General features: G+C 30.1%; 3 protein-coding genes and 1 long non-coding RNA gene across 32 annotated transcripts in view; all 4 read right to left on the bottom strand.

Moving 5' to 3' along the window:
- LOC147801033 (uncharacterized) overlaps positions 1-13,078 on the bottom strand; it is a 14,958-nt gene extending 1,880 nt beyond the window's left edge. Inside the window, exons 1-12 of one of the 22 annotated variants that reach the window (XM_087155642.1) lie at positions 12,786-13,010; positions 9,854-9,871; positions 8,571-8,600; positions 8,270-8,284; positions 7,885-7,913; positions 6,579-6,609; positions 5,882-5,911; positions 5,221-5,250; positions 4,901-4,930; positions 4,594-4,623; positions 3,911-3,940; positions 2,946-2,975 (exon numbers count right to left, since the gene is read on the bottom strand). In XM_087155642.1, coding sequence (XP_087011768.1) covers positions 2,946-2,975; positions 3,911-3,940; positions 4,594-4,623; positions 4,901-4,930; positions 5,221-5,250; positions 5,882-5,911; positions 6,579-6,609; positions 7,885-7,913; positions 8,270-8,284; positions 8,571-8,600; positions 9,854-9,871; positions 12,786-12,852 — 370 coding nt within the window. In that variant the 5' untranslated portion in view covers positions 12,853-13,010. Of the gene's footprint in view, positions 1-2,945; positions 2,976-3,910; positions 3,941-4,593; positions 4,624-4,900; positions 4,931-5,220; positions 5,251-5,881; positions 5,912-6,578; positions 6,610-7,883; positions 7,914-8,269; positions 8,285-8,570; positions 8,601-9,853; positions 9,872-12,785 lie in introns of all 22 variants that reach the window. The other 21 variants (XM_087155644.1, XM_087155648.1, XM_087155655.1 and 18 more) reach the window with 21 other exon arrangements.
- Positions 13,079-32,404: 19,326 nt separating this feature from the next.
- LOC139427240 (uncharacterized) lies at positions 32,405-49,913 on the bottom strand. Of its 5 annotated transcripts, none has more exons than XM_087156203.1 (9): positions 49,722-49,913; positions 43,418-43,444; positions 40,114-40,131; positions 37,635-37,652; positions 37,463-37,486; positions 37,344-37,361; positions 35,748-35,777; positions 34,110-34,142; positions 32,405-32,632 (listed from the first exon to the last, which is right to left on the bottom strand). In XM_087156203.1, exons 1-9 carry the CDS (start codon positions 49,786-49,788, stop codon positions 32,496-32,498), a joined length of 372 nt encoding a protein of 123 aa, XP_087012329.1. In that variant the 5' UTR covers positions 49,789-49,913; the 3' UTR covers positions 32,405-32,495. The 5 variants fall into 5 exon arrangements, with proteins under 5 accessions (XP_087012329.1, XP_087012330.1, XP_087012331.1 ...); XM_087156204.1 differs by having other exon boundaries at positions 37,463-37,471; positions 49,722-49,912; XM_087156205.1 differs by lacking the exon at positions 37,463-37,486 and having other exon boundaries at positions 49,722-49,911.
- A 2,226-nt stretch (positions 49,914-52,139) lies between these two features.
- Positions 52,140-58,995, bottom strand: LOC147801032 (uncharacterized). The gene is made up of 5 exons (XR_015430763.1): positions 58,897-58,995; positions 56,936-56,962; positions 53,637-53,654; positions 53,513-53,551; positions 52,140-52,386 (listed from the first exon to the last, which is right to left on the bottom strand). It is a non-coding gene; the product is annotated as an uncharacterized LOC147801032 (long non-coding RNA).
- Positions 58,996-66,073: 7,078 nt separating this feature from the next.
- LOC107437162 (uncharacterized) overlaps positions 66,074-72,089 on the bottom strand; it is an 8,743-nt gene continuing 2,727 nt past the window's right edge. Inside the window, exons 2-9 of one of the 4 annotated variants that reach the window (XM_016049074.4) lie at positions 70,386-70,412; positions 69,818-69,835; positions 69,469-69,486; positions 69,333-69,350; positions 69,203-69,220; positions 67,869-67,886; positions 67,041-67,079; positions 66,074-66,301 (exon numbers count right to left, since the gene is read on the bottom strand). In XM_016049074.4, the coding sequence (XP_015904560.1) occupies positions 66,162-66,301; positions 67,041-67,079; positions 67,869-67,886; positions 69,203-69,220; positions 69,333-69,350; positions 69,469-69,486; positions 69,818-69,835; positions 70,386-70,412 (296 nt within the window). In that variant the 3' untranslated portion in view covers positions 66,074-66,161. The remainder of the gene's footprint in view (positions 66,302-67,040; positions 67,080-67,868; positions 67,887-69,202; positions 69,221-69,332; positions 69,351-69,468; positions 69,487-69,817; positions 69,836-70,385; positions 70,413-72,089) is intronic. The other 3 variants (XM_016049082.4, XM_021146665.4, XM_021146666.4) reach the window with 3 other exon arrangements.

The following is a 72,089-nucleotide window of genomic DNA, read 5'->3' as shown; positions in this document are numbered from 1 at the left end:
ATCTACCGATTCAGAAAACTCAAAGAAAAACTTCAGGACCGGCACTTCGTGGACGACCTGGTTATGCACGAAAATGACCTGGTTATGCTGTTAGTACGAAATCGGACATGATTTTTGGAACATGGAATGTTAGAATATTATACAAAGGAGGTGCAGTGAAAAAACTAACTGATGTTTTCTTGGAGTACAAATTAGATGTACTGGCTGTTCAGGAAATGAGGTGGACGGGAAGTGGAGTAATGGACAAGCGAAATTACAGTATCTACTATAGCTGCCACGACAGATTACACCAATTTGGAACTGGTTTCACCGTCAACAAAACAATCACAGACAAGGTGATTGAATTTAAGCCAGTGAATGAAAGAATTTGCAGAATACGAATCAAAAGAAGAACGCATAATATCTCAATTATTTGTGCCCATGCCCCCACGGAGGACAAGGCGGATGAAGTTAAGGATGGATTTTATGACCTTCTTGAAAAGACACAAAGTGAATGCTGTTCAAATGATGTGAAACTGCTCATGGCGACTTCAACGCGAAGATTGGCCACGATACAAACATGAACAGATTTGCTGGAAATGAAAGCCTACATGAAGAGACAAGCAAAAATGGCATCCGACTTATTAACTTTGCCATTTCTACAAACATGGTAATAGGGAGTACAACTTTTAAACACAAAAACATACATAAAGCCACTTGGAAATCCCCAGATGGATTAACCCAAAATCAAATAGATCACATGCTTATTGATTTAAGACATAGAAGCAGTCTTCAAGATGTTCGGACATACCGCGGTGCAAATGTGGACTCCGATCACTTTTTGGTAGCCTCAAAAATACGTCACAAGGTAAATAGATATTATCATAAAAGGAGAGATAATAACGACAAAAAGATTGACATTGAGCAGCTAAGGAAGACAGAGGTAATAAAAGAGTACCGAAAAGAACTAAAAAGCAAGATTGAATCGAGTGTCGAAACTGAGACTGTGGAGACTGTGTGGCAGTCTCTTAAACAAACCATAATTAATGCGTCTGAAAAAACAATACCAGAAATGCAAGGAAGGAAAACCACCTCTTTGTTTGATGAAGAATGCCATTACGAAAAAGAAGAATGAAGCGTATAAATCCATGATCCAGAAACGCTACACTAGGAGCGCAGAAGAAACATATAAAGAACTGCGAAGAGAAGAAAAAAGAATACATAAGATGAAGAAACGAGAATATATGGAAGAGGTATATAAAGACATTGAAAACTTAAAAACTCAAAAGGAAGCAAGAAAATTTTACCAACTGATAAACAATGTCAGAGCAGACTTCAACCCCAGAACAATAACCTGTAAGATGAAAAACGGAGAACTTACTCGAGACCCGGATGAAGTTCTAGCCCGTTGGCGTGAGCACTTCGTAGATTTACTAATGGGGAGAGATAGAGAAGAAGATCTAAACACTTGTAACATGCTGCCAACCATGAGTACTGAAGGTGAAGCCGTAGAACATAATACACCTACTCCTTACGACGTGGAAATAGTGTTGAGGAGGCTAAACAATAATAAATCCGCTGGACCTGATGGCTTAAAAGCCGAACTTTTTAAAATTTACAAAACGAAGCTAAACAAAGCTATATATAGCTTAATTTGTTGTATATGGACAAAGGAACAAATGCCAACTGAGTGGGATGAAGTATCTATTTGCTCTATATACAAGAAAAGTAATAAACTCGAATGTGGAAACTACAGGGGAATTACCCTTCTAAATATTGCGTACAAGATCTTCTCCATTATTTTATGCAAGCGATTGGAGACCTACACTTCAGGAATCATTGGAAATTACCAGTGCGGATTCCAGAAAGGAAAAACAACGACTGACCAATTGCACACTATCAGGCAGATCTTGGAGAAAACCAAAGAGTATAACATTGAAACATACCACTTATTTATTGACTTTAAAGCTGCCTACGACAGTATCAACCGAGGAAAACTGCTTGAGGCTATATTGGAGTTTAACATCCCAAAGAAGTTAATCAGCCTCATAAGAATGACACTCAAAAGAGTATTGTGCAGAATAAAAATCTCGTCAAGTCTCTCTGAACCTTTCTTCACCGAAAAAGGCCTGAGATAAGGTGATTCCCTTTCTTGCCTGCTATTTAACATAGCTTTGGAAAAGGCCATTGGAGAAGTTTCTACGGCCTCAGAAACCAACTCAAATCCAAGCTCATCAGTGTGAAGACAAAGTTAAACATCTACAAAACTTTAATCAGGCCTATAGTTACGTATGGAAGTGAGTGCTGGACCCTAAAAAAAACAGAGGAGGAAAAACTGCTAATTTTTGAAAGAAACATTTTGAGGAAAATCTTTGGATCTCTTCAAGAGAATAACGTAAGGAGAATTCTTTACAACCACGAAATTTACAAAAAATTTGACAAATTCGGTGGGACCGACATTGTGTGAACTATTAAAGCATCACGCATTTGTTGGCTGGGCCACCTCTTCAGAAATTCTGATGCCGTTCCTGCCAAAGAAGTGACTTTTTCCACAATTGAAGGGACGAGACGTAGTGGACGACCACCTACAAGATGGATAGACGACGTTGAAAAGGACCTCAAGCTATTGGGAGTCAACAGATGGCGGGCCGTCGCACCGGACAGGGCCAGATGGAGGAAAATCTGCGAGTCAGCCTTGGCCTGTGAAAGGCTGTTGCGCTTATGAAGAAGAAGAAGAAGTTTATTAAAAATGGATGTATAGGATATTTATATTGGGAGATTCAATTTATCTAATATTAACTCCTAAAGTACTATAAAGATAATAAAATTTGTACGTTTTATTTTTTATTAAATATGTGAAATGTCATTACTCAAAAAATATTGAATAAAACTTTTAGGAGTTGATACACAATAAACATATTTTCTGTCAATCAATAAAATGCAATAAAAGAAACTGAGTTGTCTACCTTGATTCCTGCTGCCTTGATTAGCCCCGACTGAAAATAAACGAGGACGATAATGAAAATAATACACATTTCTTGTCAATAGTTTATTAAAAATTGAAGTATATGACATTTATCTTAAGAGATTCTATTTATATTATTTTAACACATCTAATATTATAAAGAAAATTAATTCGTTTTAATCTTTATTAAATATATATAATGTCATTGCTCAAAAGACAATAAATAAAAGTTTAGGAGTTTATGCATAATAAAGATATTTTCTGCCGATCAAAAACATGTGTTAAAAGAAATTCAGTTGTCTACCTTGATTCCTGTAACAATGATTACGTCCGTCAAAAAAGGAAGAATAACGGTAGTGAAAAAATGATAAATAATTTTAGGAATAAATTGATATAACGATGATTTCATCACAATAGTTTACTATGAAAAGAACGAAGGTTTTTTACACAGAGGGATTCAAAATATCAAGTATTAATACGAGTAATGTTAGTAGATAATAAAACTTGTATGTTTTAATCCTTATTAATCATATAATATAATTAATTATTCATAAGGCCTTTGCTGAAGAGATAATAATTAAACTTTTAAGGATTGAGGAGTTTATACTCTGCAAAAGTATTTTCCGTAATACAATAAATTGTAATTAAAGAAACTCGGCTGTCTTCTTTGATTTCTGTACCCCTGTTTCCCTCCGTCTGAAAATAAAGAGCAACAATAATGGGAAAAAAACTGCATATTTTTTTATTCCAGTTCATCAGAAATGGAGGAAAGAGATATTTATTGATATCTTGAGAGATTCACTGTATAAAATTTTACTACGTCTAATATTAATCGATAATGTATGTTCTTATCCTTATTAATTATATAAAATCCCATTGCTTAATAAATAAACCTTTTGGAATGCAAGATTTTTATACACTGTAAAAATATTATCTGTTAACCGAAAAAGAAACTCAGCGGACTACCTTGATTTCTGTAACCTTGATTACGCCCTCCTGAAAAAAAAAAGGAATTATCGTAATGTAAAAAATGATGCTTTATAAATAAAATGATAAATAATTTCAGGAATAAAATAATATAATCATGATTTCATGACAAAAGTTTATTAAAAATAGATGTAAGGGAACCTTTTTTATTGAGAGATTCAATATTTCAGGTATTAACACGCCTAATATATTAGTAAATAATAATTGTTTAATCCTTTTTTTAAATATATCATGGCTCATAAGATAATAAATAAACTTTTAGGAATGTAGGAGAGCACAGGAAAAATATTTTCTGTAAACCCTATGAATTGTATTAAATATATTGCATTTGTAAAAAAAACCTATTATCAGCTATTCACCTTGATTACTGTACTCTTGATTACTATACTCTTTATTGTCTTCGTCTGAATATAAAAAATAATGATAATGAAAAAGGTACACATTTTATATCAAAGTTTATCAAAAATAAAGCTAAAAAAATATTTATTGATTTTGAGAGATTCAATATATCAAATTTTAGCATGTCGAATCTTAATAGATTATGTATTAATTTTATTGCTAAATAGAAAATAAATGAACATTTGGAATCGAGGAGTTTATATACAATAAACATATTTTCTGTCAATCAGTAAGATGCATTAAAAGAAACTCAGTAGTCTTACCTTGATTCATGCGGCTTTGATTATCTCCGTCTGAAAATAAAGGTTAAGGATAAGATGATAATATATTATTTCTTATTGATAGTTTATTAGATAAAGAATTATATGACATCGATAGAAAGAGATTCAATTTATACTAAATCTTTCAATACTATAAAGATAATTAAATTTGAAGGCTTTAATCCTTATCAATTATATATAATGTCATTGATCAAAGGACAATAAACATTTAGGAAGGTAGGGGTTAATACACAATAAGCATAATTTCTGTTAATCAATAAAATGTATTTAAAGAAACTGAGTGGTCTACCTTGATTCCTGTAGCCTTTATTACCTCCGTCTGAAAATAAAGAACGACGATAATGTATCAATAGTCATATCATTTCGTATCAATAGTTTATTACAAATGGAAATACACCACATTTATATTAAGAGATTCTACTTATCTCATTTTAATACGTCAAATGCTATAAAGTTAATTAAATTTGTATGTTTTAATTTTTATTAATTATATATAATGTCATTGCTCAAAAGACAATAAATAAACCTTTCGGAATGTAGGATTTTATGCACATTAAACATATTTTCTACCAATCAATAAAATACATTGAAAAAAACTTAATTGTCTACCTCGATATCTGGGGCCTTGATTATATCCGTCTGAAAGTAAAAGACAACAATAATGAAAATAATGGATATTTTTAATTTATACTTTATTAAAAATAGAAAAAGGGATATTAATAATGAGATATTCAATTTAACACGTTTAATAATGTAATATATAATTAAAATTTTTGTGATCTAATCCTTGTGAATTATGTGTAATTTCATTGCTTAACCCCTTGGGGACGGGTGATTCAGAAAAGCATTCGTACAAAATCAGAATGAAGTTGCAATTAAATAAAAAACGGTAACTTAAATGTAGTCGTTACTAATTTGACAGACGTACTTTGCTTTTATTTTAATTATTGTTAGTTTAAGCATATATATAATCAATATTAATTCAAAGTATAACTAAATAGTTTTATTTTGAACAAAGTAATGGTGAATTAAATAAATCAAAAATTTATAACTCCGCCTACAAATAAACTGCTAAAGAAATACTTTGATTACCAGTTTTATCTTCTTACCCTGATTGATACGGTTTTTTGCTGTCACGTATTTGTGACAGTCGGCGCGAAAGGGTTAAAGAGCGATAAATAAATCTTTAGGAAGTTAGAAGTTTATACATAGTAAAATCTTCTTTCCTGTTAATCCAATAATGTTTATAGCAAGAGCCTCAGTTATCTACCTTGATCCCTGTAACCTTGATTTCGTCTGTCTGGAAAAAAAAGAAAAAAGGTAATACAAAAAAGTGTATTTTATAACAAAAAGTATAAATAATTTCTGGAATAATGATTTCATAGCATTAATTAATCAAAAAAAAAGAAAGAAGGGATTTTTATATAGAGGGATTCAAAATATCAGGTATTTATGTGTATAATATATTTGTAAATATAGTAGATAATAAAACTTGAATATTTTTATCCCTGATATTTATATACCATAATTAATTGTCCAAAACACCTTTCCTTAAAATATAATAACTATTCCTTAGGATGTAGGAGTTTATACACTGTAAAATATTTTCTACCAACCCAATAAATTGTATGAAACAGAACTATAACTGTCTACCTTGATTCCTGTACCCCTGATACCCACCGTCAAAAAATAAAGAGCAATTATAACGAAAAAACAGAATTTTTTTTATCAAAGTTTATCAAAAATATAAGAAACGGATATTTATTCACATATTGAAAGATTCAATATATCACATTTTGCAAGTCTATTATTATTAGATCCTGTACGTTTTTATCCTTATTAATTATAAAAAGTCCCTTTGCTCAAAGGTCCATAAATAAACCTCTAGAAATGCAGAATTTTTATACACTGTAAAAATATTATCTGTTAACCCAAGGAGTTGTATTGAAAGAAACTTAGCTAATTACCTTGATTTCGGTAACCTTGATTACTTCCGTCAGAAAAAAAAGAATAACGGGAATGTAAAAAATGATATTTAATAACAAAACTGATAAATAATTTCAGGAATAAAAAAATATAATGATGATTTCATATCAAATTTATAAGAAAATAGAAGTAAGGTATATTTTTTAGATTCAATATTTCAAGCATTAGCGCGTTTAATATTAATAGATAATAATTGTTTAATCCTTATTTTTTATACCATTGCTCAGACGATAACAAATAAACTTTCAAGAATGTGGAAGTTTATACGCAGTTAAAATTAATTCTGTCAACCCAATAAATTGCATCAATGTATTGTATTTGTAAAAATTGTATTATCAGCTACCCAAATTGATTACTGTACTCTTGATTACTTTTGCCTGAAAATAAGGAATAATAATAATGAAAAAGGTACTCATTTTATATCAAAGTTTATCAAAAATAAAGGTAAGGAACATTTGCTGATATTGAGAGATTCAATACATCAAACTTTTACACGACTAATGTTAATAGATTATGTATTTTTTTTATCCTTATAATTTAATTTAATATCATTACCCAAAAGATAATAAACAAAACCTTTACGAATGTAGGTGTTAATATTCAATCAACATAATATTTTAAATCATTAAGATGTATTAAAAGAAACTCAGTTGACTACCTTTATTCCTGTGGCCCAGATTATCTCCGTTTGAAATTAAAGGACAACGATAAAGAAAATAATACATATTGTTTATCAATAGTTTATTAAAAATAGAAGTACATGACATTCATTGTAAAGGATTCCATTTATCTAATTTTAACTCGTCTACTTATAATAAAAAGATAATTAAATTTCTACTTTTTAATCTTTATTAATTATATATAATGCCATAGCTCTAAAGACAATAAGTAAACCTTTAGGAATGGGTAAGAGTTTATACACAAAAAACATATTTTCCGTTAATCAATAAAATGTATCAAAAGAAACTTAGTTATCCACCTTGATTCCTATGGCCCTGATTATTTCCGTCTGAAGGTAAAGGACAATGATAATGAAGATAATATATATTTTTAATCAATTGCTTACTAAATGGAAGTAAGGGATATTTATATTGAGAGATTCGATTTAACATGTCTAATACTGTAATAGATAATTAAAGTTTTTGTGATTTCATCCTTGTTAGTTATATATAATTATATTCATCAACGAGCGATAAATAAATATTTAGAAACGTAGGAGTTTTTACGCAATAAAAATCATTTTTGCTAGCCCACTAAGTTGTATTACAAGAAACTTAGTTGTCTACCTTGATTCCTGTAACCTTGATTACGTCCGTCTGAAAAAAAAAAGAATAATGTCAATGTAAACAATTATATTTTGTAACAAGAGTCATTAATAATTTCATGAATAAAATGATATATTGAAGAATTCATAACAATAGTTTATTAAAAGGAGAAAGAAGGGAAATTTACATTGAGGGAATCAAAATGTTAGGTATTACTGCGTGTAATATTAGTAGAAAATAAAACTTGTATGTTTTAAACGGTATTGATTATGTAATTTAAATAATTATCCATAATGTCATTACTTAATATATATAAATTAATAATTTAGGGATGCAAGAGTTTATACAATGTAAAAATATTTTCTGCCAATCCAATAAATTGTATTAAAAGAAACTCAGCTGTTTACCTTGATTCCCTCCGTCTGAAAATGAAGAAAGATATTGAAAACAATGCATGTATTTTATCAAAGTCTATCTAAAGTAGAGGAAAGGGATATTTATTGACATATTGAGAGGTTCAATTTATCAGATTTCAAAGCGTCTAATATTATTATATAATGTATGTTTTTATCCTTATTATATAATTATATAAAGTCCCATTTGCTCAAAAGTAAATAAATAACTCCCTAGGAATGTAGAAATTTCACACACTGTAAAACATTTTCTATTAATGCAAAGAGTTGTATTGAAAGAAACTCAGCGGACTACCTTGATTCCTGTATCCTTGATTACCCCCGTCTAAAAATAAGAAAAAATGAAAATGAAAAAAATTATAAGAGTATATTTCGTTTAAATAGTTTCCTAAAAATAGAAGTAAGAGTTAAGGGATTCTATATTTAATGTATCAACACGTTTAATATTAATATATAATACTTGTTTAATTTTTATTTTTTATATATGTCATTGGTCAAAAGACTATCTGTAAGCCTTTAGGAGTGTAGGAATTTATACACCGTAAAAATATTTTCTGTCAACCAAATAAATTGTATTAAATGTATTTTATTTGTAAAAATTGTATCTTCAGCTATCTATTTTGATTACCGTACCCTTGATTACCTTCGTCTAAAAATGAAGAATGATGATACAAAAGGTATACATTTTCTATCGAAAGTTTATCAGAAATAAAAGTAAGGCCGTAAAAAATATTCACATCTGCAAAAATATTTAAGCTAGATTAACGAAATTTTATGCAGTTATTTCAAATAACAGCAAAAGTAATCGATAAAAGTCACAAGCTTATTACTTGATGTTCTAGGATAGGGTGTTCAAAAATACTTGTTCTTTTTCGTAATTTATTCTCGGTCTCTCAAACTTCAGAAAGCTTTAAGTTAGCAAAGTATGAAAAATAGCATTTAACTAAATAAATACTTCTAAATTTACAAAATATTCCTCTAAGTATTTCTTGAGTTTTTCTCAATTTGAACATTTTCTTCAATTCAAAAAAATAGCAAAAACTAAAAGCGCCTCCTCCATTTTGTAGGGTATTGTATTGTATAAGATAATGTGTATATATATTTTAATAACTTTTTTTAAGTTGTTTTTCTCCACTCTAGCCCCATAAGTCAAGGGACGACCCGCATCATGAGATTTTACGCCGATTGAATTTCTCTAAAGGTTTTTATTTAAAGTATACTGTTTATACCAATATGTTCGCAAACATTTAAACTTTTCAAAATCGATATCTGAAATGAGCACGGTATCTATATGATTCAGTTGCATTTATGCAAAAAGATTTTTAAAAATATCAACAATGCGTATGTTCTAACAATGCTGTGGAGTTTTTGTACCCAAATGTCTTTTCCTTATTCATATCCCTATACTAAGCACTTAATGAAATAATAAAAATTTAGAATTTTCAGAATGTGCTTTATTAGAATTACTTTTTGTGCAAATTTTTAGGCACCATGTGCAAAAATCCGATTTTTTTTACTCATAAAATAAATAACGATATTTTGGAGAAAAATATTAAGATTTTTAAAATCAAAACTTACCATTATATCTTCCATCACCTGAAAAACAAGTTTATGTATATGACACTTTTCTGTTTTGAAGATATTCTATATTTACAGTAGATGTATTAATAACCATCAATTATATAATGCAAAAAATTTAAAATTCTTAGCATTATTCACTCATTATTATTTCTGTAATTTAAAATTATGACCGAAGTCAGCCAGTGGACTTAGTTTAAAATATATTTCTTTTTTTCTTCAGTTTAACCATTTACCGCCAGTGTTCTTTCCTGCTTACCCTCCAACTACTCCTTAATTTCAGAAAATATTTGTCAAAGTGGAAACAAACGAATTAATACCATATTAACCCCTTGCACTATGATGTCACCTTTTGAGGCACCCTCTACAGCCAATTTTCTAAAATTAAGAATTTTTATGCCTTAATAAATAGCCAAACTATTTTACGAAATTTAAAAATTATATAAAAATACTGTATTATGCATTTTAAATTTTATCATGGAAGCTGTATTTTTGTTCAAGTTGAACTATATGATCAAGTAGAACTTTAATTTAATTTTATTTATTACTCTATGGTTTTATCAAAACATTGTATATAACTACTTAGTCATAATTTAGCAGTCCCCTCCCTATCATCATGAATGCTCCTTTTACTCCTTAAAAAAAAATATATAAAACTTTTAAAAAAATAAAAGCTGCTTTTTTTTAAAAAAAAAAAAACTCTTTATGGCTTCTCTAATAAGAAATTGTGTTTCAACATCTAACTACTGAGTACAAAAAAGAAAAAAAAGAAAAAAAGAAAAGAAAAAAAACAGCAGGCGTTTTTTCTTAAAATGTTGCCTTTTTCACGTATTAAAATTTTGCCCTAACAGGGTAGTGAGTATCTGCTCAGAAAAAAAGAGGTGATGACTGTGATGTTCTTCATCACGCATTCTCTATGCACACGTATAGCATCCATTAGTTACTTAAGCATTTTTACTTTGTTAACTTTCATTTTAATCTCTCTATGTAAGCTATAAGCTAATTCTTTCATCTTGATATCTTCCGATTTAATGCATTGAATGCTTCCAGAAGTTTCAAGTTGTCAACAAACGAAAATTACCATTTGAAAAAATTATTAAATATCTTCTTTCTTGAATCGTCTGAATTATGTCCTTATATAAAAGAGTGATTGTTGATATAATGTGATAGGCATGAAAATAGTTGACCACTTGGATGCACCCATTATTTTCGAAGGAAGCTATAACAGATATATTTATATATGTATATAAAGCTGTTTGATGATTATTTTTTTAAAAGATTACTTGTGAAATATTAAGGTTACAGTTGCCAGACAATATGATTCTAGTGTTTATATGATAGAAAAGTAAAGACGATCGAAATGGAAAGTATCAATGTCATTTTGAGGTTACTTTTCTACAATCTGTGATTCCAGATTTTCTACAAATTCTAAACTGATTCGTTTGTAGTTTATTTTTGGAAAATATAACAATTTATTAGACTCATTTTATTCATCACCCCTTATTAAAATATACACTAGTCCAGTGTACTAAAAATTTATGCAAATTAAATGTTTTAGAATTCAAGTGAAAGTAACAGACAATCATGTTCACTAGTTTTGCTACACTAGATTAGTTTTAAGCTTGCATGTTTGTTGAGATAAAAAAAATAGTAACATCTTTTGTGTTTTACTGTTAACTTTGATATTTAATGTTTAAAAAATATTTCCAGAAAACAATAATTGGATATGAAATAATTAGAAGACGGATAAGTTTGATAATTGCTCTTTAAATTGGTAGTGATGTAGATTTATTTTAAGAAAGTTCTTCTCATTATAATTATTACTTTATTTTTACTAAAATATTTCCCTTTGACCTGACAAAGCGGCAGTTACAAATATAACTCACACTCATGGCTGCCAATTTCTCACACTTTTGGCTGGAAATTATTCTAAAATTTATGCTTTGAAGCTTAATATTTGAATTAACAATACTTTATTTCATTTAATTAGGTGATAGTAAAATTATATTCGAAAAGTAAAAACAATTTTCCAACACTTAAAATCATGACTGCCTATCTAATAGATATTATTTAAGCATCATTGGTGATTTTTTTAAACTAGACACACCTCGAAATAATTGTTTATGAAGATGATCTCAGCTCAAAATGAGCATTCACGAAAATTAACATGGATATTTCAGAGCATGGGCATTGCCTTATTCCTTTTTCAAAATTCTTGAAGTATTTTTTTCTCCTTTTTATGAAAAAAAAAATCAACAAATTAATTCAAATAATTTGAATGAATTCTATTTGTATAAATCACTTGGAACATTTAATTAAATGATTATTTTATTAAAATGCTTCCGAAAGTCAACAGTTGCTTTTACAAAGGTGCCACCAGAGCTACGAATTTATAATAGTGGTAGCAAATATCGTCGAATATTAAATATTTGACTTCTTTAAAATTCGTTTTTTCCTGAAGTATTTGGCGGATTTCTCTTAAATTTTGTATTTTGCTATAAAATTACAATCTTTAAAATGAAGTAAAAATCTGTATACCTTACTGTTAAATTTTTTTTTACTATTAGTAGATAGAATAATAAAAAATAATAAATAAATATTGAAATTTTTGTTTTGCTAGGAATCATCTTCGAATAATAAATATTTCGTAAAAGTTATTTTTTGTATGAAGGTATATTTGGAAAAACGAATTTCATAATTGTGTGTGAATATTTTTCTTTTCTCTTAAAAAAATCTAGAGCTATGGTGAGATACACAAAAAATAAAATTAGCATTAAGGGGCTATTGGCCCCCTCTTGAGGATGAAAGGAAAACATATGGCACGCTTAAATTAACAGCGTGCACCACTTACGTAAATAATGAAAAAATTTAATTTTTTGCAAAACTTGACTAGATAACAATCTAGGGAAAAAAGCCAGCAAAAAAAACTTACCATTACATGATATGAAGCAAACAGCGATGACAAAAATCATTAAAAACATTTTAATTAACGAATTCATTTCGCTATTAAAACAATTCAGGCTTTCCGGTAATGAACAGGAATAAATTTGTTTAAATACTCCCCTTAAAACTGGATAGTAAGTTTATGTGAGAAATGTGTGTTTACTGCAACATATCATTCTCTAATGCATTTGATTAGTGCAGGTGTTCACACTTTTATCAAATACTCCTAATTGAGAAATTGTTCAATCAGTTTTGATTGTCTTCAAATGTCTGTGAATCTTACAGAGTTAACATGAATGTATCACACGCACGAACGCTATGCACGAAACTATTACACACATTACAAAATATAAAACATAGAGAAAAATAGACCTTTTTTCAATTACGATTGTCTTATGCTTCATCTTTTTCTGTTTTACGGTAAACAATTAAGTGGTAATTATCCCCTTAACTTGTGTGCTCCAGTTAATTCGATTATTATTAATTAAATTGTTTTCAAATGACTATAAATATTGTAAGCTAAGTGAGAATTCCGCAATATTTTCGTAGATTTTAAAAATAGTGCAACGAGCTCATTGCGTATGCTTATGGCTCTGTATTTCCACTAACGAGGTATTACACTGGTGAGCAAAACTTAAGCAACAAGTGGTTTTTCGGCCACAGCTCCCCAACAAAGTATAAGATAGCCATGAAATTGCAGCATAATATGCACGTAATTCAGCAGAAAGATTATTTGTATGCAAATTTTAGAAATAAAATTTCGTGGGTGATGTAAGTGTACGTAAACCTTGAGGGTCGGCGTGCGCAGGTCAAAGTTGTGATAAAAGGATGAAGAGCACCGTAGTTAAAGACATTCTCTACAAGTGCAAGAGATTTGTTTTGTGAAACATGTCTTCAAGAAATCATTTAGACGACTTTACTCCAGGAAGAATGATTGGGAAGCTAGAGGAGGGGCGTAGTGTGACCAGTGTAGCCGAAGAGTTCGGGATCAACAACAGTGTTGTTTCTCGTGCTTGGAATGCCTTTAAAACTGCTGGTACAGCTGTTCGGAAGGTTGGTGGTGGCCGTCCTAGGAAAACAACACCAAGAGATGACCGTTACATTGTCCTCCAGGCGAAAAGAAACCGTTTTCAGTCAGTGAGCGCCATATCTCAGCAACTGTGCACAGCCACAGGACAACAAGTATCAAGATTTACAGAGGCCAGACGCCTCCACAAAAGTGGCTTATTTGCTAGACGTCCTGAACGCTGCATACCTTTAAAAGTTACCGTTTAGAGTGGTGCAGAGAACACGAAACCTGGACATCTAATCAATGGAGTCGCGGCCTCTTTGCAGATGAGAGTCGTTTTAGTGCTACAAGCGATTCTCAACGTCAGTTGATCTGGAGAGAGGTTGGAGCTTGATTTCATCCCAATAACATCGCGGAAAGAGATCGTTACGGTGGTCCTGGAGTTGTCGTTTGGGGAGGCATTTTGTTGAACGGGCGGATTGAGCTTCAGATCTTCGACCGAGGTTCTGTAACTGGAGACCGCTACTGCAATGAGGTAATCCTACCCCATAAGCGTCTGTTACGAGGGGCCATTGGACCAGACTTCATTTTTATGGATGACAATGCCCGGCCACACCGTACTGCTAATGTTCAAGAGCTACTGGAAAGTGAAGATATCACACGAATGGATTGGCCAGTTTACTCTCCAGATCTAAATCTCATAGAGCATGTGTGGGATGCATTAGGGAGACGTCTTGCGACGCGAAAGTATCCTCCTGGTAACACCCATCAGCTGAAAGATGCGTTATAGGAGGAATGGAGACGTTTACCCCAAGAACTCCTGGATAATCTGGTGCTTAGCATGGAGAGACGATGCCAAGCAACAATTACAGTAATAGGAGGGCATATCCCATACTAGGGAACATCTGCCAGTTGTACTTACGCTTCTTCAGGCAATCATGTGTAACTCCACTATATGTCAAATAAAGCCTTTTTTGTTCCATACCCTACTTTAAGCTTTATATTCATTTCTGCGCCATTATTCTTTTACCATCGTTTAAGTACAAAATAATCTACATCATATTCAAATTTCATGTCAATCGAATGATTTCTTGTAGAGTTATGACGAAAAACGCACTTGTTGCTTAAGTTTTGCACACCAGTGTAGTTTGAGACAATTCAATGGCACATCTACGACCAAGAATTCGATATTTACAACAGACGTAAGTCTCAGTCCGTTTTAGAGAGAAAACTTATTCACAATTCACACACCATCCATCCATCCACAGATTATAATTTTCACCTGAGCCACAGAATGATGAATCTCCGGTACAGTACCCCCTGAGGTATTGATTTGTTATGGGAACTTGGAGGACTTTGTAATCCCGAAAGATTTAGCGTGCATCACTCACCAGTCCCGCAGAGGACTGGTCGTAAAGACACGGTTCCCAGTAGAGCACTGAAGTCAAGCATCACTGACTGCGGTCAGTAAGCGGGTGGGGACCACTTTGATCAGCCTACTTAAGGACCAAGGTTGTGCGGTATTGGTCCTTGTTGAACAGTTCTACCGTTAAGTGCTAGACTTCACTCGAAGGTGGTCGGGCTACCAAAGCAGAAGAGCCAACCCCTTTGCAGAGGATTAAAATTACGATGGCATGTCTTCGGATAATCCTCAAGGATGTCAGGGATGGCGCCAATTGCCCATGGTGCAGCTCTAGTGTGACGTCATTTTGTACACAGAGAGTTTTTGACCTGTGTGGTTTGAACTCTGGAACTGCCGTACACGGGCCCAAAGCCCTACCAATCATGTTAGCTCCGCCCTATGTTCATTGATTCATGTATTTATTGTTACTCATACATATGCAGGCTTTTGTGCTCTTGCATAATTGACAAATTTGGCATATATGCCTTTCTCAATTTGATTTGTCAGATAATGCAAGTTAGAGAAGGACATTACAAAGATACATCCATCATGGAGGCATTTTAACCCACTACCACCTTTCTACTGAGCTTTTCGGCAATGCTCTTCGACCTTTTTCCCTGTGTCAAACTTGTGTCTGCTTTCCTACTAGCTTTCACGCATGAGTAATCAGGGCCTGATCTAGAAATGTGAGTCCGTAGGCACAGAACTATCAAGGGACCCCTTGGACATAAATTTTAAAAAAATTACTATTTGTTTATGTATGAATTTCCCTTAAATGACTTATAGCATGAGTAATTACGTTATAATTAGTTAATTATAGCTTATATTTATTACAATTTTTGAAACTTTACAATTTTAATGGACCATCTTAAGGAAAAAGCCAAAAAGACATTTCTTGCAAAAATAAGGGGTTCTCCAGAAATGTGGGAGCTCTAGGCCTTTGCTTTTCTGGCTTTACGATAAATCAAGTACTGTGCGCAGTCACTGCTTAAGGGAACAGGAGAGAAGGTGTGCTTCCCAATCAAAGTAACCATATTCTAGAAAAATTTAAAAATTTGTAGTAAAAGGTCAGGGAGTTCGACCTCGTTATCTAATAATTATGGGCAAAAATGCTTATAAATTAAATACTGTGCTGCAATTGGCCAACTAAATTCCAGAAATTGACATGATATTAAGGCCTATAAAATGCACCATAACCTCATAAAACATTTGCCATCAATTTTTGCATTTTTTCAGTCTATGGCTACCCGGTCACTCTATTAAATTGAAAGAACAAGTATTACTTTTTAAAATAAATTATCATAATTGTATTAGATTTTTGCTTTCTATCAAGGTGCAAATTAAAGTTTTAAAGATTAATTAAAACTCTTCTTCGCCTTAGCTTTATTCCATTAAGTATAATTAATTGCCTAAATTTAGTAATCTTGAAAATATAAATAGTAATTCAATCGTAATTTTTGTAGAAAAAAAGTGGAAATAAACAGTTTTTCCTCTTAACCAGCAATGAATGCAGAAGCAACCACGAGGGTTAGGGAGCAAAATGAAAAGGGAGCGGAGCCTTCCAGTTTTTAAAATAATTGTTAAATTATTAGTTTTTAAGTCTTTCGATTGATCGTAGTAGTCGAAAAGAGCTAGATATTTGATCAAACTTTACTCTAATAATCGCAAAATAATCATAATTCAAAATTAGTATGGTACTAAAGTTATTTTGTAACTATCGTCGTAGTGTAATGATTAAATGTTATTTACTCTGCTGTTTTTAGAGTGACAGTAATGTACATTCTAAACCTAGGTGCAGTGATGCAATAGAGACATTCATATCATTCTTTCACAAAAGAGTATATTGCAATATTTTCATACACTCGTGTTTTCGAGAAAATATCTATTTGAAAACATTAATAGACTAAATTAAATGAAGACAACTCAATTAACAGCAAAAATTCAAAATAGGGATCCAACAAATTCGCAAACAGTTAAAATTAAGTATATCGTATTGAGTTTATAGCATTAAAATTTAATTTGCCATAGACATAATTAGCTCTGGTAAAATATGGTCGTCTGGTCGCCATTGGTGACCCATGAATTTTGAGTGGCGACTATTTTTTTTTCAATTACTATCTGAAATTTATTTATTTATTTTTTACAGTTCAATAATATCTATGTAAAAAACCAGTTTGAGTATAGAACTCTAGCGAATTTTCTCTCTCGTGTTTTCAACGATCATTGGAAAAAATCCTCGTTTTCCTTATCTGCCATCAAAAGATGATTAATTAGAAGCTCGATTTAAAATTTTGGTGACGTTTTAACTTTGTATTAATAAATTGAAAAACTAGTTCGGTTCAATTTTATTTTAGCAAACAATAAAAAAAAACGTATGTTTCCATTTTCAGCCATAGCGTAATGTTATGCTAGGTTTATGGTTCCGAAATTTTTCGGGTGAGTGAACTGGAGAGTTGTAACGAAATTGTGTCCCAATTTATAAATTTGAGTAAAAATAACCACGCTGTTATGAACCTTATTAAGGGTAATTGCAAATTCCTAGATAATATACGTATTTCATTGTAAAAACACGTAATTACAATTTTTTGTTTAAGAAAATTTTATAGCGGTTATGTGGTATTAAGTATTTTATTCCTTTGTAATAAACATTCTAAACATAAATATTGGATATTTATTCATATCCATGCATAAAAATCAACAAAATGTATTAAACAAAATTCGACAGAGAGAAAAACTAAACACGAGGGAGGAGTTAATATTTTTACTGGCTACTGGAAATTTTTACTGGTTGCGAACATTTTTCAAATTTTTGTAGTCATGATTATGATTAACCCTTTGACGGTTATGAACGAGTTCAGCTCGCAATCGAATCGTGCCTCATAATGCGCGCAAACGAGTTCCTCTCGGGAGCAAGATTTTGACTGTAATGTTTAGTAACGAGCACTACTCGCGTAGTGAAATTTTTTCCCAATGTGCGCTGAGGTCGTTCGCCATAATTATTCTGCATTGACTATGTTAAAAACGAAAAGTACGTAAAAACTGTTATTTATGTACTACGAATACTTTAAGAAAAATGCGAGCTATCTACCGCATCCAGAGATGCCAACTTCCTCCGCTTTGTAAAATAGTATTTCCTAGTGATAGCGAAAATCAAGTTACTTTCAGTTTAGTATTTTTATTTTTAAGTAATTTTTTCACCACTAAATATCAAAAACTATAAGTAACATATAAAATGCAACGTTAAAGCAACAATCTACTGGTTACTCTATTAAAAAGTAGGCGTAACTGTCCTTCTCCAACGAAATTTACTACATAATTTACTACCACTTTATTATAACAATTCCAGAAGACGGAGCAGTTGGCATCGCCAGAGAAGGGTGACATTTTCAGAAGAACGGCGGTGGAAAACAGCTGCCACTTTCGACCACTGTTTGCACGTAATACTGCGCGAATTAATGAAACGCGAATTAATGAATTAATGAAACTGCTCATTGCCCTGACCGTCAAAGGATTAGGAGTATTGATGCCCATAACTAATTTTTGTGTTCCTGTTAAAATCTAGATACAACATCTTAGTAAAAAAATTTTAGGTACAATATTTTAACGAAACTTCTGCAGTCAGCAAGCTGCATTGATCAATTTCTTTTCAAAAATGATTTCACTACATTTTAAAAGTTCCTGAGAATTAAGTTTAAAAGTATATATTTGTAGTAGAAATGAGAAAAGAAAGATCTTGCTTCATTTGAAAATACGTTTAACATACCTGCCAACTTTTAATCCCTCCCATTATCATTTTTCCCAGTGGTACTAAAATGGAATTAAAACTTCAATTTTAAGCAAACAAATACGTTGTATTTGAGAAAACTTAAGTTGACAATCTCGATAGGAACGCATATTAATATATGTGTTTAATTTTTGTAAGAATAGTGGTGATCAAAATCATCTAAAAATTAAGTTTATAAAAGAAAAAATAGTATATACTTACTACCACTTTAAATATGTAAATAAATTCTTTCGGAAAATCCGGAAGAGTTGGCAGGTATGGTTTAATTCCTTTTTTCTAAAATTAATTTCTTTATTTCATGTTCACAATTTGAATTTCTTTTGCATTATATATGGAAATAGTAGTTTTTTTACTTCTCACTATAGTTGTACAATGGGCTATGTTCTGGGAAGCATCTCTTAGGATGATCTGAAGACATACCAACACATATTTCATCTGCAGAGTAGATGGCAAGCCTCACTTTGGTAGCCAGATGACCTGCGCACGAAGTTAAGCATTTTATGGTAGAACAGTTTAAAGAGGACCAATCCCACGCAACCTCGGTCTTTTCGCAGATTGACCAAAGTCGCAGTTTCACCCACCATCTCACTGACCGCAGTCAGTTAGGCCTGACTATGGTCATCTATTGACAACCGCTTCTTACTGTCCGTTATAATGTTAACAAGTAAAAACAAAATACCGTACTGGTAACGAAATGTGACAAAATGGACTTCTACTTTTTAATAACGTGCTACTTCATAGAAAATTTATAAACTTTACATTTAAAATAATTTTAATAACTAAATAAGATAAGTTGAACTCCGACCCACCCCAGGGGGGTATACGGAGATAAAAGTAAAATTACTACAATAAAATTTCTCTAAAAACTAAAATTACAGTAAAATTTTGCCAAATGACAGTGGTGGTGATCAGTTAAAAGTGGATTAACAATAACACTTGACAATTAAAAACATGTGTTAAAGGAAATGAAACCCAATAGCGCCGGTGTAAATGTCAAGAATTAAATGATTATAATAATAAGGAAACAAGAGATAAAAAAAATCTCAAAACTAAAATCAATGAAAGCTAAAAGTCCAAATAGTAAATGTCTAAAAGTGAAAGTCTGAGTAGAAGTCTATGAAGTCTAAAATCAAAAGTAGATAAAAATTCAAAATGTAAGGCTAAAAGTTGATTAGTAAAAATTAACGATGACATGCACTATTGTTGGTTCATGACTGGGGTCAGTTGATCTGGGGCTAGAATGTCCTCGAGGGTTTGTTTAATAATTTGAGTCACAATTTTCCTGCAGGTCAATATAGCGAAGAATTGATGTTCCTCTTCGCAATTATTCATGTGGGTTCCACGAAGTGCCCGGAATCTTGGACAGTGCTTAAGTAGATGATCAATGTCCTGTCTCACTCCACAGTAATTGCATGAAGCTGATTTTTTGAAATATTTTTGTTGATAGGTCCCGAACACTCCGTGGTCAGTAAGGAGCTGGTATAAATAAAAATTGGCCTGCAGGCGCTTTATGCTTGGGTCTTTAAAAAATTTATAGGTTTGTCTTCCCTTGTCACTAGACCTCAAGTCATCTCTCCAGCGGTTAAAAGTAATGTTCTTAATGTAAGATTTAATTTCGTATTTTTCACCCGGGATCTCAAAATCAATCTGGCCAAGCTTAGTGGCTTCCTTAGCAACCCAGTCGGCCTCTTCATTCCCTTCAATGCCTGAGTGTGCTTTAATCCAATTTATATTATAGTTGCTACTCCACATGGCTTTGGTGTCTTCTATAAGTTTAAGGTGTTTACGTGGGTCCTCCAGGCTCATAAGTGAAGAAAGGGAATGCTTGTGTAAATGCTTGCCATTGAAGAACCCTGGTTTTTAAGCCATTGAAGCGCTGTCTGTATCGCAAGGAGCTCAGCCTGATAAATACTGCAGTTGTTATTTAAACGCGCCGAGATGGTACTGATGGTTTTGAAATTCATCTTCATTACAACACCATATGCAGATTTATTTATAAGTCTACCATTGTTCTCAGTTTGAATTCTCGACCCGTCTGTGAAAATTTCATTGCCATGGTTAGTTGGAAGAAATTTCCCCCAGGGCAACGCGAGAGAGTTAATAACTAAATAAAAAATAAAAAAAACTTAAATTAGAATAAATTTTTTAATTAAAAGTACACTCTAAACGTCCATTTCGAATTTTATTATTATTCATTTATTGGCAATTAAAAATTCAGTAATTTGTGAATAAAATTTCACAATCAAAAAATAATTTCGATTACTTTCATAAATTATAATTAACTAATAGCTTTGTGATTAGCTAAATAAAAGTAGAATCTGTTTTAAAAAAATCGATTCAAAACTCCTTTATTATATTATCCGACATTTTGGTATTAATATTTTTCAGAATTTGATTAATGAAAATTAGTATGCCATACCTGCCAACTTTTAATCCCTTCCATTATTATTTTTCCCAGTGGTATTAAAATGGAATTAAAACTTCAATTTTAAGCGAACAAATACGTTGTATTTGAGAAAATTTAAGTTGAAGACCATGACAGTAACGCATATTAATATATGCGCTTAATTTTTGTAAGAATAGTGGTGATCAATATCATTTAAAAATTAAGATTATAAAAGAAAAAATAGTATATAATTACTACCACTTTAAATATGAAAATAAAATCTTCCGGAAAATCCGGAAGAGTTGGCAGGTATGGTATGCTATTTCCTAGTCCTAGTCCTAGTCCTAGTGTTTTGATTTTATTGGGCACCTGGGCCGCGAAGCGGCCCCTATCCCATTCATCTGGAATTTTATAACAGTTTTGGTTGAGCAATGATGTGAGCAGGCAATGGAGTTGCTTTTATGAATGTTTCAAGCTCTTTGCTTGAATAACTAAAAAGGAATCAAAAATAAATTGAGCAGCTTGCTCTAAACTGTGTTTGTTTGATTTTAGAGTTGTTCAGAATTGTATCAGCATGAGTAAACGTTATTTTCAGAAAAGTTGATGAAATTATTTGTTTTGATAGTTATGATATGGTATGCTATTTCAGAGATGCCAACTTGCTCCGGACAGCAGATATATATTTTAAAGTGATAGTTTAACAATTGTGATTCTTGGTTTAATAAATTCAATTTAATAGATTTTTATCCACCACTATTTCTAAGTAATTCATAGGCTTATGTAATTCACCTCCTTTTAGTAATTAAATTATGAACATCAAATTTATGGGTCATGTCACAATCGTCCGATTGTAGGGTTCATTTGAGGAGATCCTCACTGAAAAATTGCTAGTAGTAAAGATCTGCCTGACCCGTGGTATTCAAAGGTGATGCTCTACTTATGTCCTCTTCTCCCTTGTGATGCCGGTTATGTGGAATTGATGCTGATTCCATACCTGCCAACTTTTAATACCCTCAATTATGATTTTTCCCAGTGGTATTAAACCGGAATTAAAATTTCAATTTTAAGCAACGAATTACGTTGTAATTGAAAAAACTTGAGCTAAATTAGGTGAAAGTAACGCATAATAATATATATGCGTAAGTTTTTTAAAAATAGTGGTGATCAAAATCATTTAAAAATTAAATTTATGAAGGAAAAAATAGCATATATTTACTACCACTTTAAATGTAAAAATAAAATTTTACGCCAAATGCGTAAAAGTTGGCAGGTATGTGATTATCCTGAACTTTACAAGGTGAGTGATACTGATTTTGATCTCGTCAGATTCTGGAGTCGGGAGAGATAATACTGTCAACTAGCCATTTTGATGTCTGGATTTTGAGCCCGCCATTTTGTTTTTTCAAGTCATGCCGTATCATAAAACAGCTCGTGGTGGAAAGGTCTCATTCTCTGCTCGTAATTCACCGTCGCATTGCAAAGAATCCACGTCATTAGAAGAAATCATTGCTATCTGTGGGATATCAAAAAAATACTTTCCACCAGTTGAACATGAACATATTGACGATCTCGTAGAGTTTTACACTCAGTTTGATACAGAGGAGCTGATTCGTTTAGATAAATTATTTAGCAAACTGCTCATTCAAATAAGATCAAGTTACCCTGGAGACTACGAATACTCATACTTCCTAAAACTGACAAATGCAGCTTATCACGTCAGATGGAAGAGGAAAATTCAAGCAGAAGAAAACAAGGAGATGAATAAAAAATCCATTCAAGTCGAATCAATAATGGCTGAAACTAATCCAAGCACTGGCGAAATAAACATGGAAAATAAAGATGAAAACCTGAATACAACACCAAATACAGAAACTGACACGGACATCAATATTAACAATAATACAGAACCACCAGCAAAGAGAAGAAAAAAAGAAGAAGAAAAAGCAAAATGCAGTCAAAACAATTATGGATAACTCTACACTCATGTCTACAAACAGCTGTCCTTCTTCTAGCCAACATAACTCAACACATGACGTCACTATCTTGCCGACAACAAAACCTAAGGAGGATACCGACAAAGTACGGGATCCGCCCAACAAACCTGAAATAACACCGCAAGCTAGATTTATAAAGGTTCTGGTCCATGGCCTGCCTGTGAACTTTGATACAGATGCCATCAATACAGAATTACAGAAAAACAACGTTGAAACCTTTAAAATAGTGCAGTTTAAGAAGAGAATGGGAGAGGCATATCGGCTCCTTCCACTCTTTCTCATAATCCTAACATCAACGGCGAATCACCAAAGAATATTCGAAGTCAACAACATACAGCAGATTCCAATCAAAATTGAAAGATTTCGAGGAGGTCGAGGACCTACACAATGTTACAACTGCCAAAATTATGGACATACGCAAAGCCACTGCAATGCGCCTGCAAGGTGTGTAAAATGCGCTGAAAATCACAGGTCTCATGAATGCAACAAAGACAGAACAACACCTCCAAAATGCTGTAATTGTTACAAAAACCACACAGCCAACTATACTGGATGCGAGACCCGCCCCAGCAGAAGGAGCCCTCGAGCAACATCAAATTCAACGCCTAAACTTGCTCACCGATTAGTGTCATTAATCAAAGAATTACAGGAATTGCTCAAAAATGAAGAAGTGCTACGTCTTCTGCGGGATATCATCGGGGAAACATCTCAATCACAGTGAGTTCTATTTTTATTTCCAAGACTCTCAAGTTAATTCACTGAACTTTTCACAGTAGACTTTTAATTATGTTAAATTAAATTACATCAAATTTTATTTTCTGAAAATATAGCCAATTAATGCATATGTATTTATCAACTTATGCACGTTAAATTCTTTTGCAAATTCTATTGTATTTAAGGAACAATATTTCTCTAATAAAATATATTTACTGCATTTTCTCCAAATATGTTATTTTATCATGAATCAAGGTATAATTTATCTATATTCATCAATTATGTTCTTCATTTTTCAAAAATCAATTATTGTACATATCAAATCATGTTATATCTTTATTTTAAATTAAAGTCTACAATCAATATTTCTAATGTTATGTAAAAACGTCAATTTGTCATATTGAATTTTTCATTGTTTTATTATTTCACAAGCGAACGGCTTGATTTTTTTTATGGCTACCACAATGTATTCGAATGAACTTCAATGTATGTCATAATTAAATATGTGCTAGTTAAAATATAGAAATTTAATTAGTGAAATATGTATCAATTTATGTTAATATTTATTTATGTCAACTTACGTATATATATGTCAAATTATGTTTATATTTATATATGTCAACTTAGATTGATTCGATGAATCAGATATTCAAATGTTATATTTACTCAAGCAAAGTGCTTGTTTTTCTATTAGCTACCACATCGACTGCTAAATTCAAAATATTATTACTATAAATTTTCTGTAAATTTCTAGATGTATGGGATAGGGGCCGCTAAGAGGCCCAGGTGGCCAATTTTTGTAAATAAAAGTAAAGTAAAGTAATTAAATTATGCTATGTCTCTTAACCTCTTGGGGACGGATGATTCAGAAAAGCATTGGTACAAAATCAGAATCAAGTTGTATTTAAATAAAAAACGGTAAATTAAATGTAGTCGTTGCCAATTTGACAGACTTACTTTGCTTTTACTTTAATTATTGTTAGTTTAATCATATATATAATCAATGTTAATTCAAAGTATAACTAAATAGTTTTATTTTGAACAAAGTAATGGTGAATTAAATAAATCAAATAATTATAACTCCGCCCACAAATAAACTGCTAAAGAAATACTTTGATTACCAGTTTTATGTTTTTACCCTGATTGATGCGGTTTTATGCTGTCACGTATTTGTGACAGTCGGCGCGAAAGGGTTAAAAAACGAGCAAATATAGTCAAATATTTGCAAAATTTACTTTGTAGTTATTTACCGCTTTTTTTAATTATTATGGCTTGTCCGGAGCAGTTGGCATCTCTGCTATTTGTAACTGTGAATGCTACAAGTAATCTGTTAATTTATTTAGATATATTAATTTCGATTATTATATTTTGAGAGTTCTTTATAGTTAAAAAAAGTAAGTACTACTTCCATTCTTTATGAGGCATTAAAATATACTATAATGTTATAATTTCGTAGTATTTTCATGAAATTTATTTTCATTCAAATTGTTGCTTTTTTTATTTTACATATTTAAAAATGACGTAGATGAGATGAGACTACTGTGCAAATAGGCAAGCGTACAGAAATGGAATATTTCTGTTATTTAACACTGAAAATATCTCTGTAAATTTTGTTAGATTTTCAAGATTATGTTAGACGTCCATACTTAGCTTCAAGAGAAAATACTAAATAGTTCTATAACAAATGAATAAATAAGGTTTCTAAAATGAAAATAAGTATTTTCTTAACTCTTTCGCGCCGACTGTCACAAATACGTGCCAGCATAAAACCTTATCATCAGGGTAAAAAGATAAAACTGATAACCAAAGTAGTTCTTTAGCAGTTTATTTGTGGGCGGGGTTATAATTGTTTAATTTATTTAATTCATCATTACTTTAGTTCAGAATAAAACTATTTAGTTTTACTTTGAACTAACATTGATTATATATATGATTAAACTAACAATAATTAAAGTAAAAGCAAAGTAAGTCTGTTTCTATGAGAATATATTTCCATGAGAATACATTTATATCATCTATGTTAATTATATCTGCTAACACATTTTGACATAGAAGGAAAGAATTAAATGGCGGTTGGTGGCAATCAGCGTACACAAAAATGCATGTAAATTTGTACAACAACCAGATTTCAGGTGACGGACCTCCTAGCTGTCACTGGCATGCACTAGATTTTAGTTCAAATGATGCTCGGACAATTACCCGCGTTAGTTACGTAAAAGCTGGACATCTCTTTTCTATATTCTCTTTATATAACTTGAAAACTACAATTTAATTAATTTTCTCAGCACGAGTTTTTGAAATGCATGCGATTCAATGCTAAGTGTCTTCATTTCTATGCTACTTTAGAAGTGGTTGGTAGAAAGCGATTATACATTTCATTTAATGGTGTAATACGTTAATATCATATGATTTTGTCTTAAATATTATTTTCTTGGGAAACGATAAGTGTATATCAATAAATGTAAACATAAATGTTCTTTATAAACTTGCACATTCAGGCAACAATAATAAACGGAAAATATCGCTTTGAAAACAACCTGTAGCTTCTAGAACAAAACTAATTTCAGATTTGAAATCCCCACACACGAATTTAGTGCAAGTACTTAGAAGATTAAGTACTTGCATACATAATACAAAAAAATTGGTCCCCATTGCACTATAGCACTATAAAGCGTTTACTTAATTTTTTTACTAAAAATAAACTCATTGGAAATAAAATGAAATCAAGTTCTTATTTCAAAGAGATAATGCGGTAACTCAATCATTTTATTCTTTTTTTTCTTAAATGGCGGGCACTAGAGGTTTGTCCCGTTGGCCACAGAAATGCCAGAACCGCTACTCTCTTCTCGTTACCCAGTGGGCACCTGTGGCAAAGTCACGGCGGTGGAGCAGCGTCGCCCACGTCACCCAACCACAAACCCGTTTATAGGGCGGGGCACATTTACACAATGGAGAAAGGACATAGAACACAGAGAGAGAAAGAAAGATCTATGCCCTGAGCAGGATTCGAACCCGAGGCCAAAGGCTCCGCAGTCAGACACGCTAACCACTCGGCCATCTGGTCAGCATTATTTTATTCTTAGTATTTACTTTTACAAACTAGGATGTTTGTGTCAACTATAGTATATTAATATCCTTTTTGATAGATCTAAAATCGTTAGATTGCGATTTTCTAAAATGGGGTAGCCAACAGTAGAAAATATCCTCTTCGTTTACATGCAACTGTTCTACCTCTGTTATAATGGCAGTTTTCTGGTTACTGCACTCTGAGAAATAAAACTCTTACCTTTGACGATTGAGCAATTCATGAGCTGTATTTCGTTAATTTTGTCAATCATTTCGACTCAAAGTCCCATGATTTGTGATGAAAAGCGAACTCTCAAATATATGACGAAAATGTTTCCTCGTCTGGAACGCTAATCGTAGTGTATTGTGGGAGATTGTTAACGAGAATGATGAAACTACAATGAAGATAAGACGATCGAATATGTTGTTGTTGTTTCTAATGCTACTTGCCACAAGGACAAGCTGCTTGGTGAAATCGAGAAAATTTAAGGTAGAGTGTGCGTTTCTTGATTTTCTGTGGTGTCATCTATGGCCAAGAATTCAACTTCTGCCACACCATACGTCACACCCGTTTATAGGGCGGACCCATTCACACATCCATTCATTCATCCACAGATCGTAATTTTGACCTGAATCAAAGAGCGATCAATCTCCAATCCAGTACCCCCAAAGGTATTAATTTGTTATGAGAACATGGAGGACTTTAGCGACTCGACAGATTTAACGTGCATCAGTCACTTTACTACACGAGGAGTCTTCGGCCGGCTGGATTCGAGCCTACGAACTCTCGGGCATGAACCCAGCGCCCTACCGACCAGGCTATCCCGGCCCTACGATCTAATATAAAATAACAAAATAGCCGATCGAGCTGTATGGTGGTCAAACAGCTGGCGTAGTACAAGGCAAATCCCCAGTCCGAATTCAGCGTCGGGTATGGGTGCAATTTATCTGTCATTCTATTATTGGGGGAGGGGGTGTCGAACCACTTATATGGCCCCCACGATAAAGTGATTATTAAAAAAATTAGTGAATTAGGTACTTCAAAATTTTTTCTTTTCTTTTTTTTTTGTTTCTTTTTAAAAAAAATTAGAATGACGGAAACTTCTGTAATTTTGAAAAAGCTCATTTCTCGTTGAAGGGATGATAGTTATTTCGTCACTTTGGCCAAGTTTCTGTTCGGAGCATGTACTAGGAAAGGGTTTCGTCAAAATTGAAGAAAGTTTCGCTACATCCGAGCATCCATTTTTTTACTGTTTGCAGGGCTGTCACGGGCAACTCACCATGCAAAGGGTGCTGACTAATAATATTCAAGACTTTTCAGAAAAAAATTAAAATTAGCAACTTCTTATAGCATATTTTTTCAGTTTACTATAGAATGTGGATGCAAAGAATGTTTGTGATTTGAATACGAATATTTGGAAATGCAAGTCTTAGAGGTAGTTATGATTGAATAATTAAAACGATAATAAATAAATAAAAGTTAATTGAGTTTCTACCCATTTTTACACTTACTGTCGCTTGTGGCATCACTGTTACTGCAAATTTTTGATTTACGCTTCCTCGGCAAGGGGGTTAAAGCTTTCATGAGTGGTAGGCTTGAAACTATACTACTTATTTTTGATAATAATATAAACCACAAAAATGAAAGTGCTTATTTTAGTCTTGCTCTGATATATTCTGGTTGATTCCATTATTTTCCTACATTCATTTTCCTATGTTTGTTTATTCAGAAGATACTCAGTGAAAGAGGAAAGTGACTTCATATGAGTATTATTTGGGTGGAAGAACCAGGTAAGTGGCTTGGCAAAAATCTATAAAAAAAGGACCCTCGAAAACATCTCGTTAGGTTTCTAAACATAGGTCGCGGGGAGTTTGAAATTACTCTGATGAAAATGGAAAATTTAAAATAGCTATTTTCGTACATAAAGGAAGAATGTAAAAGGATTTAATTTTTATCCACGCAAAATTCGATTTAACCAACATAAAGAGGAATTAAATATCTTCTTTCTGACTTTTAACTTTTTCAATATGTGCAAGTCATATATGCATTCTCAGGGTGTCAATAATCAGGGTAAAAAAGATAAAACTGGTAGCCAAATGTATTTTTATAGCAGTTTATTTGAGACCGGGGTAGCAATAGTTTGCTTTATTTAATTTACCATTACTTAGTTCGAATGAAAAATTTTGTAGTTAACACTTTTAACACACTAGGATTGGATGTGTTAGATTTAAAGTGACAGCAAAAATAAGTTTGTCAAATTAGTTATGCCCAGACTTAAGTTACCATTTTGTATTTTTTGCTATCCTGATTCGGATTTCGTACAAATACATTTATGACTTGAACTTCCCAAGAAGATTAATGGGTTAAATAAGGAAATAAGAATTAACGAGTAAATTTCACTACCAGTAAACAGAGTGTCCTGGCTATTAACGAAATTTTGCAATTGTTGCACCTGCTATCATGAATTTACAACCTTGATTCAGATACGAAATAAATGTATGTTTTAGAGGTATTTAAAAGAATCTGTGACTAAAACTTTGTGGTATTAAAAGTATTGTGTCAAAGCTTTATTTATAAATTTTCGTCGTGCAGCTTTTACGCTTTTTTTTATAGAATTCGTTCGTTCGTTCACTGTAGTGGAACTGGGCGTCTGAGGCCTTACGGCCCTTTTCCCATTCATCCTGAAATAAACTAAGAAACATACATGACAAAATTAAAGCTTGGGGAGAAAATGGAGTTCTTGAGAAAAGAAAAGATGCACTTTGCCATTATTAGGCAATAACGAAATTACAAGTAATAAAAATGTACATGAAAAAAGGTAAAATTAAAGTACAATGGGAAAATAAACACTAATATAATTACAGTATTTACAGTTTGGAAATACATACAAAAGGGGGTTTTCATAGAATTTTCTGCTAGTAGTAGCTTTTAAATCTGATTTTTATGACTCGCCCGTCCTAAAAAATTTAATGCCGATGGTCTACAAATCACTCTATAGAATAGCTATATTTATATAAGAACGTGTTTCCTATTCCTATTTACTGCAATTATCTGAGTCCTTGCCAATTGAGGGACTCCAGCCAACACCTCCTACAACTTAAAGCCTCCACACGGTTTTTTTAAGGTAGTCCGATCAGACCACTATGAAGTTAAACCAGTTTACGAAAGAGCCATTTAATAGAAAATATATTAAAAATGAGAAAGTTGTAGCAAATATATGTTTAAAAATTTGTTTAATTTATGAATATGATTGGTTTGTCTTATTTACTTGTCAACCACTACAGATTCAATCATCAAATATATGTGATAAATTTCACTCAATTACTTTTAAAATAGAATTTGGGTTCATGTGCACAACTGGCTCACTTTTCAAACATTCTGCTCAGACAACTTATAAAATACCGTGTGGAGGATTTCTGATGTAGGAGGTGATGGTAATACCATACCTGCCAACTTTTAAATCCTTCCATTATCATTTTTCCCAGTGATATTAAAATGGAATTGAAACTTCAATTTTAAGCAAACAAATACGTTGTATTTGAGAAAACTTAAGTTGACTACCATGATAGTAACGCATCTTAATATATCTGCTTAATTTTTGTAAGAATAGTGGTGATCAATATCATTTAAAAATTAAGATTATAAAAGAAAAAATAGTATATAATTACTACCACTTTGAATATGAAAATAAAATCTTCCGGAAAATCCGGAAGAGTTGGCAGGTATGTAATACCAGGTAATTAAGATTCGAAGGCTTATTGAAGCTTAGTTTAAAAAACATATCCATGTTCCGTTGAAAGACAGTTTATCTTGAAAAGAAATTAAGAAAGAAACTGGGAGCACATTATAAATTTTTACCTCAGTTAAACAAAAAGAAAAGACTTTTTGATAAAGGAAATTAATAATATCCAGTTGATTTTAAAATAAATATATTATAACTATTTTTATAATAGCATTTTTCTCATCGTAAAAGAAAAACTATCCTTCCAAAAAATCAAGTTATTCTCTTTAACGAAACTATACCCATAGTCAAAACAGCAAAATATCTTGGTCTGGTCATAAACAGCCAATTTCATTGGAAAGATCACGTCAAAACAGTTATCAACAAAGCACAAGCAGCCTGTCACAGATTACAAATCCTTCTTCAGAACCCCAAAATGGAACTCAGACTTAAACGTTTACTCTTCATCTTGATGATCCGTCCTATCCTAACTTATGCATCTCCAGCTTGGTGCAATATCTCCACATCACTCCTTAAAAAACTCAAAATATGCCAGAATAAAATCCTCCGGAAAATAACAAAAGCAAGATGGTTTATCCCCAATAAAAACATACATCGCGACCTCAACATAGATTTTTTAAATCATCATATTGCAAAGATAAATTTCAGATTTTTCGAAAAGACCATAAATTGTGACACCGCAGGATTCAGCTAAATTTTTACTTTTGAAAACTTACGAGAAGACATAAACCTCAGACCGATGGCAGCTCATTTTTGTAGTGACGTAATTCTAACTAAAATACAAAATATTTAATTTTCTTTTATTACAATTGCATTTCAATTGCCAGAAAGAACCACCTTAATGATTAAATACAAGACGAATGGGAAAAAAGCCGCTAACGGCCCCAGGCGCCCAGTTATATTTCGATGATGATGATGATGATTTTCTCATCGTTAGCTGCTTAATTATAGCTCATATTGTGTTGTTATTAAAACAATCCTATTTGCTACAATCCTATTTGTTGATTAGATAAAGTGAACGTTTATTTCGTCTTCTAAGAAATATATAAATTATTATAAGGAATGAAAGTCCATTGGATACTTTAACCCTTTCGAAGGCCGTGGGAATTATACTTACCCCCAATTTTTTTCCCACTTTTAATTTAGGTTTCCATTTGCTAATAGCTTCAGCTTTCTTGAAGGGCGTTTGAATAAAATTGGTAACCATTTTTGAGTTTAAAAAAAACGTATGAAAGTTATAAAATACATAATTCCCTTTGAAGTTTGTAGCATTAATATAATTTATTTTATAAATAAAAAGAAATAAAAGTCAATGAGTTCCTAATAGGTCGTGTTAAATATATTGACCAACAAAAAATGAAATTTTTATAAACTAAATGAATTTTTTTTCGCTTTATCAATTACTATTCTTAAAACAATTTCAATTTCGAAAATACTTTAATTTACCCTTACTAGACACAAAAGGCCTATTAAAGGGTTAAAGAAGAAAGAAAATCAAGTAACAAAAAAGTATTGACAATAAAATATTTTATTTGTATGCCTTAGAAGAGAAAGGTCTAGTTGAAGTTAAAAATTTCCGCTGCATGCCGCCTCTTATTTTTCTAATAATCATTTAGATTTCGTTGAAATCCACTTTGAGCTTGTTGATTTCGTTGCTGGTTATTTATGTCACCAGAACCATAGTTGATATTTGAAGCAGTTTGTCCATTACTTTGTGGTTGATCTCCTCCTTGATTAGCTATAAAAAATACATAAAAACTTATAAATCAACGGAAAATTGCACTGCAAAATTAATATAGTTTGCACCAAACAATGTAAAAGATATACAGTGTATTCAGTAAAGATCAGCCTATATAAATAGTTTTAGACCCATGAAAAATTAAGAAAAGAAGATATGCACATTAGAGGGGTCGAAAGAAAAATAAACATTTTCGTTTTGGAATGATTTGGTGGGGAATAGTTTCCTATTGTAATCAAGATAAAAACGGTATTAAAATTTTAAGATCTGTTAATATCTCAAGTTCTCGTAATATACTTAAAATAAATAAAAACTTACAAAATTTTCATCTTTCTTAAAAATTTTTGAAATTGGATTACGCTTTGAAATAAAAACGTTTAGTTTTTATGCTTATTTTATTTTACAGCCATCGTTGAACAGCCGACCCGATTTTGGGTTAACGACTATCAATGTTCAACTCCATAGAATTGTAATTTTGAACCCAATCCAGAAGATAAGGGAACTCCTAGATAAATTATTGGGAGAAATTTAGCCTTAGTGGAGGAATTTTCGGTGGAACTAACCCGCATTTGCTTTATATGGAGAGGAAAACCTCCCACGGTTAGCCTAATGGCAAGGGGAATTTAACCGATGATCCGTCTACCATTGAGGATATTTTACGTCAGTACTGCGGTCGGTACACGCCGAGTGCGAAATTCATATCGACTAGCCATCGTTGGGATTTGTGACAGAGGTGTCGAATAAAGTATGATACATGAAGCTGGAAATGAACATATTTAAGCAAAGCTAAAGTATGTTTCAGTTATACCACATTTCTCCGAAAAATCCAATATAAAGTTTATAATAGATGCAAAAAAGGAACCTTAACAAAACAGTAAGCCGAAGAATTTCACTCCACTGAAAATCTTAGCAAATAACTGTACATGTAACGTAAATACCACACCAAACATTTGTTTGATTGAGTTGGTTGTAGGTGGAACTCGACGCGCCACCTAAACGTGATGAGTTCTAGATCAAACTGATCTAACATATTGAGCGAAAAGTTACATATTGAAAATTAAGAAAAATTGGCTAACTTCTGGTTTTTATTTATTTATTGATAAACAGTTCGCGAGAAAGAAAATTAATTTTTATTTAGAATTCAATTTATTTCTTTTATTCAAAACGTCAAACTAGCATAAGAAACTAAAGCAAGCGACTCAAAACATTTGGAGCAACTCAAAAAAATAAACATCTCGTATCGAAAATAGACACTTTGAATTGGTTAATAATAGTGAAATATTCAATTTTTCATAGCTCAACACAGTTATTTTTGGTTCTTAAAAATGTATAGCATTACTTCATAATTTTTTTTCAATCAAAAACAAAATTAAAATTAAATTTGTTAGCGTCTACATTTTTTTTAAAAATTTTCAAAGTAGTTTAATGCAGCAAAATTATTTTCATTTTTATTAATAAAAGAAAATATATTTTTTACCTTGGTTACTTCTGCCTCCTCGATATCCCCCATCTAAAAATAAATAATTTTTCATAATTAATAACACATAAAAACAAAATTCTCGTGTTATGAGGTTTGGCTAAATATTAGAAACATGTTCTAAAAAATAAGTCACTTTGCATGGTTTAATACTTTACGAGATCATACACTATATTATCTGCTCATTTTAGTAGTTTCAACTAGTTTATAATAACTACTGAAAACTAACTATTTTTTATGATTCAAGTGTTCTTAAGACTATCTTTTTGCTTAAATAATAAGAAGCTTGAATAAACCAATGAAAATTTACTTGGTAATGCAAATCATATATTAGTTTTTTTAATTGTAATTTTTCATCAGAACTTTTGTCCTTAGAGCAAAACTATTGTTTACGTGTTTAGATAAACGTGTTTAGTAATTGGTAACAGGTGTGCAAACTTGATGTGGTTAGTGAGGAACAAAAACTTTCTTTGCTGGTGTTAAAATTTATTTTTTATGTATTTCTTAGTTGAGTAAATTTGATTTAAAGTTATTTTGCCCAACACCCCATTAAGGTGATTTAAAAGCTCATCTGAAATACCATTTTGTTTTACTTATCTTGCAGTGAACCTTTTAAATCAATGGCAAAAATTTATAAAATTGACCCCTTTCTTTCAGCATCAGTTAAAATGATCAAAATGATCGAATATATCCTCAAAGTATGTATTCCAAATATTAGTATTATATAGTTTTTGTAATTAAATTCTTTGCAAAAAATATTTTAATAAACATAAATTGAATGAGTGAAAGTTAATGGAAGGTAACTGTCAACCATATAAAAACCTTTTTTAATTCCTGTCTTCAGTTAGTTAACTATAACTTCATAAACATAGAAACAGAACTTGTAGGTTCAAGATAAAATTTGAAAAGGAAAGCTAATGAATGAATGAATTTTTATGGAAGGTAACTGTCTACCATATAAAAACCTTTTTTGATTCCAGTCCTTAGTTAGTTAATTCTAACTGCATAAACATAGAAACAGAACTCTTTGATCAAAAATAAAATTTGAAAAGGAATGCTAATGAATGAAATGAATGTGAATGAATGAAATTTAATGGAAGGTAACTGTCTACCATATAAAAACCTTTTTTGATTCCAGTCGTAAGTTAGTTAACTCTAACTGCATAAACATAAAAACAGAACTGGTAGGTTCGAGATATAATTTGAAAAGGAATGCTAATTATTTTGTCTATGCGCAACTTTTCTACCATAAAATTGAGAAAACACACTTTCCATACACCACGCAAACTCTGTGGCTTAATAAATATTTCATTTAAGCTGTATTATATTACATCAAAGTTTACAGTGGTCTGTCAAAAATATTCAAGTCAGAGTAAACTATTCATCAAAGCAATAGGAAATTCCTGTGATTGAGCCACTACTTATAATTAAATACTGTCCCTCGAGTAGATGTGACATGTTTATAAATGATTGGAGATTAAGAGTTATTGATGTGATCAGGTGTGTTTAATGGTAAATTTATTTAAATAAAATCACATTTTAGGTTGCAAACACTTGTTGCAACTTGAACTATTTTGCTAGAACACATGGAAAATTGTTACATGCAAAAAAATTAATGTTTTTAAAGTATATGCTTACATCGATATCCATAGCCACTATCGTCATTGTCTGAAAAAAAAACGTATTTGGTTTGAAAATGTATTAAATGCAATATTTAATGCCAGTAAATTGCTATTCGCTTATTATTCAATATTTCTAAAAAAATTTTACTATTAACAATTAAACATGAAAAAAGCAGATAATTTCTATTGGCTTTATTAGGTAATTACTGAATGAGTTAATTTTTCCTCTTTAATAAGCTGATACAAAGAAAATGATAGAAAGTTTGCAGAAGCAACATAATCTTTTATCTCTTAGTACAATATGCGCCAAAAAAACTGACTATTTGTATGAGCAATAAAGTAGAAATGGAAAGAAATTTAAATGTACTGTTCTCTGCTGTCTGTTAAAAAAGATTGTGTTAATTATCAGCAATTTTTAAAAATTGTCCATAAGGTCGTCAACAAATTGCCGCTCTACCTTATCAAAGCAACTGCAAAGCAAAATTTTTAAAAAATTGCATTTTCAACGACAACTAAGCACATTCTGAATGACTGACAATCCGATGGTGTAATAATAATAAGTATTGGCAGACATCCTAGCAAATAAATTAAATTAACTAACATGAAAAGCTTCAAAGAACAACGCTTTATTGTTTTTCCAATCAGCAGTGCCATCTAATGGCGAACTTTGTAACTGTTTTTGAAATTTTGTAAAAGGAAATTTTAGTGTTCTAAACAAACGCAGCTAGCAGAACATTCCTGCCACTTTCTTTTATACCTCAATTATTTTTTTAAATCAATTAGCGTTTGTTTGTTTGTTTGTTTTTTTGACAAACGAAACGTCATTGAGGTGAACCGGGGTTCGATCCCGTCGATGGCAGGTCGATACGAATTCCACATCCGGCTTTCACCGACCACAGTGTTGATGTGAAATATCCTCAGTGGTAGACGGATCATGGGTTAGAGTCCTTGCAGTCAGGATAACCGTAGAAGGTTCTCGTGGTCTTCCTCACCCTGTAACGCAAATGCGGGTTAGTTCCATCAAAAAGTCCTCCACAAAGGCAAATTTCTCCCAATATTTGATCCAGGAGTTCCCTTGTCTTCTGGACTGGGTTCAAAATTACAAGGCTACGGAATTGAACATTAGTAGTCGTAAACCCAAAAAAAATGGGTCGGCGGTTCAACAACGGTTATAAAATAAAAAAATTTAGAAAAAAACGAAACGTCATTTGAATATTTATACCCTACTTACTTACTAATCACTTCACTACTACTTTTATTTTAGCTTTTTCCACAATAATCCTTTTTTTCCGAAATATTGCAAAAATATATGTATTAGAACAAATGCTGAATAAGTTAGATACAGTTAATAGACTAGATACAGTGCTGATACAGTTAATAGACTGGAATACAATAAAATAAGTTTCAAAAATTAGTTGCACATTTTCAAAAAATTTAAATATCTAAGACTCAAGTTAAAGATTAAAACAGCATAAGAAACTAGACATTTATTTTTATTAAAGATTTTTAAATTTCAATTAAAGCTATGTCAAAAAAATTACAGTTTGGATTACAAACGAAACCTTTTATACAAATTATTATCATATTAATAAAATATTTTTTTGTTACTTACTGCTAGATCCATAATTTCCTAAAAATATATATTTTTTTAGTTGCATCCAGTAAGGCATTATAAATTTAAAAATATCTATATGTATTTCATCAAATTTACTTATTTTTCATCGTACTTACCATCATCATCTAAAAAAATAATTACTTTGAGTATAACGGTATGTTAGAAAAAGTTGCAATATTATTAAGATTTAATTAAATTATATTAAGATTTCATTAAATAATTTAATTTAATTTAATTACGGTCTAATTAACTTAAATTATTTTAATCTAACTGAAACATCATGCTTACCTCCGTAAGAACTATCCCCTAAAATCGAACCAGCATTTTAAAATAAAGAATAAAATAAAATAACGCAAATTATAAAAAACACTCAAAATTTATATTTAAATTTTAGGAGGCAAGCAATGCTGAGTTATATTTTCAAGTGTAGTAATATGGTAAAGCACTTTATTGTTGATTAAGAAGCTAAAAAACAAGATGTTTACGATGGAAAAATAAATTATTAATCTAATTTTCAATTGTTACTTTGGAATGTTTTGTTTATATTTTTTAATAAAAGGAGTTTTTATATTATTAATGAATATACTTATTACATACTTCAATAGCCTTGCTTTGATTTGCACTTTTTTTTATAATACAGCTATGAGTTTCAACATACTAGTGACTCCATGGTGTTGGTGCGGATCACATGATCAGATCTTCACGATCACGACTCTATCTTAATGGTTCAAGAGGGAGACCTCAAATATAATTTATCACTTCAGACGATAATTCAAGTAGCGAAATCAGACACAAAAACGTACCTTTTCTGAATAAATGTATCTTTTTTAGACTGATTCGAATTTTTTACCCCCAAATTAAAGGGTGTAGCCGCAATCTGAGAAATATTGTCAAAATAGTTTGATCAGGAGAGCGGTCGCAAGTTTGGATCCCATAATGTTAATTTCAATATTTGCGTATCACACCATATCTCGAGAGCTTTTTAAGAGAATTGAAAACATTTTGCACCAAATTATAAAATTCGTTTATCCAAAGATAATTCCATGCAAAATATAACTTTTTGAAAACATTTATTATTTTTTATTATTTTTTTTTAATAATAATCGAAAAATTTTTGAATTGTAAGGTACACAAATTTTTACATCATTTTAAAGAGCGTAATTTTAAGCGATATCGGTCGAATAGTTCCTGAGAAATCTACTTTTAAAAACACGACTTTTTCAAAATTCGATTTTTCAGGAAATGAGTCCTAGAACGTGAATAACCCATCATCTGAAAATTATTCACGGTGACTCGAATTTTATTTTGCACACTGTGCATGTCAATATTGACTTAATCTTTAAGTCCTTGTAAATCTGCGTTAATGCTGGCAGGAATTTCCTTTTATTTAAAAATGCAATTTCAATCGTTTTGAGGCCTGGTTCTTATACGAATATTTCTTATGCTAATATATTTTCTTATTTTTATAAATATTTTCCTTTTTGTATTTTCTTATTTCGTATGAAACATATTTTTTTTAATAAAATACCATACAGTGATGATCCCAAATCAAGAAAATAAATGAAATTTATCTTATTTTTGTAATCATCATTAATCTTTTATAATAACTGTAGGAAATCTGAAACACTATTGACATATTTACCTAGGCCGAAGTTGTGGATTACTACAATATTTAAAGTGAAAGCTTAATAATAAAGGTTAGTAAATATTATTTAATTTTGTCGTTACTTAAAAACTTCGCTGCACTAATATCAACTCTTGTTTTTAATTTTTTACAATTCGTAGTAATCATTGTAACCCAGGCTTATTGCATCAAAAAGGAAATAACAAATAGTAACATTTGCTACTACTTTAATTATCCAAAAGAAAATCTCTGGCTATAACGGAGAAAATTCTAATTTATTTATATTATAGGCTTTAGCATTAATATTGGTAAAAATTTTAAATATTCCTTTCTAAAAACAGTATTTTTTAAACTATAATTACTTCTATTTTAATTATAATTGCTTTTTTTGAAACAGCTATAGATTAAATAATACCCTTTCTTTCCAAAATCGTAGCTACATTTGAATAATTTTGAACTGATCATTGATACTGATGATTTTAAGATTTTGCTTAAATATTTTTTTAGAGATTTCAGGGAGCTATGTTGTTAATCAACATTTTCTTACCGAATATTCCATCTTTAAATCAATACCAAATTAGTTTCATGTCCAGGATTCACATGATCTTTAGCCACGCCTCATTTTCTAAGGACACTTGCACTATCAATGACAAGAAACTAATTTCTAGCTAATGAACCTTGAATTCATTAAAATAATAATTTTACTGGCATCGATCTGATAAATTGCTTCTGGAGTTATTTATGACCTCACTACTTGAAATGTAGCAACTAATTTTGTTCACAATTTTTGACCTAAATGTAGCAAATAATTTCAGATGGATGGACTATGCTTTATAACCTGCTCACACTAGCATGATTTCAATGTGCACAAAAACATTTTAAAAAACTGTTTAGTATAAAGTTTACATCTAAATCAGCAACGTATCAATAAAGATTAAGATAAACATTCAAAATAATATTTACTAAACTTTTGTCATAAATATGAACTTTAGCCCCCCTCTCCGACATAACATGTATTTTTATATTCATATACTAACTTCAATAAACAATTGATTGTGTAAAATGACGAAAAATATTCGCAAGGATTAAATATTATTTTAAATTAATAAAATTAAGCTGATGTTATTAAAAGACGATTCTTACCTCCATAAGAACTATCACCTGAAATTAAACCAGCATTGTGTGAAGAATAAAATAAAGCATATTATAAAATTCATTATTCAAATTTAAATTCTATGCAGTAAACACGTCATTGAAATTTTATCATATATAAATATACATATATGTATATATATATATGTGTATATATATATATGTGTGTATATATATATATATATATATATATATGTGTATATATATATATGTGTGTATATATATATATATATATATATATATATATATATATATATATATATATATATATATATATATATATATTATATATCATATATATATATATATATATATATATATATATATATATATATATATATATATATATGTGATATATAATATATATATATATATATATATATATATATATATATATATATATATATATATATATATATATATATATATATATATATATATATATATATATATATATATATATATATATATATATATATTTATATATATATATGTAAGGAGAGAAAGATGTTACATTTCTAGCAGTTTAATTCAGTTTACAATACATACCAGTATCATCTAAAAATGAAAATATTCGCAGTTTTAAGTATGTCTTAAATTATTATACCAATTATGCTATACGAAACCAATTATTTTTTCATCTTACCTCCGTCTCCATAGTAATCTGGAAAAAAAATTTTCATTTTTATTTTTTTTAAATATTTTAACAATGGATCTTTTTATTTATATGCTTTATTATAATGAAAATAGCGCATTCATAAAAAAATATGCAATATCTTATGCGCTTTATTGAATTTTTTCTTACGTTGGCTACCACCTCTGTTAAAAAAAAATTCTTAAGTTTAGAGTAAGAAAAGATTATTATGATTAATAAAAACTTCATAAAAAAGTTGTTGTACCGTACAATTTTTAAAAGCAAGCGTTTCATTTTTAAAAATTTCGATGCAGAATTAATAGATTTGTGAAAGGAGAATAACAAATGGAGATTAAAAAATTGTCTATCAGTCATGATTCGACATCAACTTTTTTCACTTAAACAATACTTGTGCATTATATAAATGTGGAAATTTTTGTGAATATTTTGAAAATTACTTTATTTTACACATGTTTTTTTAAAGGTATCTCCTCGCTTAGGAAATAGATTTTGTAATTTATTCTTATATAATATAACCATATTTTGAAAAATTCTTCGAAAGAAATACCTTACATTTTCAATATTAAGTTTTTTTAAATCGCTTAAAATCTCCAATTTTCGAAAAAGTGGCCACTATTAAAAATGCTGTAATTGGCCAGTGGCCAGTAAAAAATTTTCTAATTTTATACTATACCCGGAGGCGACTACATCTTTGCAACTTATTATTAAGACGCATAAACAGTAACATATGAAGAGATGAGTGTTATATATGTGGCAATGGCGCAGTGGTAACTGAGAGGAACAGTGCGCCAAAAAAGGGGAACCACCCTGAATAACTCTTGATCCAATGATCGGATCTTCCCATTCTAGGCCTCAGTCTAAATGGAGCACCAGTGTTACCTAAGGTATGCAAATTATTAAATGCAGAGGATATTTTAAGTTACGAAATCAGACACAAATACTTACTTTCTCTGAATAAACATACCTTTTTTCCCCGACATATTCAGATTTCTAACAGAGTCAAAATATAGGGGGTAGCAGCAATTCGGGAAATATGGACCCTGTAATGTTAATTTTACTTCCTTTTTTTCGAGAACTTTTTAAGCGAAGTGCAAAATTTTTGCAAAATATTATAAAGATCATTTTTCAAATAAAGCTCCTTGCAAAAAATAACTTTTATTAAATATTTATCATTTTTAATTTTTCTTTTTAATAATGGAATAATGGTTGAAAAAAGCTTGACTCATAATTAAATTTTTGCATTTTTTTAAGGATTATAATTTAGCAAGGCAAAACACAAAATTTGCCAGTCAAAACACAAGCCAGATATTTAGAATTCTATTTCTCAGGAAAAATTCGACCAATCTTGTTCAAATTTTATATTTGGTATGTAAAATGTTATTCTTTGAAATGATGCAAAAATTTTATACCTTATAATTCAAAATTGTATACACTGTTTTTAAATAAAATAATAAAAAAATATTAAATATCTACTAAAAGGTATTTTTTGCATGTAGTAATCTTTGGACAAACAAGTTTTATAATTGTTTTTCAAAATTTTTTAAATTTGCTTAAAAGGTTCTCTAAATACGCAAAAAGTAAAATCAACATTACTGGATCCAAACTTTAGTTCGCTCTCCTGACCAAACTATTGATACCATTTACTAGATTGCAACTACTCCCTACATATATATTTTTTTTCGGGGGGGGGTCAGAAATTTGAATCCATCAAAAAAATGGTATGTTTATTCTCAGAAAGTAAGCTTTTGTGTCTCATTTCTAAACGTAAAATATCGTCTGCAGTTTTTAATTTGCATACTTGAGGCCACCACCTCGAGCCATTAAAATTGATTCCTAGAGCCTGAAGATACGATCATTTTTTCAAAAACTATTCAGGGTGGTCCTTTGCACACTGCATATAGCAGGGGCAAAAGTTTAAATATCTTATGCTGTAAGGGTAAATATAAAATTCTTATTTAACAGTAAACATTATTTTTCAAAAGCTATTCAGGGGGGCCCTCTACACACTGTATATAGCAAGGGCAAAAGTTTAAGCATCTTATGCTGTAAGGGTAAATATAAAATTCTTATTTAACAGTAAACATTATTTTTCAAAAGCATTTCAGGGTGGTCCTTTGCACACTGTATATAGCAAGAGCAAAAGTTTAAGTATCTTATGCTGTAAGGGTAAATATAAAATTCTTATTTAACAGAAAACATTATTTTTCAAAAGCTATTCAGGGTGGTAATTTGCACACTGTATATAGCAAGGGCAAAAGTTTAAGTATCTTATGCTGTAAGGGTAAATATAAAATTCTTATTTAACAGTAAAGATTATTTTTCAAAAGCTATTCAGGGTGGTCCTTTGCACACTGTATATAGCAAGGGCAAAAGTTTAAGTATCTTATGCTGTAAGGGTAAATATAAAATTCTTATTTAACAGTAAACATTATTTTTTCCAGTAAGAATTTTACAAACGCAAATATAAGCAAGAAAATACATGCTTAAAATGAATAATATTAACATGCTCTACATTAATAAATGTTTCGTGATTAGTAAATAAGAAAGTCGAATTTGTATTTCATAAAGATAAGAACAATATAATTCGTAATAGATTCTCAATAATATTCATAAATAAATTGTATATAAATATTTACTTACCTGATCCATCATAGCCATACCTTTGAGCTGAAAGAATAAGAAATTATGTTTAAGAGATATGATGTAAATATTTATCATTATCAGAACACTCTTCCTGTTATTGATAGCAATATTTTCCGACAGAAAAAAAATCACAAACCAATTCTGACATTGAGATAGTTCTACTAAATGTTTTGCAGCGATAAAAATTTTAAACTAAACCTTTATTCAAAAAAATACATAAGAATTGTTGTATGCAATCAGCACAAAAAAAATAGTAAATAATTAAAAACGGATCACACTTTTAATTTTTGGATAGTTTCACTCTGTTTAGATATTAGTACTATATCAAAGATAACTCTTAAAATATGTATAAGAGTTAACTGTTACTGTTTCGAAAAATGCGCATTTTGTCCAAAAATGCACTTTTTTTTAAGAAACATACCTTTTTGTTATTAAATTGGTATTAATCACCCTCAAACTAGTGGATGTAGACAAAGTTTTCAAAAGCTGCAACAACGAGTCAATTAAAATCTGAAGGGAAATTTTTTTTTTATCCATAATAAATACTTACTAGAGCCTTTTTTTCAGTACAATTATATAAAAATGAGAGAAACAATAGTATATTAATGTGCATATTGCAACAAGTCAGTAAAAATCTGAAAGTAAAAAACTTTTGATCCGCAATAAATAACTACTAGAGCCCTATTTTTTATTACAATTTTATAAAAAGAGATGTATGAAAGAAATAATAGTATATTAATCTGCTTATTACAACGAGTCAGTAAAAATCTGAAGGGAAAAAACCTTTCTATCCGCAATAAATAACTACTAGAGCCCTATTTTTATTACAATTATATAAAAAGAGATATATGAAAGAAATAATAGTATATTAATCTGCATATTACAACGAGTCAGTAAAAATCTGAAGGGAAAAAACCTTTCTATCCGCAATAAATAACTACTAGAGCCCTATTTTTTTATTACAATTAGATACAAAGAGATATATGAAAGAAATAATAGTATATTAAACTGCATATTACAACGAGTCAGTAAAAATCTGAAGGGAAAAGAACCTTTCTATCCGCAATAAATAACTACTAGAGCCCTATTTTTTTCATTACAGTCTAAAAAGAAATATATGAAAGAAGTAATAGTATCTTAATAGGCATATCACAACGAGTCAGTAAGAAGCTGAAAAAAAAAATTCTTTCCGCAATAAATACTTACTAGAGCCCTATTTTTTTATTGCAATATGGTATAAAATGAGATATAGGAAAGAAATAATAGTATTTTAGTATGTATATTAAGTAATTCTTAATTATGTAAGCGACAACTTAAACTTAAAAAACTAATAACGACATATTTGAATTCAAACTGCTAGGAAAAAAATTTGAAAAATACTTTTCTCTTTGAGGGAAGAAAATCCTACTGCAACTTTTTACTAAAATTATTAATCTGGGGTCAGATTTACATCTTTTCGTGGATTTTATTACCGTCGTTGAATATCCGACCCGATTTTGAATTTACGGCTGCCAATTTTCAGCTCCGTAGCCTTGCAAATTTAAACCTAATCCAGGAGACAAGGGAACTCCAGGATAAGGTATTGAAAAATTTGCCATCGCGGGGGACTTTTTAAAGAAACTGACTGGAATTTGCGTTACGCTGAGATGAAATTCACGAAAACCTCTCATGGCTAGCCTGACGGTAAGGGAACTCTAACCCATGTTCCATATAACATTGAGGATATGTTAGGTTAACACTGTGGTCAGTTTACGCCGTTTGCGGAGTTCGCATCTACCAGCAATCGCTGGGATACGAACCAACATCTCCTAGAAGTAGAAAGGCCTCAGCACGGATCAATTTAGTAGTCCGATGTGACGAAGTTAACTGCGCAGTAGACGAAAAATAAGAAAGATGTCATTACGTTAGGGGTACTAAGCTGCGCAATGATTGAAAATACAAAATATGTCATTACGTTTGGACTACTAAGGGATATTTCTGCCTGTTCTTTCGAGGAGGTGTTGTACGAACCCGGGGTACCTCATTGAGAGCTCTATCAACGCCTCCTATAACTGAAAGCCTCCACGCGGTTTTTTAAAGGTAGTCCGATTAGACCACTGTGAAGGATATCTACTATCCGAACGATTCATTTAATACAAAATCTAGTTAAAATAAGAAAGTGGTAGCAAATATATGACTAAAAATTTGTTTTATTTATGAATATTATTGGTTTGCCTCATTCACTTGTCAACCAAAACAGATTCAACTCTTAAATATATATGTTATATATCTCTCAATTGCTTTTATAAAACTCTCTACTTAATTTTAATTTTCACTCAGTAAATGTTACTGAACCCCAACTTTCACCATTCATTAGCACTTAGGCGATTTATTATTTATTCCCACTCATATGAATTAGTTAGAGCCCCTAGCGGGGCTGATGCTAAGATAACCACCACATATGAGTATGACTACTTTTATAAAAGGTTTTGAGTTCATGCGCACAACTGGCTTACTTTTTAAATAGTCTGTGCGGACTACTTATAAAAGACCGTGTGGAGGCTTTTTGATGTAGGAGGTGATGGCTCTATTCCCTGAACCACCACTACTCTCTTAACGCAGATTAAAAGATTTACGCAATGAATAACCTAAAACATCTTTCTACCACTTTTTAAATTATTTTTTACACTTGGGACGAATGTGGGTTGTCAAGTTTATTCAATATCCTCACGTTGACCATCAACCTGCACCCAAAACTAAAGCCACACATAGTTGAAAGCAAGCTGCTTCGTCTTATTTTCATTATTTTTATTTATTCAAGCAAGTGCTTGAATCCCCTTGACAACTACCGCATGGTCTGCTGATCTCAAAGAACTTTTACAACGATAAATAATACACGATTGGTAGGATAGGGGCCACTGCCAACACCTCCTAGAAGTAGAAAGGCCTCAGCACGGATCAATTTAGTAGTCCGATGTGACAAAGTTAACTGCGCAGTAGACGAAAAATAAGAAAGATGTCATTATGTTAGGGGTACTAAGCTGCGCAGTGATTGAAAATACAAAATATGTCATTACGTTTGGACTACTAAGGGATATTTATGGTAACCCGTGCTGAGGCCTGTTCTTTCTAGGAGGTGTTGCCACTGCGCGACACAGGCGCTCAGCTCATAAAACAAGATGAGATCAGTTTATTCAACAAAAAACTTGAAATCTTGCTAACATGTTTTATTTACTTTTTAAATTCGAGCTCACAACAAATGCACTACACTAAATAGTAAGTTTGTGCAATGAATTACTTAAAGGCAGCACGACTCCCAAGTGATGCTTTACCAAAATCTATTTCTACCAATGCCAAAAGTTCGCAATATTTGCTTTCATAGGCTCCCTAATTCGCAGAATTTTGTGCGATTTAGTTTCTGAGAATATTACTGAATCAAATGCAATAAAAAAAATTAAGTTGCTTCAGGAGAATACTCTATTTCGTCATAATCAGTATGTTCTTCTGCGGTTATATTTTACTGTTATCAAATATCCGTAATAGTTACTTTTCTGAGTTATTACCATAACGGTGACCCAAACTACACTGTATAGAATAGCACACCCTTAGAAGGCATACTGGTAATAAAAGCTTTATTTGTACAATTTTTAACCAGCACTCTCGCCAAATGTTCTGAAATATATTGATGCTAATAAATGTGAAAAAGTGGCAGATTGAAAAAACAAGTATTTTATATTTTCTTGAATAACATGTGTCATGTATTAGGCCCAAAGGAAAAATTTGAAGGATATTTCACCATTACTAAACAAAAATAATTAACCCTTTTGAAGGCCGTGGTAAGTATACTTACCACCACGTTTTACCACTTTTAATCTAGGTTTCCATGTTTATCTTAATGTTTAATGTTTAAAAATAAAATCATCATAATGTTTAAAAATCATAAAATCATAAATTCATCTTAATGTTTAAAAATAAATGCTAAAAATGCAGGAATGCCACAGGGCTATTATTTGTGTAAAAGAAATTCTCTTTTATTTATTTATTATCGTTTTAATTATTCAATGGCATCTGCCACTATGACTTACGTTTCATATTATTTATAATCTAAGATTTTGCTTTCTCTATCAATAGTAAACTGAAACATTAAATTACAGTAAACATTTGAATTTTTTTAGTCAGCACTCGGCAATCCTGAGAATAAAGCAATTGAGTCACCATTATTTACTTATAAAAATATAAGGTGTTTTTGAGGCTAACAGATGTTAAAAATACACCTGAGGTAGAAAAAAGAGGTTATGTGTTGCACCAAAAATAATCATATTAATAAACCTCAATTTAAACCTCATTTACACAGAGCTAAATCAACTTCATATATAACTCAGAACTAATTTTGTTTAGATCGTTAGATCAAGTGAAATTATTCACACCTCAAATATACGTATTTGCTTGAAGTGTAGAAATAATAATCCATACACCTCAAAAACAACCACCTCGGTTGCTCTAAAGTAGATTTCCATTAACCTCAAAACAATCTCAAGTGAGAATGAAAAACTTCATACACCTTTTTGAAGTTGATATTTTCAGGCTGTCTTAGAAATCAACTTCAAATATACCTTAAATCAACCCTAGCACCTCAAAACAACCATTAAATATGCCTCAAAAATAACATTATTTTCCGGAAGACAATATATATTCCATAAGACAATGAAATATTTTGGTTGTTATAAACACAATTATATAAAAAAAATTAAATTAACACGTTAAATGCCGGAGTCACCGGTGACCGGCAGTGACCATGTTCGTAGCACCGCGGGAGTCACCGAACGAGTAAATGAAAAAGTTGAATTTAATAGCATAAGCTTCGTTACCACTTTAAATATGAATATAAATTCTGCAAGCAAAACAGAACGAGTTGGCAGCTATGCAATTGATTTTATTTTCGTTTCTATGACTTGTTCTTAGATAAAAAAGATTGATTTATTTGCATTTAATGCCAGTTAATACACTAAATTAAATTTAAAAATCCAAAAATTAAAAACAAATTTATAAGATTCATTGCAACTTAACACATAAAAATGAAATTCAACGGACAATCCGTAGTTGTTGGCAGCTATCTTAATTATTATTTCGCTACCGTTTTAAACATTATGGGTTGATACTATTTCCTGATTTGCTTTTTGTAAAATGCTAGAGAACAAAATGCTAAAATTTTCAGAATTTTGAAAGTTCTCTGTAACTCTAATCCCGTTATGAAAGGATCCAAGTTTCGTTTTTTATGCGTGTTTAAATTTGTTGTAATGTTGCGGTAAGCAAAATAAGTTTTTTTTTAAATATTGCTACCCAAACCAAGAATCAAATTTTTAGAGCATAAATTTTGCAACCAATTGAAATAAATTTCATACAAGTAGAGCAAGTGGCATATCTTTTATTATTGTAATTAATAATTACCTACCATCCGGAAAAATCTCCAAGAAGGACATATTATACCAAATACCAAAAAGGTATACAAAAAAGGACATATTATACCAAATACCAAAAAGGTATACCAAAATGGACATATTATACCAAATACCAAAAAGGTATACCAAAAAGGACATATTATACCAAATACCAAAAAGGTATACCACAAATGACAAACGGTAGCTAAAGCAGGATATATCTAGCTGCTTTAAGCTATGAATAATACGAATAAATATTTAATATAAGGGAAATTTATATGGGTGCAAAACATAACGCGTGATTACTTTCGTAATTTACAATTGAAAGATAAATTTAAGTATTTTTCAGTAGTCTTAAAAAATTTTAGCTACCACTCATTTTCCAGGTCGTGGGAGGCCTGTTGTTTATTAAAGTTAGAAACAACTATAGAAAAAATTCTTTGTGAAACAACTATGGAAATAATATTTTGAGAAATAATTCTGAATTTTTTTTTTAAAACGACTATGGAAAAATCCTTTTGAGTAATAATTGTAAAATTTTAACTATAGCGAGCTTGTTTCCTATAATGTGTTAATTAACTGCTCTGCCCAGTATTTAAATTATTAAACAAATTAGCTTTACTTCATAGCTATCAGGCTTCACATCACGATATTTTAGGTATTCTGAATGAGACTACTTTTAAGCATTATAAAATGAAAAGAAAGATAATTTACCTGTAGATCCTATCAGCTGAAAATTTTAAATTATATTAAAACCTTAACTCATTTGTATTCGTCATGAGTGGGGTATAGGAAGGAATTTTTAATATAATCTGTTACTGTTACTAAATTTTCTTTTTCTAGTCATTAGAAATAGAAAAGAAACTCAACAAAACTAATCTTACCTTCACAGTAAATGCTAAGAACAGTAACGGCAAAAACCAAACAGGCAATTCTCAATGTGTAAGCCATTTTTCTTCAAATGAAATGTTAGATCCTCAACGAATAAACTAATGCGAATTCAGTTTTAAAACTATACCTTTTATATGTGTAGAATGTGTATTTATGAAAATGGTGTGTTTGCCTTTACTCAAAATTTTAAAAGTGCTCTGTTTGCAATTACTGGTTTCATTGTCTAGATATCGGCTGATTGCATTGTTTTCTGTTTAGTAACTGATAAGCTGTTCAAACAATGATCGATGCAAATGCAAATTACTGTATTTCAAAACTTCTTCTCTTTTGAAATGAAGGTGAAATAAATTTTATTACGTTAACTCATGTTGGTTCATCTTTGCATTAATATTATAATGTAAATTATATACAAATTAATATCTACGTATTTTTGTTCAAGGTCGGCAAGCTTTCTTTTCTGGACATAAATTGAAATGCTTGTTTAACCCCTTGGGGACGGGTGATTCAGAAAAGCATTCGTACAAAATCAGAATCAAGATGCAATTAAATAAAAAACGGTAACTTAAATGTAGTCGTTACTAATTTGACAGACTTACTTTGCTTTTATTTTAATTATTGTTAGTTTAATCATATATATAATCAATGTTAATTCAAAGTATAACTAAATAGTTTTATTTTGAACAAAGTAATGGTGAATTAAATAAATCAAAAAATTATAACTCCGCCTACAAATAAACTGCTAAAGAAATACTTTGATTACCAGTTTTATCTTCTTAATCTGATTGATACGGTTTTTTGCTGTCACGTATTTGTGACAGTCGGCGCGAAAGGGTTAAATAACATGCATAAATTAAAATGCATATTTAAGAAGATAGGCTTTGTTCGAATACGTGTTTTGGAAATGAACAAACAATGCGGAGAATTCTCCAACAAAGAAAAATTTCGATGGCTGTTGTACACAGCCAGATTATTGAGTTGGCCCTTTGATAGATAAATAACGCATACATAACTTTTTTCATGCAGAAAACTTTATTTCAGAAAAAAATGCTCTTAATAACAAGTTGAGAGCCGCGCTAATTTTTCATGGCTCTCCAGTCTGGCCAAACGGGAAATAACTACAAACTAAATTTGCAAATATGAGACAGATTTTACTAATTTTTAAAAGGTTTAGCATGACATATCTGAAAATAGTGGTGAATTATATAAGTCGTCGAATTGTTTAGAAATAGTGGTGGATAAAAATCTACTAAAATTGAATTTATTAAACCAAGAATCACAATTAATAAACTACCATTTGAAAACATTTATTCGCTGTCCGGAGCAAGTTGTCATCTCTGAGTATATAAATAAAACTATTTTTCTGTGTTCTATATTGCATTAATTTCTTCAAACCATTTTAGCAACGATAATAATATAAAAAAAATTAAAAATTTACTCGAATTATGTGTTTTTCATAATCTTGGCTTCGCCGGTCACCGGTGACTTCCGTGGCTCTATGAACAAACTCAGTGCCGGTCACCGGTGACCCCCATGGCATTCAACGTGTCAAACTGCTCCTGGCTTTTGCTATACTAAACTCATCAAATTGTAACTTACAACCTTCTACAAATGAGTTCTGCAATCACTTATGGCATATGTATTTCATAAAAACTATATTGAAAATTTGCCGACCGGCTTGTGTAGGGGAACTGTCCTTGCTACAGAAGGGTTCTGAGTTCGTATCCCGGGCAATGCATAGATGTTCTTTCTTTCTCTGTACTATCTGTCCTCACGGTGGGAGCAACGTTGGTCCACCTAATAAGGTGCCCCTGAAAGAGAGCCCAACAAAATTGCCCTGTAATGCCTGAATTGACGGATGCTAACACAGGTGGGCATTGGAAAAAAAATTATTGGAAATTTTACTGCGTTACATGAAGAAATAAAGTAAATAAAAGGGCTACATCCCTGTTATCATTGGTTACAATTAGTTTAATTAATTCAGCTGTGAACCAATTATTCCTCCATTAGTCTTATTTATGGGTAGGCTGGTGGCTATAACATTTCACATCCACTCTCCACAAGGGAGAGGGTGGACAAAACTTCGGATGATTCCGGCAGATCTTACATGGAATACATCATACAGCACAGCAAGAGTCACGCAAAAACAATCGCTCCTGCATTAAGTACTAACAGAGAAGGAGGTGTAAAGGCTCATTTCATATATATATATATATATATATATATATATATATATATATATATATATATATATATATATATATATATATATATATATATATATATATATATATATATATATATATATATATATATATATATGTATTGTGTTTAAATAAAATATCGAAGTTTGGTCTTAATATGGTGTATTTGTCATATGTTTCAATGTTTGAAAAGAAATAACGAAAACAATATTGAAATGCTCAATAATACTTTACTTTTTGGAAATTAAAACAAATGTTCGATTTTAATGGAAATACTGTTTTTTTAATTCACAGACAAGCACCTGGTGATATCACCAGCCGTAATCACCATTACGATTTCCCTGTCGACCAGCTTGTGATCCTTGGTTTCTTTGTCCATTATTTAGGTCACCAGATCCAAAATTGACATTAAATCCGTCTTGTCCACTTCTTTGAGAAGTATCTCCTCCTTGGTTTCCTAAAAACCCATATATTGAAGCTTAATGATCCAAATGTATTTCAAATTTATTTCTCAACTAGCATAACTAAAGTTATACTTATATTATTTAAAATAAATATATAATTAGCTGTATTAAATTGATTTTAAATATGATTGCAACGAGGATTATAAAAATTAAAGGATTTTTCAGGCCTTATACATTGCATTGAACCTACTGTGTGAAAGTAAAATGTCGAATATAAGGCGGCTTTGACCACTTAAGAACTAAATCGTTATTCATAAAAAGCAGCATAACTTCTAACTAATTTTTGAAAGGTAGGATAAATTTAACAAAAATAATTAATAATGAGAGCGGAAATAAAGCATACAACATACGAATTGAACATTCGAATATTTAAAACTTGATTTCTCAGGAACTATTCAGCCAATTTTGCTGGATTTTCGTATTTTGTCATGTAAAATTAAATTCTTTAAAATTATGTAAAAAGAATTCTATCCTTTACAGTTCAAAAGCTTATCGATTATTATTAAATAAAATAATGCAACATAAATATTTCCTAAAAGTTACTTTTGCATAGACATATCATTGGATAAACGAATTTTAAAATTGTGTGCAAATATTTTTGAATTCGCTTTAAATTTGTTCAGATATGGCGTAATACACAAAATTAAAATTATTTTTAAAGGGTCCAAACATTGGATCGCCCTCCTAATGGGACCACGTTACCTAGATTGTGACTATATTTTGGGGGTCAGAAGTCAGAATCCATCTAAACAAGGGTACGTTTATTCAAAAAAAATTACATTTTCCTGTCTGATTTCGTAACTTATAATATCGTTTGAACTAATTAATTAGTACGTTTGAAGTCACTCTATTGAACTCTTAAGATTGAGTCCCAGAACGTGAAGATTCGATCAAAAGGTCAAAAGTTGCTTAGGGTGATCCATTCTTGGTTCCGCATTTTACACTTCTACTCATAATAAACGGTCGTAAAAAATTTTGTAAATTTTGAAAAGGTTTTCTTTTAGAAATTATGTAAATAAAGTATTTATCAGGACTCCCTCTGGTCTTAGAAAAATTTCATGGAGGTCGTGAATTGACGCTAAATCAAATCTTTAAAACATTCTCGCCAAATCATTTCACCTTGATTTCTAGGTCCACGTCCTGAATCATATCCTTGATCTGAAAGATATTAGATTACATTGTCAGCAAATGGGAAGTTTACATACAAATTTATTTATGAATCAATATTTTTTAGCGTACTTACAACGAGAACCATCTCCACCTAAATAAAAAACATAAATATTAACATCAACTTATAAAAATAAAGATTATTTTCCATTTAACAACTGCGTTTAATAACGTATGCAAACTCTAGTTTTATAAGTATTAGTTTAAGTATTTTATTAAGGGTTATAAAAGTTTTAATAAATATAATTTTTTTCAACACGTTGAACACATTAATTTTCGTTAGTTAGTTATGAAATTGTGATAATGTCTTCACAATATCAATCACCATTAGCATACTCTTATAAATTCCATATTTTTAATTTATATTTACATGCATATCAACATCAAACCTAAGTGACTCTGTAAATTTTAATCTGACGCAGAAGACAAGGGAACTCAAGATTTAAATATTATCCTAAACTCACTTCAATGGTAGAGTTTCTAAAGGAAACCAAACTACTTGTTGAATCTCTAGTGAACTCATTGAAAATAATTGAATTTAAAGAAAGTATTTAAGTAAATTAAAGCATATAATTGCATGATAATTCTTTGATGATGTGTAGAAGGTCCAGCAAACTTTAAAAAAATATTTCTGCTTATAGTTGACAGATATGCCAACTACTCCGGTTTCAACAAAGCATTTCAAAAAAGGTAGAGAATAACGAACTAAAATTTGCTGATTTTCGATAACTTTTGCCAACTTTTTCAAATCCTCAACACTCCCTAATTGCAGACACGCCAACCGCTCCAGATTTGACAAAATATTCTAAGAAACTGTTGAGAATTACAAACTAAAATTTTCCAATTATCTGTACTTTTGCCAAATTTTTAAAAAGGCTCAACACCGCCTAACTGCAGAGATGTCAACTGCTCCGGATTTAACAAAATACTCTAAAAAAGCTATAGAGAACTACAAACTAAAATTTACTGATTTTCGGAAACTTTCGCTATGCTTTTAAGTCCTTTAATAGGCCATTTATTTCTAGTAAAGGTAAATTATTTTTGGAATTGAAATTGATATAAGAATCGTAATTGATATAAGGAAAAAAAACGAATTTAGCTTAAAAAAAATTTATCTAAATTTTAATGCCATTTTTTTTTGGTGGTAAGCATATTTACCACGATTATTCGGAACTTATTGACATTTATTTTTCATTATTTATAAAATAAATTTTATAACTGCTACAAACTTCAAAAGGAATGATATATTTTATAACTTTTATGCGTTTTTAACAAATGGTTACCAAATTTATTGAAACCCACTTCAAGAAAGCTGAAGTTATTTACAAATGGAAATCAAACTAACAGTAAAGCTAACAACAAAGCTAATGATAAAGTTAATGAATTACATTAAAGCTAATGATTAAAATTTTATCATTAAGATTACCATTTTTAGTATAATGAGATGCTTTAAGATATAATATAGAGATTAATAATACATTGCCAATTAAAATGAAATGTAAGAAATATGCATGGTATCTTTCCATTAACTATAAAACATTTTACTACTTTTTCAGTAAATAGAATTTCTTTTAATAAATTATGGATTATTATTCAAAATTAGTAATTTATTAATAATATGTAATTTAAATTTTATAACTTCCTAGTTTAAGAGCTTCTTACGGCATAAAATAAAACGTAAATAATCATTACTACGGTATTAACACACTGCAAGCGGATCACGTGAAAATACGCTGTTTTTTAAATCACTGCAATCCCTGCAAAAGTTTAAAAAGTGGTAGCAAAGCTACTTCGTTTCCGCTGCGTTTTTTAAAGAAATTATCCAATCATGATTGTTACGAATATAATAAATGATTCCGTGTAATTATTGCTAAAATCAATCGGCATATATTTTTAGATAAACATTGTGGATTTAGATGTTTAATTATCACATTTTACACACATATATTCACATATCACACACACACACACACACACACACACACACACACATATATATATATATATATATATATATATATATATATATATATATATATATATATATATATATATATATATATATATATATATATATATATATATATATATATATATATATATATATATATATATATATATATATATATATATATATATATATATATATATATATATATATATATATATATATATATATATATATATTATATATATATATATATATTTGATTTGTCTATGATTGCCTACTATATTACTATATTACTCAAAGATAATTAGAAATATTATAAAACGTGAAAAACTGTCAATGAAGTTCGGTTTTAATTAAACAGAACATTAAAGTAGCAAACATCATCGATGTTGTCTTCTAAGTTTTCGACAATAAAGTTTTAACTATCCCTAATATTTAACCTATGAGAATATTTCATTTTTAAAAGCTTCACGTGAATAAACGAATTGAAAATTTTTAAATAATTTCTAGAATTTGGGTCAAAATTTATTCAATGCAATCTCACAAATGGTTCTACGATTACGAACGAGATGGGCAAACTTTTCATTGTATTACTATAGATTTCTTCGCAATTTTAAGACAACAAATAAATTATTTAATTATTTTAAGATAATTAATATCCTTTGAAAATTACTGTATTTTGGAAATAATTGCTTGAAAAATATCTATGAAAATAACTTTAATTACATCGCTTAAAACTATTTAATTGATAAAAAAAAATTATCCACTTGATATAGAATTATCCACTTGATCCACAAGATCTACTTGATTTATTAGAAAAGCACTCTAACTTTTCTTTTCGTTATTATAGCTTTCTCTTCAATTTATTTTTAAATAACAAATAAATTATTCAGTTAATTTAGAAAAATATTATCCTGTAAAATTATTGGATATTGGAATCGGAATAAATATGGGAAAATAGAAAAATAAATTGGGAAATATAGAATAAATTATAATTACAATTTATTCTAGGAATAAATTTGGAAAAATAGAATAAATTGTAATTACATTGGTTAAAACAGATTTTTAAAGGATAAAAAATATTAAGAATCACATAAATCAAATATCACATAAATCTTATAAACCATATAAATCCTCCCTACCAACAAAATAGAAATTTTAAAATGATTTTTAGAATTTACATCTAATTTTAACCATTGCAATTTAAGGGCAATAACACAAATGGTTTTGGAATTTTAAGAAAAACACGTATATTTCTTATTTTATTATTACAGCTTTCACTTAAATTTATTTTAAAATCGAAAATAAAATGATTAATTATTTCTAAATGAATTTTATCCTATAAAAACTATTGGCTTCAAGAATTAATTATTAAAAAAATAAATATGAAAAAAATATAATTATGTTAAAATGAAGTAACTTACTATTTCTATTAATCCTGGGAGCCTGTGCTGTAAGAACAAATAATTATTTTAACTATGCTTTCAGACAAAACATTTCCATAAACATACTTTAATTTTTCGAGAGCAGTTATTTTTAAGGATATTTAATCTTACAACAACAATGAGAATCTTAAAAAAATTCTTTAACGTATTCGTGAAGGATGAGTTATAAATGCAGGCCTGCCAACAACCACGCTTTTTGCAAAATATTTTGTAGAGTGGTAGAAATTTAAAAACTAAAGCTTTCAAAGTTCCTGGTAATTTTGCCAACATTTTAAAAAGCCTCACCATGGCAGGAGCTGGAACAAAGTGGCGTTGCATAAAATTTTTAATTCATTTATAAGTAGTGGCGTGGAAAATACAGGAATATATTTTTACAAAAAGCGTAGAAAGTTGGCAGCCCTGTAAATATTTTACAAATCAAAGTGTTAGTAAAACAACAATTAAGTTCGGCAGAATTTTTTGAAAACGAAACTACTATGTATGTATATATATACATATAGACATCTATAAGCATAAGTAGCCAACAAATAGATTTTATCTACATATTTTTTTTAAATTATTGATTCGCCGTGTTAGTTTAAAAATTTTGTTTTGAAACTTTAAACTACAAGATTCAATACGCCATTACGCTAATGTTTCTATGTAAAACCTTTCGTACAGAATCAGAATGAAAAAAAAATGAAAAAAGGTAGTTTTTTGTTTATTTGACGGACTCTTAGTTTTCACTGATAAAAAAAGTGCGTTTTTGAAAAATATGGCTGCAGGTTTGCATATAAATTATATGGAAATTTTTTTCTGTTAGCTACCAATTTTGTTACCAAAAATGCATCAACTGTTTGATTTCAAAGCATGATATTTATCGCATGACATAAAATTATACATAATTAATAAATTTTAGTTTTTAATTGACAGGGATGCCACAGGCAAATGAAAATGTAAAAGTTGTCGAAGCTCAATTCCTTTTGATTTATTTGTTTTCTCTTAAATTAATCAATCGTAACAACTACAATGACTTTTTTTAAAATTATTCATATTAAATGCAAAAATGTTAACTGCGCGCTCTTTCAATAATAAACTGTAAAAAATCGCTAATTTTAGGCTATTTTAATAAAATTTTGAATTTTATTGGACACATATTTTTGCATTCTTAGTCCCTACCTGTGAACCTAAGTCACAGAAGCGACCAATATTACGCATGCCACACTGCCACAGAAAACCGTTAAGAGGACGAGCTGCATCACACAATAGAAGACAACACAGAGCGAGAAGACAACATCCAAGACCTAAGCCAACGCCTCCTGTAACTGAAAGCCTCCACACGGTTTCTTAAAGGTAGTCCGATCAGACCACTATGAAGATAAACTACTTTACGAAGGAGCCATTTAATAGAAAATATATTAAAAATAAGAAAGTGGTAGCAAATATATGTTTAAAAATTTGTTTAATTTATGTTATTTGTTAATTAATATAATTCATTTGTCTTATTAACTTGTCAACCACAACAGATTCAATACTCAAATATATATGATAAATTTCTCTTAATTACTACTAAAATAGAAATTGGGTTCATGAGCACAACTACTTCTAAAAAGCCGTGTGGAGGCTTTCTGATGTTGGAGGTGATGGCAAAATGCGCTATAGGTGACGATCTGGGAAACATCCGTAAGGATGATCTAAAGACAATTTTGATCCTCTATAGAGGGGATGGTTCCTCCATTTTCGCATTCCCAACTACCTGCGTGATAAGTAGAGTACGTTACGGTAGAACAGTTCAACGAGGCTGATACCACGCACCCTCAATCCACACGCATGCTGATCAAAGTGGTCACCCAATTGCTTCCTGACTGCAGCCAGTGATGCTCGACTTCGTTTTTCTTCTGGGAACAGTATCTTTACGATTAGTCTACTGTTTTATTATTAAAACAATTCATTTAACTTACCTTCGCAACAGCAGATGCTGATAACAGCCACGACAAAGACCATCATAAATATTTTCATAGCGGAATTCATTTCGTTCGGTAGTGCTATTGGTTCAGCAAGAAATCCAATTAGTACAATTTCAGAGTTTTAGCATTATTTATACCAAATGCTTATTATGAAATATTTATTCATATGATTATTCTATTTGACTTTTGAAATTGAATTTTAAATTTCCTTTTTAAAAGTAGCAGCTGATTTCATAACTATGTAATTTTATAATATTTCAACAATATTTTAATGTTGAGGTGGTTCACTTTATATTTTGAAAGAGCTATTAGCCATAAACCAAAATTCTTTCTAAATGGTAGGCTTAAATTACTTATTTTAAGATACGAAAGCATTTTTGTTCTGTTATAAGTCAAAATTTTCAGACTTTAACAGGAAAAGCCAAGATTTAATTTTAGTTTTTAAAGTCATGTTTCGTAAATCGGCCTGCTGAAAATAATGAGTTTAGTAATGGTTATGAGTAAAATAATTTTAATGACATTTTAAGAAATACACAGGGTATTTTTTTTCTTCATTTGAATGAGATTTTTGAATGGATGTTTAATAGTTTTGGATCACTGATTTCGATTCTGAAATCAGATTCTCTCTATCGATGATATATTTCATGCGATTTTATAATATTTTCCTAACCAATATCTTTTAAAATTTATTCGATGGAATACCCGTCACTCAGCACGATGTCCCCACTTCTCAGCAACGTAGGTATTGGTAGGAAGAAGGTGATAATACATTTCAGTTTATGATGTGATACGTTAAGGTCATATGCTTGTTGTCTTAAGGGTTAATTTCAAAGGAGCAGACAAGTGTATATGCATGTATGTAAACCTCCGCGTTCTTGTACAATCAGACAAATAACAAACTTAACTAAAAAAAACATTACGGGAAAAAAAATCCGTCGCTTTCTGAACAAAACTAATATCAGATATGACATCCCTATACTCGAATTAAGCAGAATCAAGTACTTGCATACATATAACAAAAAGTTTTTTCTCCAATGTCGTTAAAAAAAATACTTAACTAAAAACACAATTTTGAGAAAAATCTACAGTTTTCTGTACTAAACTAATTTCAGATTTGAAAGCCCCACACCTGAATTAGAGAAAATCAAGTGCTTATTTAAAAGCAGCAAAAAATTCGTTCTCCAGTGTTGTTTTTTTTTTAAGAAGAACGTTCCCTAGTATTGTTTAAAAAAAGCCACAAACAAAAACTGACTTAAACAAACTAAACCAAAAATTATCATTTTGAGAAATTTCTGTAACTTTTCCGAACAAAACAAATTTTAGATATGAAATCCCTACACTCGAATTACGCTAACGCATACTAGTACTTTATATTAGTACTTTAAACAAGTACTAGTATAAATGCAACAGAAAGCTTGTTCCTCAGTGTTGTTAAAGGTATTTGAATTAAAATAAAGCTTAAGATATTTATTGTTAAATAGATTTTTCGATAATTAGGATTTCAAGTATTGTGTCAATTAGTAAGCACTTTTCAAAGAAATGACAAAAAAAAACTTTAACCCTTTCAGTCCCAGTGATTCCAATTGGAATCATTACATTTAAGATTTTTTATCTGCTTACCTAAAACTCCATTTGATTTGAAATAGGCGGTATTTTAATCTACAAACATTCCTCTAACGAAATATATTTTTTATTTTTCACCAATAGATGATGGCACTACATGTGTTTGTGATTGAAATGTTACTTGTTTCAGTTTTGTTCAAATCCATAAAAGTTATTGAAATAAAATATCTTTTTGAGGCATTTTAAATTAAAGAATATTTTTAAATATTTCATCTTTATTTATTTAAATGTTCATAAATAGTATTTCAACAATTTTTAACAATTTTCATTTTGAAAATTTATTGCTTTTATTTATTGAAAAGTTATGATTCCAAATGGAATCAGTGGGAGTTGAGTACAACTCTATATCATTCTCTAATGCGTTGTTTATTTTGAATTTATATCGTTTTTCTTTACTCTTTCTTATTACTTTTTCAAGTTTTACTAAGATTTTGGGATAAAAAAGACTTATTTCTTTTTGTCATTATTTTTCCTGATGCCAAAGCAAAAAGCAGAGGCTTTATCTATTGATAAAGCGGTTCATTTGCTTATGAATACTTGTCTGACATCGAAATAGAAGACTTGGATTCAGATGAAGAAACTAGTGATAATGTTCTAGGTGATATATCAATGGAATCTAAAGTTAATCCTAGGGCCTACGAAAAACTTGGAAGAAAAAAATTTGTTGACAAAAATAATTTTTTTTTATTAGTAAACATTTAACCTACCTTGCAAATTTATTTATCAATAATTTCAAAAGATTAACTTTTGACAATGTTAATTTCCTTCACTTAGTTATCATAGTAGTATCATAAGAACTATGAAGCTATTTGTAGTATAAATATTTCTTGTAATTAATCTCACTATCAATTTCACTGTTTTCTTTGCTGTTTTGTTGTTGTATTGTTGACGTGAAGTGCTTACATAGTTATCGATCGAACTAATCATAATGGTATTATCGATATCAGCTGCAATATCGGCAGTATGTCGGTATTGCAGATAAAGTTCGATAAACAAATTTATAAATTAAAATCCATATTAATAAAAATGTAAAAAAGAATATGCAAGAAAATTTTAGCATATATTTTGAAAAAAAGGGAGGAGTGGGGGAAGGAGGGGAGGGCCCAAGAACAGCTATGCCTAGGGTCTACGAAAGGTATAATCCGGCTCTGGATGCACCCCAATGCATACCTGTCTTAACAATACTAAGAACTGTTTTAAAACATTTCATGTAAAATAAATAAGTAATACTGAGAAATAATAAGGTTCTCATCTAACCATATCAATAATGATGAAAATTGGTTCAATTTTTTTCAATGTGTAATAAATATAATAGTGCCAAATATTTCTTGCAGAATAGTTATAATTTATTTAGTTATTAAAAAATACCCCATTTATATACTTATAAATCTTTAAATAATGCATAATATATATTCAAAAACTTTTCTAGAGATTTTCGTCCTTCACTACTTTATTCCCAATGATGCCATTTGGAATCATTTAAAATTTTATTAAAGAAATTTAAAAATAAAAAAAATTCTGTTTGTTTTGTTCTTTTGAATGCAAAATGAGTCTGTTTTACAAATTTCAGATTTTTTTATTGAAAAATAAATATTTGGGACTGAAAGGGTTAAAATGTTTAAAGCAAAGTATGTTAAATTTTTTAGAAAAACGTATGTTTAATTTTAAATTTAAATAAGCTCTTCACCATTCTGAAAAAATAAAAACTGTGTTAAATGACAAACTTTTTTTAAAATTTAATGAAGAATAAAAAATTGTTCACAGCCTTAAACAAAAAAAATTTTAAAAGATTTTTCACTAACTGTAATATTTTTCTTATACTATTCGAACTTCTTATAGTATTTGTTTCTTATAGTATTGAATTGATTTCTGTCATTACAAAAAACAAAAAGAATTGTAAAAGAAAAGAGAGAGCGTTTCAATAACGGTACAATAAAGTGCAGAGGCTAGTATAAAATGTCACTAGTTCTTTTAAAATGTGAGGAAATATTTCATATAAGATTCTTTAATTATAATTCCAATTTAACACTATTTTTATTTCAGATCTGTACAGTACGGATGCTAACTTTTTGTGGAAGTAAAATTCATGTGTTGTTGTATGATCCTTATTTTCGCTAATTGATTTTAACCCTTTGACGGTCAGGGAAATGAGCAGTTTTCGCTTCATTCATTCGCGCAGTATTACGAGCAAACAGTAGTCGAAAGTGGCAGCTATTTCACACTTGTCTGGCGATATCGACTGCTCCGCTTTCTGGAATTGTTATTATAAAGTGGTAGCAAATTATGTAATAAATTTCGTTGGAGAAGGACAGTTACGCCTACTTTTTAATAAAGTAACCAGAAGACTGTTGCTTTAACGTTGCATTTTATATGTTACTTATAGTTTTTGATATTTAGTGGTGAAAAAATTACTTAAAAGGAAAAATACTAAACTGAAAGTAACTTGACTTTCGCTATCACTAGGAAATACTATTTTACAAAGCGGAGCAAGTTGGCATCTCCGGATGCGGTCGATAGCTCGCCTCACGCGTTTTAAAAATTTCTTAAAGTATTCGTAGTACATAAATAACAGTTTTTGCGTACTTTTAGTTTTTTACATAGTCAATGCAGAATAATAATGGCGAACGAGCTCAGCTCGTCAGCGCGCATTGGGGAAAAATTTCACTACGCGAGTAGTGCTCGTTACTAACCATTACGGTCGAAATCTTGCTCCCGAGCGGAACTCGTTTGCGCACGTTATTAAGCACGATTCGATTGCGAGCTGAACTCGTTCATAACCGTTCAAGGGGTAATGGAATTTGTGCTTAAGGCCTTGCGGGGGATTTTTTTTTTTAAATTTAGTCAAGAAATGCCAAGAGAACTATGGTCAACATAAACATGGCTGTTAACAATTATGGTTTATTCGTAGTATTTCATTTTTAAATTTAAAATGAGGCTGACTCTTATAAATATATTTTTAGTTTTAATTTATAAATTACACATTAATTAATTAATTTATGTGTAATTTATTATTATAGAGTAATTTATTGTGCATTATTATTATTGTGTAATTTATTAATTATCTAATTTATGTGTAATAATTAATTCATATTAAATTAATTTAATATGATTTTGACTACCACTAAATGCATATAAATCAATATTATATGAAAGAATACGTTTTAGAAACGGAAATGATTTATCAATTTTTGTTGATATTTATTTATGTCAACTTATGTATGTATATTTCACATTGTGTTCATACTTATGCATACCTGCCAACGTTTACGCATTTTGCGTAAAATTTCATTTATGTATTTAAAGTGGTAGTAAAATGTATGCTTTCTATATATTCCTTGCATTTATAAACTAAATTAATAATCTTTATGATAAACCACTATTTTTAAAAAAATTAAGAATATATATTAATATGGAATACTGTTTTAGTAGTCCTTCAATTTTCTTTTTTATCTACATGAGAAGCAGTATCACTTCAATGTGCTCATTATCATCATTCTTTAAATGGAGCTTGCTCCTAACCCATTTCTATTAGTATATGTTTTTTGTTATCTATGTATGTCTTTTTAGCTCATGTCTACCAGAATATGACGTATCGGTTGGTGGCCTTTCGGGGGAAATACCGAGCTCACACATCACCTCCTATACATCAAAAACCTTCGCACGGTCTTTTATAAGTGAACCAGTTGTGCGCATGAACCCAAAACCTTTTATAAAAGTAATTGAGAGAAATTCCTCATATATATTTGAGAATTGAATCTGCAGTGGTTGACAAGTGAATAAGGCAAACCAATAATATTCATAAATAAAACAAATTTTTAGTCATATATTTGCTACCACTTTCTTATTTGAACTAGATTTTGTATTAAGTGACTCTTTCTGAAAGTGGATATCCTTTACAGTGGTCTGATCGGACTACCTGTAAAAAACCGTGTGGAGGCTTTCAGTTATAGGAGGCGTTGGCTCACACCAATATCAAGCATCAAGTTGTAGTAATCCACTGAAGCTTTCGAAAAAGACAACATATGTTTCTCCCTAAAGTTGTAATTTAGATTCCATTTTACTACCACTGGGGAAAAACACCCTCAAAAGGATTAAAAGTTGGTAGGTATGCTTAGGTAGGTTTCCATACCTGCCAACTTTTACGCATTTGGCGTAAAATTTTATTTTTATATTTAAAGTGGTAGTAAATATATACTATATTTTCATTTATGAACTTTATTTTTAAATGATTTTGATCACCACTATTCTTAAAAAAATTAAGCATATATATTAATATGCGTTGTCACCTCATGTTTCTTCAAATACAACGTATTTTTCTGCTTACAATCGAAATTTTAATTCCGTGTTACTACCACTGGGAAAAATCATAATGGAAGGGATTAAAAGTTGGCAGGTATGGGTCTCAATATGCGTCAATTTAGATTCGATGAATCAGATATTCAAATGTTATATTTACTCAAGCAAAGCGCTTCTATTTTTGTATTAGCTACCACATCGACTGCTAAATTCAAAATGTTATTACTTCAAATTCTTTGCAAATTTCTAGATGTATGGAATAGGGGCCGCTACGTGGCCCAGGTGCTCAAGTTTTGTAAGTAAAGTAAAGTAAACAGGAATCATTATTACAGATCTGCATATGACTCCCAGAGATGCCAACTTGCTCCAGACAGCAAATATAGATTTGAAAGTGCTAGTTTATCAATTGTGATTTTTGATTTAATAACACCACTTTTCTCTAACTCTCCCGTGCAGAGGTTTTTAAAATGTTGTCGAAAAGGAAATATATATATTAATAAAGGAAATGGCATATTTTACAAGTTCAGAACTGCCTAGAATTCTTTATTCAAATGTCAACTTCAAAATTCAGTGATGATTAAATTCAGATTACAATTAAATTAAAAGAGTTTAGACAATTTGCAAATTATTACTCATTTTTTGCTATCGTGTGATTTGCGACGAACACCAACAGGTTATGATGTACTAAATATCTGATGTAAAAATTAGAGGATTTTAAATTTAATTTAAAACAGAGCTTTTATAAGAACAGAGATTTTAAAACAGAGCTTTTTTAAGAAATTTGTGTTCATTTTTCGAGTCCGACATCATGGAGTTACCCTACTGCCTAACTATTATAACTTATATAACTGACCAATAAACTATTATAACTGGCCCAACATATTTATTTAATAAGTTTGAGTGAAATTAACCCTTTGACGCAGATGGGATACGAGTGATACTTTTTTTTTCTGACAAGCAAAAATATATTTTGGTATTGTTTAATAATAATAAAAAAACAGTATAATAGCTACTAACAAAAATCTGTTAGATTGTCGGAATTATAATTTTACCAAAATATAAAAACTAAGTATAAGTAGTTTTTTTTCATTTAATAATAATTGATATTGTAAATTAAAGAAATTTCATTGTTGAATAACTGCTTCTCTTAGATCTAAACTACTGCAAATAAATCATGCATTTGGTCCTGCATTTGGTATGCATCATGCATTTGGTATGCTGTACTGTGATGAATCAAGTTATAGCAAAAGCATAATTTTAAAACTTTATTAATCTTATTTTATTTTTAAAAAATACGATTAAATCCAGTTTTAATATTCAATAATTCCAGGCAAGCATTTCTAGTTAGCACCATTGAGATTACGCTGTCTGCCAGATTGAGATCCTTGGTTGGTTTGTCCATTATTAAGTCCACCCGATCCAAAATTGACATTAAATGCATCTTGTCCACTTCTTTGAGAGGTATCTCCGCCTTGATTTCCTAAAAAGGGACAAAAATACGGTCTATTAAGCATTCATTCAGTAAATAATGAAATACCGTATATGAATGGGTTCAACCTATATATGAGGTGTGTGGATTAAGTATTTTTGGTCATAGATAGTCATCTGGAATTTCTTTTAGATTTTTTTTTAAATTAGTTTGAAGAATTATAAAAATTAAAACATGCTTTTTTATGTGAGCGCTCATTGGGAGCATATCTGGTAAATTACTTGTTCGAAAGAAAATTATACGACCTTCATGTTATTTTTAAAATTGACAGAAAAAGATTCAATTTTAAACTGGGTACCTAGACCCGGAAAAAGGACCAGGTACATCTCAAATATTTTATGTGTCAGCTGTGCCAAATCAAGATACCATGTATATCAATTTTTTTTAAAAAATATATATTAAAAAATGTAGAAGATGTATAAAAAAATAACATTTTTAATTATGCCTGTATAAAAAAATACCTTATGCCGCCAAATAAAATATATAAAAATTGGGCACAAATAAGGTTTCAAACAAATGTTACTTGGAATTAATCTAAAACTGTTTGTGTATATCGATAAAAAAATAAAAAAGAGAAAATTTTCATGACATTAAAGAAAGAAAATAATTTTCTTACCATTACTTAGAAAATGTAATTTCGGCTGGTAATATGTAGTTGTTGCTTTGTGAAATAATCATATTCAAGGAAAAAAAGTATAAAACTAAAAATATCGTTCGAAAGTCTGATTACCTTGGTTTCTAGTGCCACGTCCTGGGTATGAATTTTGATCTGAAAGAAGTTAGTAAGTTGTAAATATTAAGTTATTAATCAGCTTGGCAACAACCGGGAAAAATTAAAGTGGTTGAAGAAAATTGAAGGAATAAATTGTTTTTAATAGTTATTGTCTACAAAATTAAATTTGTGATTTGAAGGACACATATTAAGATGTTAACACTGTATCACTTAACTGACCAGTAAAAATAAAACCTTCAAAATCTTCAACAGTCACAGTAAATGAATATCTCCACAACCTTTTAACATTTTGAAAAAGATTTTCATCTATTATTTATAAAACTTTTACTATTTTATAAAGGTTGTTCTCTTGGAAGTGAATTAGCTCTTTTATTTATATTTTCGAATAAAGAAATGTTAGATTTGAAGAAACATTGATTGCTTATGAAGTTATAAATATATTAGATAGAAGTTATGAGATGGAAAGTTAAACCAGGGAAGTTATTCGAAATGGAAATATATATGATATTTTTTTTATATAAATAAACTATTTTTTCATCTTATTTATGCAATTAGCTATTCGGTTTAAAAACCTTTTCAAAACACTTTTAAGTTTGTATACCAATGTTTCATAGAGAATAATTTTTTCATACATGAGCCAGAAAATAATTGAATGTAAAAAAATACAATCTTGATTTTTTTAAATTACTTTTAACTTCCATCAAAAGTTTTGATTTTTAAGATTCTATTCAAAACTTTATTGAATTTTTAGTTTATAACTATACATTGCAAAGCTTGGTTTTAATTTATACTGATTCGAAGTAAATTCAACATAGGCATACTTACTGCGAGAACCATATCCTCCTTTAAAAAAAGCAAGTTATTGTCAGGAGTGCATATCAAATAGTAGTCAATGAAAATAAAATAACACGTTTATCAGATAAAATTTAAGTTAATGTGAAAAATTTAAAAAAATAAACACCGAATTAAAATTAATTATGAAGACCTGAACGTGTTCATTTTACCAGATTTTGAAAGACAAACTTATGGTGTTACAATAAATATTCACAATGCAATATTTTGCATTCAAATTGAAAATACTACTTTTTCCGCACCCCATTGCAGTTTTTCTTAAACTTCTTGTTATCACGCTGAACGCATAACTTAGTTTACACAGGACAGGATAACTGGATCTTTTTTGGTCAGCTATTGATCCAATTATCGCAGTGATTTAGAGGATAGAGCGTTCGCCTCCCAATAAAGTGAGCCAGGTTCGAATCCCAGAGGTGGCTGGTTGGTAAAATTTCTGCTCCTGGCTCACACCAGCCACAGTACTGACGTAAAATGTTTTCAGTGGTAGACAGATCAGGGATTCGTGGTTTTCCACTCCATGTAACGCAAATGATGGTTAGTTTCATCAGAAACTCCTCCACGAAGGCAAGTTTGTCCCAATGCTTGATCCCGGAGTTTCCTTTTCTTCTGGATTGGATTCAAAATCACAGAGCTAGAGATGAACATTGGTAGTATTAAATTTAGAATTGGGTCGGTTGTTCAACAATGGTTATTAAATAAAATAAAATTTTACTCCATCCGTTTAATATTATTAATTCGAAAATGTCTGGCAGAGATTGTTTTACAGTTATCTATGTATTTTTTTTAAAAATAATTGGAAAGGTGAAGTGAAGAGTTCTATAGAAAATAAATTTCGCCCAGTCTCCTATCTACCCGAAGACTCTAGTCTTTCCTGTTATTTCCTGTGAAACGTCATATGATTTTCAAGCAAAAATAACATTGTAACTTGATGTCCCAGGTAAAACAACATGCTTCCTTGATCATCTAACATAAACATTTCGCAATATAATGTAAGATAAACAACACAAATTGCTCGATCACGGATTTCGATTACAATACATTCAAAACAGTCTGAGTCTGTATTGGCATGTACCGGAACGAAATAGAAAATCAATTCGTCTTTCACTAAATATGAACGCTTTGATTTGTACGACTTGCTCTATATGATTACTAGTATAACAGGTACGGAATTATAGTACGATTATTTAGTTCTAAATATATATGTGAAAATAGAAAGTAAATTTTGTCTAGTATAATGCGTTACTGAAACCTAGTAATATTTTTATTTAATTTAATAAAAAATAAGTTAGTCAATAAAATGCTTTTACCTCTATAACCTCCTGAACCTATAAGTTAATTCATTTACATACTATCATTAATTTATTATACATAGTAATTCTATGATATTATAATGCTTTTAATCTTTTTATTTCATACTATAACAAGTAATGATCTTACCTCTATATCCTCCTGAACCTGCAAAAGTATTTATTTGTATTTCTTTAATACTTCAGTGCATATTATGTATTGTTAAAAATATTGTGTCCTTGTAATAATACTGTTAAAGGTAATAACAAAAAAAATATATAATTACCTCTAGATCCTCCATAACCTGAAAATGTTAGGTGTCTAGGTATAGTAAAGTGATTATACATCGAAATAAAAGCTACAGCTTTAAACTAAAATGGAAATTAGTATAGATTTTTTTTCTTTGAGATTTGGGCATAAAAACTTGAAAAAGGAGTTTAATAAATTGAAAATTATGCAGAAATTTTTTTTTAGTTATTTAAATATCATAAAAAATAATTGATTTTTTTGTTTCTAAAAATAAGCAACTTTACTATATTTTCCCTCGTATATTAGCATGATCTAAAATTTCCGTTTCTACTTGCGTTTAAGAAAATCATAGATTGTAAACTATGCTTGATTTAAAGCTTACTTACCTCTACCTTGTGAGTTTCCTTAAAAAAAAAAAATTTTTTTTTGTGATTTACATTTTCATATATATTCATATATTAAGACATTTTATCTTTATATGTATAATTAAAAACAGTATTTATTCAGAGGAGCATATTTTCTTACATTTAATATTAAATAGCATTCGATTAAATACAAACTATAAGAAATACCTCTCTATCGTTAAACTTACAATTTTATAACAGATTTTATTAATGAAGATTAATAGTAAAAAACTAAGGAAAATATCTAATGATACGGATTTTAAAATACACTGCAACTTTAATTTTTTTTAAAAATGTAATTTTACCCAATGTCGTCGTAGAGTTAAAAAAGTTTGACTTTAATTAACACTATGAAGAGCGTTATATTTTGGTATAGCTCATTAGTTTACTTGTGTAATTTTGAATTTTCATTTAATGATAGATATTCCAGTTATATTTTCTCCAGTTTTATGTAAAAATATCTAATTTTTGTAAAATCTCTTGTATTTGAGAAAATTAAATACACTCTATAAATTGCACTAAAGTGTTAAAACAATATTAGCAGACTTACCTATGTTGTTACTTTTGGGACGCTGGGCTAAAAAGAAAAAAGTTACTTTAATATTGGCATCTACTTTGTCAAATTAATAAAAAATTATAATAAAAGATATTAAACTTGATAGTACAGGAGAGTTTTTTTAAACATGGCTAGTTTCTGAACCTAATTCGCATTTAAATAAATATGCAAAGATATAAGGGGCTAACATAACAGGAGGAAACTACATAAATAGATTAACGATCATAATTAATAGATTAATAAATCACTGCGGCATTTATTAACTTACAAAAGATTGTAACACTTTTTAGTTAGGTAAAAGTACCTTTTTGAAAAAAGTTGCACGAATTTATTCAGAGCTAAATTATTTTTAAAAATTATTACCAATTTTTTATTTTAAATATATTGCAAATGCGCAAATTTGGATAAAGATTTATGTGATTTCTACCATTCTACCAATCTGGGTGTTAACCGGTTAATAGTGGAAATGTAATTTTTCAGTTTCTTCCTTAACTTAAACTATTCTTTTAATCGTTTTTCAAAATAGATAGTATTATGTTATGAAGGAATATGCCTTTAATAGTCAATTTTAATTTGTTTTTTCTTTAATTAACGAATAACGAGCTTAAATTAAAAAATGACTTAACGGAGTGTGAACACATAGTTGTGGAATTACCAACTTCAACACAAACTTCTAATTCTTTTTTACCACTAAAAGAATCTTTTAGTGAAAAATATAACTACAGAAGTTAAAAACTTATTAAGCTACGTTTCTTAGGTCTTGTATATTAATTTAATATGTTTATATGTAGTGGTGGCTAAAATTGTTGCAAAACAAGTTTACTAAATCAAAAATCAAATGTCAGTTTTACCACTGTAAATATTTAAGAGAAATAATCCAGAAAAATAGAAAACTTGCTGCATAGGGATTTGCGAAGATTTATAATTAATTTCAATTGAAAATTAAATTATCAGATCCTTTCAGACTAAAATTGGTTATATTTTTATTGTACTTGTATCTTTTTTTCATCAGTAGTTGTAAATTATTAATTTTCCAACTCGTCTACACTAGACGCTGTCTAATGCGGACAAAAATATATTATCTTAAGAAGAACTACTACAAAAGTACACTTCCAAATTAGCTTATGCTTCTTTCAAACTGAAGGTAACCGATCATATTTTTATTTAACGCGTTCTTTCCGGGGTGACCCACCAGTGGGTCACGCTATATTGTCTCATCGGGCGGCGCACCGGAGTAAAAACTGGTAACAAATAAATTTCATTTTTTAGTTTCTTTCCGGGAATAATAAAAATCCATAACTACCAATTGTTTTTAATGGATGCAATTTTCATATCGAATTGCTTCTTCACCGTGATAAATTTATTCTTCAGAACCCCAAAATGGAACTTAGACGCTTACTCTACATCTCAATGATCCGTCCCATCCTGACTTATGCATCTCCAGCTTGGTGCAACATCTCCACATCACTCCTTAAAAAACTAAAAACATGCCAGAACAAAATCCTCAGGAAAATAACAAAAGCAAGATGGTTTATCAGAAATAAAAACATACATCGCGACCTCAACATAGATTCTTTAGATCATCATATTGCAAAGCTAAATTTCAGATTTTTTGAAAAAACCATACATTGTGACACCGCAGGATTCAACGAAATTTTTACTTTCGAAAACTTAAGAGAAGACGTAAACCTCAGGCCG

This window comes from Parasteatoda tepidariorum, chromosome 12 (genome assembly GCF_982258835.1).
Source record: "Parasteatoda tepidariorum strain Cologne lab strain chromosome 12, Ptep-v5.0, whole genome shotgun sequence".
Classification (NCBI taxonomy): domain Eukaryota; kingdom Metazoa; phylum Arthropoda; class Arachnida; order Araneae; family Theridiidae; genus Parasteatoda; species Parasteatoda tepidariorum.
Note: the sequence above shows the minus strand (reverse complement) of the source record. Positions and strands in the feature narration are given on the sequence as shown.

Excerpts from the sequence above, each read along its gene's own strand:
- LOC139427240 (XM_087156203.1), bottom strand. The coding sequence starts at position 49,788 with ATGGCTTACACATTGAGAATTGCCTGTTTGGTTTTTGCCGTTACTGTT. Across the intron at positions 34,143-35,747 it reads TAGTGGCTATGGATATCGAT|ATGGGGGATATCGAGGAGGC; the intron begins GTAAGCATATAC and ends ATTTATTTTTAG. Across the intron at positions 32,633-34,109 it reads AGGAGGCAGAAGTAACCAAG|CTAATCAAGGAGGAGATCAA; the intron begins GTAAAAAATATA and ends TATTTTTTATAG.